Below are 72089 nucleotides of genomic sequence, written 5' to 3' on the forward strand. Positions count from 1 at the left end.
CATACATGGCTACACTCAAGGCAAATACCTCCAGAAAAGACTTATCAGCACGTACATGTTAACAAATTTCTATTCTCCGGAAACACTTTTCTTGCCATTACCAGTCTACCTTTTATATCCTTTCTACTTCGACCATTATTATAATTTTTTTTTCCCCTGCTCAAATAGTAAAATTCGTCTACTACTTTTAATGTATCGTTTCCTAATGTAATTCCTTCAGCATCACCTGATTTAATTCGACTTAATTCCATCATTCTCCTTTTGCTTTAATTGATGTTCATCCTGTATCCTTCTTTGAAGACGCTAGCCACTCCACTTAGCTGTTCTTCCAAGTCCTTTGCTGTCCCTAACACAACTTCAGTGTCATCGGCAAACCTTAAAGTTTTTATTTCTTCTCCCTGAACTTTAATTCCTAGTCCAGATTTTTCTTTGGTTTCCTTTACTGTTTTCTCAATGTACAGAACGGGGATAGGCACCAACCCTGTCTCACTCCCTTCTCAAACACTGCTTCTCTTTCATGCCCCTTGACTCTTATAACTGCCGTCTGATTCCTGTACAAGTTGTAAGCAGCCTTTCACTCCCTGTGTTTTACCCTCGCTACCTTCAGAATTTCAGAGACATTATACCAGTCAATACTGTCAATAGATTTCTCTAAGTCTACGAATGCTATAAACTCAGTAGTAGTTATCACCTCCAAACATCAAGCTGTGACTACGAAAATTGGTGAATATGTTACTCCTCCTCTACATATTCTCACTCAATGCGACACATCTTTCTCAACAGAGGATGACTTGGTTTTCAGGAAACGTTCCAGCTAGAAAAATCACCTAGTCGTCATTCTGGAAATGCTGGCCTCGCAATACTTTCTTAGTCTGAGCAAAGAGGAGAAATTTATTAGGTGTCATGTCATAAGAATACGCGGGTAAGGGAAAATTTGATAGCGCTAACAGGCAGCAGTGTGAGTGTCCTGTGCAGAATGAGCTGGGCACGTCGTCGTGGTTCAAAAATACCCCCCTTGGACTGCTTCCCGCGATGCTTCGTCTTTACAACCTCCAGTAAGTTCGTCATGACATATCTGTAGTATGCTCCTGTGACATTTTTCGGATTAGAAGCATATCCTCTTGCCACCACACTGTCGCAGTCCCAAAAAACCCAAAGGCCATTTATGGCGGTGGTAAATCCACATCTTTCCATTGATTGCTTTGAATTTTTTATAGTAACAAGGCTATATGGAGATGAGGAGACGGTGGAATCTTGGGGAAGACTGCTCTCCTTGAACGTGTTGCGGTGAAATTAATTCACGCGCACCGGCAGTAAATATTCATAAATATCCTTTGTCCCTTACATATGAAATTCAGAGTCCTTTGTCCACTGGCAGGAGAGATTTGTGTCCCGCACTTTTTGAGAGACTGAGTTTCCCATTTGTCGTGGCTTGCAAGGGGTAAGTTACCTTCTTCCTTGAAGGGTTATTAAAAACAAAAAATCGTATTTATAATAAAATTTTAAACAAAATTTCATTGATGCCTATCAGAAATATGTACATTATATTACAGATGGCACCTAGCTTTAGACAAAAGAAGACTTAAAATTCAATGGAACAACAGTCGCACACTGGAGTCCGCACAAAGTCAAACACAACTCTACAAAAACATGAAAGGAAAACATTGCTTTTCCACAGTTTGTCACCCCAATGAGTTGTTTATCAAGGGCCTAATCAGAGTTGAGAAGATGGAATCTGTAGAAAGGCAAGGTTATGACGAGAAGGGCCTACCTCATATGGAAAAACAACCCACATGTTGGAGCAGCTTTGTCGGTCTTGACGAGTTCAGAGCGACTGACGAGCTGGTGATTTAACAAGGAGTGCTGGAGGCTCTATAACTTCGCCATTCAAATTTGTCCGTTGTGCGGCTCTTCCACTACCTGGCTCATAATAACAACTCCAGAAAGGTGACCTGAAGAAACCGCCATCGACTGTTACGTTTCACATGTCGAAGGCAAACACTTCCCACATTTGGCAAGACGCTGACAAATACTTTATGGACCAAGAGGATCCAGGGGACGTTTCAGAAAGTTTCCTCTTTCTAAATTCATTAGGGATTAGACTTGGTGTTACCTTAAAGTCTGTTCAGTGATTACGAAATGGTTCCTTGTTGGTTGAAACTAACGGGTGAAAGCAGGTGGAGCTCCTTAGGAAGTCACAAAAGTTGGGTGACTATGACTTAGCTGTTGAGATACAAAACTCTCTCAACTCAAACAAGGGTGAAGTCACAAGCCATGACATTATGGGCATAGACATCGCAGAACTGAATCAAGACTGGGCATCACACAGGATAGTAGATGCGAACAAAGTATGCGAAGCAATCATGGAGAGATTGAGAAGACCGCCAGCTCCATTGCGACCTTTCGTCCTCCAGCACAACAATTTAATTTGATAGACATTAATTAAATAAAGGAAAGTTTCAGTAACGTAGTGAGAAATGATAGGGTTGCTCTATCGATTAATAGAATGAAAGTTCTGTCCAAAATAACAATATGATTGATTCTTGAGTTTCTCCCGGCGTATTTGATAATCAAAATATCCACGGGTGTACTGCCGGTCTACAGTGTCCAACGGGCACAATATTTCGGCGATCATACATGTCGCCATCATCAGGTGAACTGACGGACTGAGCTCCTGTGAACGTGCCGGCACGGAGATCCGTACACTATGGCTGCTCAGGTGGAACTGGGTTCGGTCGCGGTGGCGGCGGATTTAAATACCCGCCGCCCGCGGCGCGCTCACTCCGCCGTCCGCGCCCCGCGCCACGGTCGCGCGGTGGAACAGATTGCGACGGCGTCTGAGATGACGTCGGTGTGATGGCTCCGTCCGCCGTGGTCGTCACAACTATACATTTGCTCGATTTACTCTTGATTAACCCAATCGCAGGTTCCCAAGCCTTGCTAAGATTATAGGCACAGTCACGATTTATGAGGTCGTCATTGGTGCGAATTTCGATGGCCTCTCTAACAACGCTGTCCCAGTATCTCGACGTCTGTACCAGAATTCTCGTGCGTTCAAACTCCATAGCGTGATTTTCCGACAAACAATGTTCAGCGACCGCCGACTTGCTCGGATACATCAGTCGAGTGTGCCTCTGGTGTTCACGGCATCGATCCTCGACGGTACGCATCGTCTGACCAATATACGACTTGCCACATTGACACGGAATCTGGTACACGCCGGCCTTCCTCAAACCGAGGTCATCTTTGGCGCTCCCCACCAGTGCACGAGTTTTATTCGGAGGACAAAACACCGTTCCGACCCGGTGTTTCTTCAAAATGCGGGCGATCTTTCCCGAGAGTGCGCCTGTATATGGGATAAACGCAGTGCCTACCTCCTCCCTCGTGATTTCATCCATATCCACAGGTTGTGCTGTAGTGGTTGGGCGGAGAGCACGTTGAATCTGCCACTCTGAGTACCCATTTTTTCGAAATACAGTTCTCAGATGTTCCAATTCCTGGGGTAGACTCTCTGCGTCAGAGATAGTGCGCGCCCTATGTACTAGAGTTTTAAGTACCCCATTCCTCTGTGAAGGGTGATGGCAGCTGTCTGCGTGCAAATACAGATCAGTGTGCGTTGTCTTCCGATACACCCCATGACCTAGGGTGCCGTCAGGCCTTCTCTTGACCAAGACGTCAAGGAAAGGTAGTTTACCCTCCGTTTCAGTCTCCATAGTGAATTTGATGTTGGGGTGTATGGAGTTTAGATGTGTAAGGAAGTCAAGGAGTTTATCCATACCATGTGGCCAGATGACCGAACCCAGTTCCACCTGAGCAGCCATAGTGTACGGATCTCCGTGCCGGCACGTTCACAGGAGCTCAGTCCGTCAGTTCACCTGATGATGGCGACATGTATGATCGCCGAAATATTGTGCCCGTTGGACACTGTAGACCGGCAGTACACCCGTGGATATTTTGATTAACAATATGATTTATTATGACTAAACACAAAATAATAAACAAAAACACATGAAACATTTATAATACATCAAATTGGCTCAAATTGGATACTCAAACAAACGCTGTGAAGGTGAAGTTGTCCCTAAACGAGATTGTGAGGTTTATGACGAAGTGGTATGTGGAGCCAATTCCTTGCCACTCAAATCTTAAGAGAGACACACAGCTAACCCAACATTAATTGCTGCTACCCAAGACAGTGAGAGGTGGCATGAGCCCCCTCTCATATTTCTATCTTACGATTCTCCTCTCTAGTTGCATGCGGTGGAGGTTCCGTTGCTATTCCTTCACACGCGGACTTCCCATGCAGCGTCTCTCGCCACCCGGGTGGTCCAGTGACAGGCGGGCTCTTCTGACTTTGAAAGGGTAGGCCGACAGGTGTGGGGGGTCGAGTGAATACTTTCCGGACGCCGACGTTGTCAGGAGACGCGCCCGCGGGAGCCGGAAGTGGCGGCTGGGCTGGAGGTTCCGTTGCTTCGCAGAAGCTTAGCGAAAACACTTTCTGGCGGGCTACCAGCGAGGCGTGGGAATGACTTATGTACCCAGGCAGCTGTGGCGGGAAAATTCCCGCGCTTTCTGCAAAATAGGAACCGTGATTGGCTTGCTCAGGGCATAGCTCCGTGACGGAGCAAAATCAGCACAGAAATTGGCGCCAAGAATCTCCATTGGTGGAATGGTAGTGCTCCGGCAATGGAGTGGAATTTCCGCCGGTTTTCGAGTTGCTGATTGGAACGTAACCACGGCCACTGTCGTGGGGGCGGGAATGTTGTGTGTTCGGCCTGTACGGGTGCTCAGAGAGTCTGCAGTCGCCTTTCGGTCGAGGACGTCGAAGCAACCAGCCCTCGCCTGCGGTACGCCAGATCGTGTTCTGGGAGTTAAGAAGACCGTTTGGTAATGTACGCCCGCAGCACTGGCAGATAGGGATTTTCCTAGGTGACAATCAGAGCTCAGCAGAGCGCGCCTGTTCATCCTTTTCTAACTTTGTTCTGTTTCGAGTAGCAGCAATTACTGTTGGGTTAGCTGTGTGTCTCTCTTGAGATTTGAGTGGAAAGGAATTGGCTCCACATACCACTTCGTCTTAAACCTCACGATCTAAGTTAGGGACAACTTCACCTTTATAGTGTTTGTATGAATCTCCAATTTTAGCCAATTTGATGTTTTATAAATATATCCTGTATTTTTTTTACTATTCTGTGTTTAATCTTAATAAATCATATTGTTATTTTGGACAGAACTTTCATTCTGTTAATCGATAGAGCAACCCTATCATTCCTCACTATGCTAATGAAACCTTGGTTTATTTAACTTATTTATCAAATTAAATTATTGCAGGTGCCAAACTCTCTTCTACTCCACTAGCAGGGTTGATTAGAGTCAGTTCGCGTATTTCTTTTATCCTTGTGCAACAGCAAAAGTCGAAGTTAGAATAGGGGGGGCTTAGAGCATGATTTACATATGTGGATCTAGTAGAACTTAGTGATAAATACACTGCTAGCCCCGGCACCTCGCAACAGAACAAAGTTAGAAAAAGACGAACAGGCGGTCTGCTGAGCTCTGATTATCACCTAGGAAAATCCCTATCTGCCGGTGCTGCGGACATACATTACCAAACTGTCTTCTTAAATGCCAGAACGCGATCTGGCGTACTGGAGGCGATGGCTGGTTGCTTCGACGTCCTGTCGTGGTGATGATAATGTCGAGAGTATAGCCCGAAACGAATTATCCTGGTTTTGGTTGTTCCAGACTAAAGATTTCCTAGCAATACAAATGCGCCTCTGAGGGAGACGAAGAAGGCTCGCCACACAATCACTGACGGTACAGTGATTGATTCTAACAAGCGAAGTCACACTGTAACTCCGATATAGTCAACTTTAGCCAAAACTGCTCAAGACAGACAACATATGTCGCTTGTACGCAGAACGCTCAATTGCCAACTGTACTCGGAAAGTTACGTTGAAGTCGAAACTTCAGCAACTTCGTCAAACAGTTACAATTAAATAAAAGTATATTAAACAGCCAACGGAAAGCAGGCTGTCCAGAGCAGCGAGAGCTCAGTCTTGTAACCTACTCCGACCGAAAGGCGAGAGACGACTACCCCTGAGCACCCGTACAGGCCGAACACAGAACATTCCCGCCCCCACGACAGTGGCCGTGGTTAAACGTTCCAATCAGCAACTCGAAAACCGGCGGAAAATTCCACTCTATTGCGGAGCACTACAATTCCACCAATGGAGATTCTTGGCGCCAATTTCTGCGCTGATTTTGCTACGTCACGGAGCTATGCCCTGAGCAAGCCAATCACAGTTACTATTTTGCAGAAAGCGCGGGAATTTGCGCGCCACGGCTGCTTGGGAACACAAGTCATTCCCACGCATCGCTGGTAGCCCGCCAGAAAGTGTTTTCGCTAAGTTTCTGCGAAGTAACGGAACCTCTAGCCCAGCCACTACTTCAGGCCCCTGCAGGCGTGTCTCTTGACAATGTCGGCGTCTGGAAAGCATTCACTCGACTGCCTCACACCCGTCGGCTTAACCCTCTCGAGATCAGCGGAGCCCGCCTGTCACCGGACCACCTGGGTGATGAGAGACGCTGCGTGGGAAGTGCGCGTGTGAAGGAATAGCAACTTTTCACCGCATGCAATTAGAGAGGAAAATCGTAAGATAGAAATATGAGAGGGGGCTCATGCCACCTCTCACTATAAGCTAATGGGACGCGCCTTGTGTCATGAAGTGGCAGGACAAACAGCACCCACAGAATTCGCAGAAGGTCCACAGGGTCACTTCCACTCGTGTGAAGAATATTCCTGGGTGGTCAGACTGGACAGTGCTTTGAGGGAAGCCGACTTGGCACTGGGCACACTAAAAGTCACAATACAGAATGTATCTCCAGATTGTTCTGGGACAACGGAGACTGCTTCTAACTAGCTGTGCGTGGTCTCGGGATGCATGCTGTTTTGGCAGAGTCTTGGAAAAACTCATGTTGTGCATGGATCTGCAAGCAGTCAGAACGCATCGAAATATATGTGCCTTTAAGATAATATCTGAGAGAGTGGAACGAGCACAGAAAAGTTTAGGGTGCCTTTGAAGATTGTGATATAGTGCTGGCTTAATGTCCGCAAATAACCCCAAATGTTTAGCAAAATGTAAAGAAAACTACATGTGGTTAGCATAAATAACTTAGAAGTGGCAGTAAAGAGCACGACTGTGCTTACACAGGTCCGCCGTTATTGACCAGTACATGAACGTAGCCAGTGAGAGGGAGAGAGCAGGCAAATTCTCCTTCCAGCCTGTCTACTCCTATCTCCGCAGCAACCATTAAAGCAGTTCAGAACTGCCGCAACGGAGACACGAGAGTTCATGTGTATGTCCACCTCCGTAGCTGCGCGGTCTTCGCGACAGATTGCTAAACGAAGGGGACCGGGTTCGAGTCCCAGCCTTCTCGGAGATTTTCTCCGCCCGGGGACAGGGTGTTGTGTTGTCCGTACGTACGGATCGTCATAAATGACATTCCATTGTTAAGATGTCTGTATGGACGTGCCCCAAAAGCTGATAAAAAAATAGTGCCTGCTGCACCTGACAACAGGTTGCGATTTCAATTCAAAGTGACTAAATAATAGCCAGGTACATGTTTATGTAGGCAGCTTCACTGCAGCCCATATATCGTAGCGGTGGGAGCAGCAAAATGTACAAATCAAACTTAAAGGAGATTGAAGAGAAATTAAGAACTGGGAAATATATACGAGTCAGAGCCAAAGTCCATCAGGGAGACATTTTTCGTGTGTTTATGAGGAAGATTCAAAATCGGTAGGCGTCTTGCAGTGCAAACTGCGTAAAAAGTTACTAAACACTCATTCCGGAACCTCGAGTATTGTATTGTATTGTATGAAACTGGGGACCCAAAAACGACGGAACGGCTTTGTCCCCACCATAGCCCGCAGTGGTACAAAACCCCACAACAGGCTACAGCAGTCCACTCACCCCACACCGAACCCAGGGTTACCGTGCGGCTGGCCCGCAGTGGACCCTCCGGGAAGGTCTCACACCAGACGAGAACCACGAGTATGTTACGATATGTTTGTAAGTTTCACCAGCAATTTCATCATTCCATAAGTACAGAGCGTAACAAAAATATACGGCAAAAATCGCAGGACACATTTCTCGGACGTAGACGAAGAATTTATGTTATATAAACATGGGTCTGAAAACGCTTTGTTTCCATCTTACTTCTCAATGTCTCCAACTCATTAATCATGGGAAGCACACAAGAAGTCTGGGGAAGTCTGGGGAACATGAACCCTCCGTGACGTTGTGCACCGCCAGTGTTTTGTTTTACATGTCCCTGTTGCACGTGACGTACGTTATTGCTTGTTTACAGGTAGCATCAACTGTTCCAGCGATCAGTAAGACCTTTACAAGCACAAGGGTTACTAAGTACAGTTAATCACAGACCTGGCTCATGCAATAGCAGTGTACGCATATGCAGACATGGCAGATGCCCATTTGATGTATGGATTAGCTGATGGCAATGGCGCTTGCGCTCAACGTTTGCGCCGGAAGAGATTACCAGGACGAAGGTGCCCCGACAGTAAAACTTTTGAAGCTGTTGATCATCGACTTAGGGAACATGGAGTCCCAGAAGGACGAGGACACCGCAACGGAAAGCAGAAATTCTTCATGCAGTTGACGAGGACCTTTGTGTCAGTACAAGATATGTAACTGCAGCACTGAGTGTTGACCACATGACTGTCTGGGGAGTGTTAACACGAGGACCAGCTGTGCCCATACCATTGACAGTATGTGAGGGCACTATCAGCAGCTGATTTGGCTGCACGGGTACTCTTCTGAGAGTGGTTTATTCAACATAGTGTCAAACCTACTTTTTGTGCAGCGGTGCTGTTCACAGATGAGACGTCGTTTCAACGAGATCAGATTCTAAATTTTCACAATTTGCATGTATGGACAGATGTCAATCCTCACGCAACTATTGAAGTAAGTAATCAACTATGATTTTCTGTCAATGTTTGGGCCCGTATTGTTGGTGACTGTTTTAGGACCTCAGTTTCTTCCACCCAGGCTCAACGAAGAAAGTTATCATAATTTCGTACAGAATGATCTACCTGATCTGTTTGCAGCTGTACCTTTAGCTGTGCAACAAAACGTGTACTTCATGCACGATGGAGCACCTCCTCATTTCAGTGTTAATGTGTTACGGCGTAAAGTCGAGCGCCGGCACGCCAGTCAGGAACGAAAGAGATGAAACGGCTGTGAGAAGGAGTCAGCCAGGCGCACTCTGACCGGACCTCCCTCCAGGACGACAATGCGACTGCAGCGACCCCTATATGAAGAGGACATAAGCGCCGCGACCGACTGGAGACGCCCCAGTTCAATAGCAGCTACAAGATTAGCGACTTGGATAGCAGCGTCAACGATAGTCATTTCGCTTGTATTCTGTATGTAGCACAGACTTGGGATTGTCTATACTGATGAAGATTGACTATATCGTATGTCGCCCTTTGCTTGCGACACATCTGTGTAACTGTCAAAGTTAAGTATTGTATCTTTTCTTTTTGTAATAAAACTTATTAATATGACATGTTTGATTGTTTGTCTATTGAACCGAATATGCAGGTTTCCTAGACACTACCTCTAAATAACAGATTCGGTACAGATGGATGGGTAGAGATGGACCAATTGCTTGGCCCCCATGCTCTCCAGACCTAAACCCACTGGATTTTTATATGTGGGGTCATTTGAAAGCTCTTGCGTATGGAACCCCAGTACAAGATGTTTAGAGTCTCCCTGTCTGTATTATGGAAGGCTGCGGAACCATATACAATACTCCAGGGATACATCAGTGCACGGAGATTCACCACGACGGCGGGTGGATTCATACACTCCTGGAAATTGAAATAAGAACACCGTGGATTCATTGTCCCAGGAAGGGGAAACTTTATTGACACATTCCTGGGGTCAGATACATCACATGATCACACTGACAGAACCACAGGCACATAGACACAGGCAACAGAGCATGCACAATGTCGGCACTAGTACAGTGTATATCCACCTTTCGCAGCAATGCAGGCTGCTATTCTCCCATGGAGACGATCGTAGAGATGCTGGATGTAGTCCTGTGGAACGGCTTGCCATGCCATTTCCACCTGGCGCCTCGGACCAGCGTTCGTGCTGGACGTGCAGACCGCGTGAGACGACGCTTCATCCAGTCCCAAACATGCTCATTGGGGGACAGATCCGGAGATCTTGCTGGCCAGGGTAGTTGACTTACACCTTCTAGAGCACGTTGGGTGGCACGGGATACATGCGGACGTGCATTGTCCTGTTGGAACAGCAAGTTCCCTTGCCGGTCTAGGAATGGTAGAACGATGGGTTCGATGACGGTTTGGATGTACCGTGCACTATTCAGTGTCCCCTCGACGATCACCAGTGGTGTACGGCCAGTGTAGGAGATCGCTCCCCACACCATGATGCCGGGTGTTGGCCCTGTGTGCCTCGGTCGTATGCAGTCCTGATTGTGGCGCTCACCTGCACGGCGCCAAACACGCATACGACCATCATTGGCACCAAGGCAGAAGCGACTCTCATCGCTGAAGACGACACGTCTCCATTCGTCCCTCCATTCACGCCTGTCGCGACACCACTGGAGGCGGGCTGCACGATGTTGGGGCGTGAGCGGAAGACGGCCTAACGGTGTGCGGGACCGTAGCCCAGCTTCATGGAGACGGTTGCGAATGGTCCTCGCCGATACCCCAGGAGCAACAGTGTCCCTAATTTGCTGGGAAGTGGCGGTGCGGTCCCCTACGGCACTGCGTAGGATCCTACGGTCTTGGCGTGCATCCGTGCGTCGCTGCGGTCCGGTCCCAGGTCGACGGGCACGTGCACCTTCCGCTGACCACTGACGACAACATCGATGTACTGTGGAGACCTCACGCCCCACGTGTTGAGCAATTCGGCGGTACGTCCACCCGGCCTCCCGCATGCCCACTATACGCCCTCGCTCAAAGTCCGTCAACTGCACATACGGTTCACGTCCACGCTGTCGCGGCATGCCACCAGTGTTAAAGACTGCGATGGAGCTCCGTATGCCACGGCAAACTGGCTGACACTGACGGCGGCGGTGCACAAATGCTGCGCAGCTAGCGCCATTCGACGGCCAACACCGCGGTTCCTGGTGTGTCCGCTGTGCCGTGCGTGTGATCATTGCTTGTACAGCCCTCTCGCAGTGTCCGGAGCAAGTATGGTGGGTCTGACACACCGGTGTCAATGTGTTCTTTTTTCCATTTACAGGAGTGTATATCAATCCCCACGGAGTGCATATTGAACATCTCTTGTGAGAAAGAGTTGCATGTGGTATGCTGGTGTGCACTGTTCATATGTATTCCTCATGGTTAATGAGATGCAGAAAATGAGTTGTAACATGGAAACAAAGCGTTTCAAGAGCCATGTTCATATAACGTAATTCATTCACCTACATGTGAGGAAGGTGTCCTCTCATTTGTGGAGTACGTTTTTGTCACACCCTGTATTTTGAAATAGGAGAAAGACTTAGCGGCTGACAAAGCACTCCGCCTTCAGGCCACAAGTGGCCCGTCGGGACCATCCGACCGCCATGTCATCCTCAGTTGAGGATGCGGATAGGCGGGGCGTGTGGTCAGCACACCGCTCTCCCAGTCGTTATGATGGCTTTCTTTGATCGGAGCCGCTACTGTTCGGTCGAGCAGCTCCTCAATTGGCATCACGAGGCTGAGTGTCCCCTGAAAAATGGCAACAGCCCATGGTGGCCCGGATAGTCATCCACTCAAGTGCCGGCCCCGCCCGACAGCGCTAACTCAGTGGCACAGTGGACATCGAAAACCACATTCTGGTAGTATGCAACGTAATGCAAAGAACACTTAATATAAAAGAAAAGCTTCTCCTCTCTGAAATGTACTTTTTAGTTTAACGTTGTTTCCTAAAATGCACTTGGGGAATTAAGAATAAACTATTTTGGCGAACCCACAAGACACACCATGGAAAAGGAATTAAAACTGATAAAACTGAGGTCATATTTGGCTGAAACACACTAAGATTATAGAAACTAGACTTCCAAAATCTTACTTCATTAGGTGTTGCAGTATAATAGACATTTTAAAGTTCTGAAGTGCAAAGGATCTCGACTTTTAGAAATGGTTTTGCTTACTAAAGAAAACATGTATTAAGGGTGACCTAATGTCGGTTCGAATTGAGACTAGGCAGTACTCGTCGAAGAGGGTGACGCAAAGAAAACTGTTCGTATCGAAATAAATGAATAATCCCGAAATACACCGAAAAGGAAAAAACTGACATATTTTTATCCAACATTTTCTTACCTACAATGACCCAGAATGAATATGTATTATATTGAACCTCGCTTGTGATATTTGGGTAAAAAAAGACTTTCCATGCACATCCGAACCATATTCACAGCACTGAAATGAAAGCGTACAGAATGAACTGCCACGTAGTGTAGCACAACGGGAAGACGGGCAGGCAAGCAATATTCATAGAGCTTGCTTGGGTTGAGCGTAGCTTGGCTTGGATGGGAGTAAAGCAGCCTGCCCGTTCTGCTGATAACGTGCTGCAGCTTGCCTGCCTGGCTAACAGGTAAATATGGGAAGGTTAAAAGCGGAATGTGTACAGCCCTGGCTGTAGCTGTGTAATGAACTGAGTTAAATGAGATTCTTGCTTAATTTTGTAGTAGAAAGAACTTCTTTAGTACTGTTTCGGTTGGTAGTGATTAATTTATGACACGTATACAGGATCATTTAATTCATTCAATTAAAGATACACATTTTTAAAGCACTATCTCCAATAAATCTACAACAGACAACTTTCAGTATGCATTAACTGCTCTGAAATACACCCTGTCTGGTGCCGAGGCTGCCCAATTTTCTCTGAGGAAAGAAAAAATTTCAAAAATCAAAGTGATAATGGGGATCACGTATGTGGAAGCCGAAAAAGAATATAAGACGACAAAACCGTTTGCCACTTCCTCTGCTTGCTGAGTGAAAAAACCTGTCCCAAAGGTAGACGCATTGACACAGACGAAGTCTAGTGAACAATTATCCATAACCAGTACCTGTATTTATACTTGTACATGCTAAAGCAAACATAGCAGTGATATAGCAATCCATAAGATCAGAGGAACACTTTAACAATATGCATAGAAAAAGCCACCCCAAAAGCAGTTCTCTCAACTTTCCCTTTCCCCAGCATCCTCAAACGAAAAGGGAAAGGGCCACAATGTATGGCTCAAAAGCCGTCCTGGACGCATGCAGGTGTAATTATGGTACAGTTGACGGATCATCATGCCGGCCGGAGTGGCCGTGCGGTTAAAGGCGCTGCAGTCTGGAACCGCAAGACCGCTACGGTCGCAGGTTCGAATCCTGCCTCGGGCATGGATGTTTGTGATGTCCTTAGGTTAGTTAGGTTTAACTAGTTCTAAGTTCTAGGGGACTAATGACCTCAGCAGTTGAGTCCCATAGTGCTCAGAGCCATTTGAACCATTTGAACGGATCATCATGGTGTACAGACTGCGCTAAATTAAAACTGCGCCACTAAAATGGTCCCGATACTTCAGTGAACTATGAATGGATACATGACTCATCTGGAGGAACTGAGACTCCTCGGCAGGACAGACCATTTTAAAACCACTGACATATCTGTACTTGAAGTATCACGGCCACAGGAAAGATGACCATACTTGTATCAGGGCGAAAGGTGGGGTAGCGGCGTTGATCAAGGACATATTCCACTCCTCAATTTTTCCCTTAACCCCAACGCTACAAGCGATTGTTGTTATGGTACTGACTCATGCTCTGTGTACCCACCACCAGATGAGCCCATTGAGAGTGAACTCCTCAAACCACTTCTAGATGAATTGTCCTGTCCCTTTCTCCTTTTAGGAGACTTTCATACACACAGTACACCTGGTTTCGAATACTTGACGACCTTGCATAAAATATTATACTGATGAACATTTCAGCACCACTACAGCTTCGTCTACAGCCATAGACGTCTCCATCTGATCGCCTCCCCTTGCAGACTCTTCATGGCAGCAATCACTACCCTATCGTGGATCCATCAGCAAGGTGGAGCAGTTCACGAAAGGAAGCCGCCAAGACGGCTGTTTAGAAAGGCTAAGAGAATGCTTTACAGGGAGTTAGCTGTTTTCCAGCAGTGCGAAGTTGTCCAATAAGGGGGAGGGGTGGGGGAGAATCACATTACCGCACCGCTGATACATACATTCCGAAGTCAAATGTAAAATCTAGGAGGCACCCTGTCCCTTGGTAGAATGCGGTTGTTGGTGAAGGACAGGAGGACATTTATGAAAAGATTCAATTGGTGCTCTTCAGATACGAATCTTACAACCTTTCGGAGAATGAGGGAAGAGATGAGGAGGATAATTCGAGAGTCTAAAGCAAATGTCTTGGCAAGAGTCATTATACTCTATCAATAGGTCGACACGTGCTAGCAAAGTATGGGAAACTATTAGGAGGATTTCCAGGTTTAGCTCACACCCGAAACAGCGGCTTTACAACACCAGGGGTATCTCCTTACATCGCCGAGAAACATTGTACAGAGTGACTGAATCGTATAAGAAAATTACGGTTCATTCTAGACAGGTACCAGCTTTCCGGCGTTATCGGGGACACCGAAGATGGTTGGATTTCATTTCCATTCCATCAACATGGAAGAATTCAACCAGAAATGGTTCAAATGGCTCTGAGCACTATGGGACTTAACAGCTGTGGTCATCAGTACCCTATAACTTAGAACTACTTAAACCTAACCAACCGAAGGACATCACACACATCCATGCCCGAGGCAGGATTCGAACCTGCGACCGTAGCAGTCGCGCGGTTCCGGACTGCGCCCCTAGAACCGCGAGACCACCGCGGCCGGCAATACAACCAGACTTCCTCTCTTTGGAAGCTGGGTTCTCTATTGTCAGCAGGTCGTGATACTGCGCCTGATCACGATAACGTAACAGCAGTTGTAACGTACAACAGTTGAACCCACAGTGGAAGGAGGTCCACCTTCGGCTCTTTAATGAAATCTTAGTGACAGGAATATTTCTCACATCGCAGAAAGAATGTATTTTAATCACGACTTTAAAACTAGGGAAGGATCACACTACCCCCACTAGCTATCGAGGCGTTAGTCTCACAAGCTGCGTTGGAAGACACTTGAGCCTACTGCGAGTTCTCGAAACTAGGTCACTGATAAGTCGCTCCCAGTGCGATTTCAGAAGGTGTCACTCCACACTCGATAATCTATTCTTGCACGCAGCAGCGATTCAGCAAGTTTTCCTACGTAAGCAACACATTGTTGCTGCCTTCTTCGTCCGGAAAAGGTCTACTATACTACCTGGTGGTACAATATTTTGTCGCAGCTCTGCGAGTGAACATTCCGTGGACGTCTCCCCACTTTTATACGGTCCTCCTTCTCGGAAAGCTATTGTAGATGCAAGACTCAGACTTTCCTATCTGAAATTGGTTCAAATGGCTCTGAGAACTATGGGGCTTAACATCTGAGGTCATCAGTCCCCCAGAACTTTGAACTACTTAAACCTAACGAACCTAAGGACATCACACACGTTCATGCCTGAGGCAGGATTCGAACCTGCCACCATAGCGGTCGCGTGTCCTATCTGACCTTTTAAAGCGTGAGGACGGTGCCCCTCAATGGACTGTTTGAGTATAACGGCGTTTGCCATTGTTATAAACAGTATTACGTCGTGGTGCGATGTCTTGTACAGTATTTCGTGTTTATGGATTCCTTCGCCATCTTCTTTGCGTCCTCCAACCTTGCGACGGCTATTCGGCAATTTCATTCGGCGATCAGGCAGTTGGAGAAAGAGTCGAAGACGGCGTATTTTAAATTTTCTTTGGAAATAACTGTTTGTTTTGATTTTGATCGGCCGTGCTCTCATTTCAAATCATCTTCTTTAAAACTGGGCGATAATGTTCTCATTTTGAAGGAAAATGTGATAAATGTGATATAAGCGGGACTCGCTTTTGATGAGAGGCAACCCATCCACAGTCATCTGTCCCCTTCTAATGGCTTTTATGCTGGGTCTTTTACGAATCTCATTATATCACATTTTCTTTACTTGGGACAGAATACAAATTGGTTTTAAAATTTATTGTTATTTTTTAATGAATTTTCACCACATTCGTCTGCATTTATTTCAAGTAAGGGCGCTGATAATCTCGCCTTTTAGCGCCATAGACACTAATCGTCGTCATCACCATCATCATAATCACGATCATCATCGTCGTCGTCATCATCAGTTCCGTAGGTAATAAGGCCTGCACGTGTTGCAAGTGGCGTGGGACAGTGGCAGTTGTCATGGAGAATGTTCCACACGGTCGTTTTTCCTACCCACGGGCGGCGGTCCAACTGTCATACTGGGATCGCTGTCCAAGATCTTCGCCTTCACATGGGTGTACCTTCCTCAGAACGCACTTCCTGTCATATGTTAACATGACATTTTGTGCTCTTTATCCTTTCAGGGATCGTTTGTCCCCATGTAGGGAAGCAGCCTACTCACGCTGTAGTAAATTCACATCAGTCTTTCCATTGTGTGCCAGCCAGTCCGCTGTAACTAGCTCTGACGTGGTAAATGTTGCGCAATACTTTAAAAATCAAGCAAATAACCTGAAACGGTTCTAGCATGTCAGGAGTAATACTAAATTAATATGTGTTGAATATCAGTTCGATAACTTTAACCATTTTCGAAATTTGGACGTTTTTCTGTAAAAATCATTGGCGCAATAGAAAAGAACTAGAGACTTAAAAATTTATATTTAGGTTCCTTTTCCATAATAATTTAATAGAAACAGTACTTTGGATCTCACAAATTAAGATTTTAGTGGAAATTCATGAATTTCTGGTTTTTGTCTTAAAAATTAAGGAAGCAAGATAGATTAAGTAGGCTAATAAATAAGGCTAGGATGTTTATATTTAAGTAGAATGGAGATCCGCTATAACCATAAAGATGTGAGAAGTTTCATTTGAATAACTATAAAACTATAGCGATAGCGTATCTCCAAAGGGCAAGTTCAGAGCTCGTCTACTGCGTGCAGTGTAATTAAATTAATTCTCTCGCCCAAAATATTTAACTTAGCCACGTCAAACTTTTATTATGATTACTTACCTGTGTGTTGAATGCACATTTAAATTGAGAGTTTCATCGGCCATCAGCAAAAGAAGCTATGATTTATTCGGTAACTTAAAGTGGTGCATTACTAGCCCAGCGGCTAGTCGGGAGAGCCGATTTGATCAGGCGTTCCCTTAGCCATCCGCACCGCGGCTTTATATATAAGAACGCTGCGAGAGGAAGAAAGGCCCCAGTTCTCTCCAGACGCTGAATAGCACACCATCTGTGTCAGGAGTCGCGTCGCGTCGCGTCGGTATCATTGCTATAAACAGCCTCGGATGCCGTATTAGGTTACTCGGGATACGCATAACCATGAAATCATTTTAGAGTGAAGTGTTAATTCTGGGATGACTTTAATTATCAATTTTCAGTTTGCGTATGTCGTATTTTCACGTGCCGCCGCGGGACAGACATTCTACCATTATTTAGCGTGGCGTTTGATGAAACTAATCATCAAATTATGGCGAGCATTCATTTAAACATTTAATTTGGACAGTTATAGTTGCATCAGCGCATTAGACTCTGAACGGCTCTGTTAGATTGTGTGGATTTTTCTTTTTCTTTTCATCTGTGACTTTCATAATACAGAGAACGTTTTTACACGATCGTTTTTTGATTATGAATCCCAGACAATCTCCTAATTCCTCAGAGCCATAAGCTGTAGCTATAAGTGTATTTCTCAGATGAAGTGAGCACTAGGAATTCTAATTACAGGCTTCACGTTTTGCTAATCACTTTCTGGTTGCTAAAATTGTAGTTAGAGAGCCAGTGTTGAGAACGGCAAAACAACAGCATAAATAATAGGAACATTAAACAACAACAAATTCCAGCCGCCCCACATATGGTGCATCGGCCGGGAAAACAAACAAAACTTAAATAACAAAATAAATTCCACCCGCCGCCCCACAATTGGTGCATCGGCCGGGAAATACAGTGTTTCTACATTCAAACATTTTATATAACAACATTAATTTTCCACCCGCCGCCCCACACCCATGTAGCATAATCTACCTGTCGATAGATACTCGTATGTTACTGCAATAGGTAAATACTACCACTGTACTATAATAGTGATTAATAACGTCTGCCGGATCAGTGGCCGAGCGGTTCTAGGCGCTTCAGTCTGGAACCGCGTGATCACTACGGTCGCAGGTTCGAATCCTGCCTCGGGCATGGATTTGTGTGATGTCCTTCGGTTACTTAGGTTTAAGTAGTTCTAAGTTGTAGGGGACTGATGACCTCAGATGTTAAGTCCCATAGTGCTCAGAGCCATTAATAACGTCTACGTATTATGGCTGCAAAAACGACATAACTGAGGAATGGTGAAGTGGTAATCCTCAATTACATCACACTGCGGGTTAAGGGAACCGATCAGGATAGATCCCAGTGTCGAAGCCATAAGTTCTCACCAAGCTAGCGTCAATACCCATGAGATAACCTTCTTCAGGAGTCACCTAATGGGGAGCCGATACGAATGGACTGCTCTCCAACTTCGAATATAATTTTTAACAGGCTATAGGCGCCTGCAGGAGACAGGCAAAGGGACCACCTTCCGCCCTCCTTTGAAACAGGCGAAGCAAACAAATTTATTTACTCCAAATTAGTCATGCAATTGTTGAAGTTTCTTAAACAGTTACTGTAAAACTAAAGATTTACCATCACAGTTAAATCTGTAGCGTTACTAACCCCCACGTAACTAGGGTCTATTTGATTGCCACGCCGTTCAAAGGACAATAAGCCGTTGCCTGGGACCTACTTCTGAGATCTCATAAAGACAGTTCAGACCTTTTCAGAAAATTGCTGTAATGTGGTACCCGGTCCGTCCTCTGCCGCTTCTTCGTACGACAATTATTGGGCTTCTGACAAGGGCCAATAAAATACTGGAGTGCTGAGTATGGCGCCAATTCTGAACCACGCGACTCCTTCCCCACCTTCTCCCAATTCCCACTCGGACGCACAATATACTTTTGGCGGCTTGTTGAAAATATATTCAGTATTACATCCACATACACAGTGAAACGCGTGGAAGAAGGTTGTACCTATTACACCATATATTTAGGTTTCTTCCTTTTCCATTCGCGTATGGTGCTTGGCAGTAATGATTTATTAAAAGACTCTGGCGCGCTATAATTGGTGTAATCTTATAGCCACGGTCCCCAAGAAAGTAAGACGTAGGTCTCTGTGGTAGATTTCTCACTGTATACAGCTTCTCGAAATCTTATAAGCAGGCCTTCAATAGATAGGGATGTCTTTCCTCAAGCGTCTGCCCATGCAGGTATTTCAGGATATTCGTGTTTTTCTGACGTGAACCAAACACACTTGACACAAATCGAACTGTCCGTATATATATATCACATGAGCGAAAAATTTAAGCAGTCTCCTTTGCACCAGTATCGTACCAACAAACCCATGTGTACCTCCTGTGTTATATATGATTGACGCAACGTGATGATTCCATTATATAACTGCACAAATTTTTACATCCTGGTTTTTTTGCGAACTGAATGACTTCAATTGCAGCACATAGATATTTTAGTCATACAATGTTACGCTTTTGCGTTTTGTGCAGAGCATATTTTCATATTCGTGAACATTTAAAGCAAGTTGCACCAGTTAGAAGTCTTATGGAAATCTGTATGGATATTATATGTTTAGCTTTTTTCATATAGCCACAAGACTGGTGGATTTCTCGTGACGGTGTTTGCTTTGAAATGTGCTACATTATGTGTTCGGAAGGCGATGGAAATGGAAAAACGAAAAGAAGGAAGAATGGACTTTAACGTCCGGTCGTATGTTGCATATACACACATCAAAAGAAGATTTGCATCACCCCAGTTCCCAGAACTCCTGAAGATAGTGTTGACTGTGGATATTGCACCTCACACGCAGTCCCTTTGACTGTTCAGAGATGTCACTAAACCAGACCAAAGATGTAAACAATCATGCACGAGCAGCACCTATCAGACGGAGGGGGTCCGACAGCCCATCAGCTCCAGGAGGTACGCGGCTCGTGTTGTCTGTTGTTCAACCATGCCTAGACGCCCAATGCCACGCGGTTCGATATCGTCCGCATTGTTACTTTCTGCCAGGAAGGTCTCTCAACAAGGGAAATGTCCAGGTGTCTCGGAGTGAACCAAAGCGATGTTGATCGGACATGGAGGAGATACAGAGAGACAGGAACTGTTGATCACATGCCTCGCTCAGGCTGCCCAAGGGTACTGCAGTGGATGATCGCTACTGACGGATTATGACTCGGAGGAACCCTGACAGCAACGCCTCCATGTTGAATAATGCGGTTCGTGCACCCACAGAACGTCGTGTTACGACTCGAACTGTGCGCAATAGACTGCATGATGCGCAACGTCACTCCCGACATCCATGACGATGTCCATCTTTGCAACCACGACACCATGCAGCATGGTACAGATGGGCCCAACAACATGCCGAATGGATAGCTCAGAATTGGCATCACGTTCTCTTCACCAATGAGTGTTGTATATGCCTTCAACCAGACTATCGTCGGAGACGTGTTTGGAGGCAACCCGGTCAGGCTGAACGCCTTAAACACACTGTCCAGCGAGTGCAGCAGGGTGGACTTTCCCTGATGTTTTGCGTTGGCATTATGAGGGGCCGACGTACGCCGCTGGTGGTCATGGAAGGCGCCGTAACGGCTGTACGATACGTGAATGCCATCCTCCGACTGATAGTGGAACCATATCGGCACCGTATTGGCAAGGCTTTCGTCTTCATGGACGACAATTCGCGCTCCCATCGTGCACATCTTGGGAATGACTTCCTCCAGGATAACGACATCGCTCGAGTAGAGTGGCCAGCATGTTCTCCAGACATGAACCCTATCGAACATGCCTGGGACGGATTGAAAAGGGCTGTTTATGGGCAACGTTAGCCACCAACCACTCTGAGGGATCTACGCCTAATCGCCGTTGAGGAGTTGCACAATCCGGACAAACAGTGCCTTGATAAACTTGTGGATAGTATGCCACGATGAATACAGTCATGCATCAATGCCAGAAGACGTGCTACTGGATATTAGAGGTACCGGTGTGTACAGCAATCTGGACCAGCACCTCTGACGGTCTCGCTGTATAGCGGTACAACATGCGATGTGTGGTTTTCATGAGCAGTAAAAAGGGCGGAAATGATGTTCATGTTGATCTCTATTTCAATTTTCTATACAGGTGCTGGAACTCTCGGAACCGAGGTGACACAAACTTTTTTTATGTGTGTATTTTGCAGACAGTATTCGTATATGCAACTGATTGTAACTGCAAAACTATATCATTGTGCGAGACATAGTTCAGTAGATATGACGTCATGAACAATGGTCTGCGTGAGAAACTGTCACACAGTGCATGACGTTTAAATTTATTACTCTGTCCCTACTAACTCCATTCGCGACACATTTTGTAGAAAGTATCTAAATATGCATTTGAGTGTACCTACAAAATTATATCATTGTATGACGCATAGTTCACGATATATGACGTCATAAACAGTAAGCATAAGGCTAGAGACTGCGTGGTACGTGCATGGAAGCACAGTTATAATTCCTCGTACTACGTGAGCGGTCTAATTAATGCGGACGCGGCGTGGCGCAGGACCGCGCGAATAGACGAGGGTTGCGATGAGGTTTTTATATCCTACGTAAGCATCACAGCCACGCATTGGCTGAACCCAATACTTCAGAAAATTAGTTTTCAGATTTTCTTGCTGTAAAAAAATACTGTCTGTTAATAAAGGAAAGCTACACCAACTCCTGGAATTGCTTTTTCTGTAATATTCTCCTTTTCCTTTAAGGCATTAAAGACGACTTTCGGTTCTGTGAGTTTTCTTCACTTCTCTTTGTGCGTTTTCTTCACTTCTCATTCGGTTCTCCAATGAAATTAATTGGCAATAAAAACTGATTTTTGCGTATCATAGTTTCAAATCACAGCTTCATGATGAAGTGTCTATTTTATTTTTATATATAGATCATGCATATTGTGATATTTTCTAAGTAACATGTCGTATAAAATTTAAAGTGTTTACAGTGAAAAATGTGGTTATTGGCAACTTTACGTTTGGTTCGTTTTACTTCGTACTAAATGTGGCTAACATACATAAACTGTTTTTAGAGTTGAAACGGAGGCCATGTCTCGCTACAGTTTAGAAAAATATAGAAGTTGACGTATTTTATTTGAGCGCACTGGCGCGTGGAACGTTGTCTGAGCACGCCATGTTCAAACTCCTTGCAGCTCACTGTCAGCCGTGAAGACGTACATGTTTTGTTCCACCGTCAGCTCACCCACCCAATCAAAATGGCTCTGAGCACTATGGGACTCAACTGCTGTGGTCATAAGTCCCCTAGAACTTAGAACTACTTAAACCTAACTAACCTAAGGACATCACACACATCCATGCCCGAGGCAGGATTCGAACCTGCGACCGTAGCAGTCGCACGGTTCCGGACTGCGCGCCTAGAACCGCGAGACCACCGCGGCCGGCCACCCAATCAACACTTTACATTCACTATGGACAGACTGCATAAACTACAAAAAGCTGGGAATTTAAGGAGATGGGATCTGGATCAACTGAAAGAATCAGAGGTTGTTCTGAGTTTCAGAGAGAGCATAAGGGAACAATTGACAGGAATGGTGGAAAGAAATACAGTAGAAGAAGAATGGGTAGCTCTGAGGGATGAAGTAGTGAAGGCAGCAGACGATCAAGTAGGTAAAAGACGAGGGCTAATAGAAATCCTTGGGTAACAAAAGAAATATTGAATTTAATTGATGAAAGGAGAAAATATAAAAATGCAGTGAATGAAGCAGGCAAAAAGGAATACAAACGTCTCAAAAATGAGATCGACAGGAAGTGCAAAATGGCTAAGCAGGGACGGCTAGAGGACAAATGTAAGGATGTAGAGGCTTGTCTCACTAGGGGTAAGATAGATACTGCCTACAGGAAAATTAAAGAGACCTTTGGAGAGAAGAGAACCACTTGTATGAATATCAAGAGCTCAGATGGCAACCCAGTTCTAAGCAAAGAAGGGAAGGCAGAAAAGTGGAAGGAGTATATAGAGGGTTTATACAAGGGCGATGTACTTGAGGACAATATTATGGAAATGGAAGAGGATGTAGATGAAGATGAAATGGGAGATAAGTTACTGCGTGAAGAGTTTGACAGAGCACTGAAAGACCTAAGTCGAAACAAGGCCCCGGTAGTAGACAACATTTCATTAGAATTACTGACAGCCTTGGTAAAGCCAGTCCTGACAAAACTCTACCGCAAATTCTTTACAGACGAATGGAAAAACTGGTAGAAGCCGACCTCGGGGAAGATCAGTTTGGATTCCGTAGAAATTTTGGAACAAGTGACTGGAATACTCTCTTTCAAATTCTAAAGGTGGCAGGGGTAAAATACAGGGAGCGAAAGGCTATTTACAATTTGTACAGAAACCAGATGGCAGTTATAAGAGTCGAGGGACATGAAAGGGAAGCAGTGGTTGGGAAGGGAGTGAGACAGGGTTGTAGCCTCTCCCCGATGCTATTCAATCTGTATATTGAGCAAGCAGTAAAGGAAACAAAAGAAAAGTTCGGAGTAGGTATTAAAATCCATGGAGAAGAAATAAAAACTTTGAGGTTCGCCGATGACATTGTAATTCTGTCAGAGACAGCAAAGGACTTGGAAGAGCAGTTGAACGGAATGGACAGTGTCTTGAAAGGGGGGTATAAGATGAACATCAACAAAAGCAAAACGAGGATAATGGAATGTAGTCGAATTAAGTCGGGTGATGCTGAGGGAATTAGATTAGGAAATGAGACACTTAATGTAGTAAAGGAGTTTTGCTATTTGGGGAGCAAAATAACTGATGATGGTGGAAGTAAAGAGGATATAAAATGTAAATTGGCAATGGCAAGGAAAGCGTTTCTGAAGAAGAGATATTTGTTAACATCGAGTATAGATTTAAGTCTCAGGAAGTCGTTTCTGAAAGTATTTGTATGGAGTGTAACCCCATGTATGGAAGTGAAACATGGACGATAAGTACTTTAGACAAGAAGAGAATAGAAGCTTTCGAAATGTGGTGCTACAGAAGAATGCTGAAGATTAGATGGGTAGATCACATAACTAATGAGGAGGTATTGAATAGAATTGGGGAGAAGAGGAGTTTGTGGAACAACTTGACTAGAAGAAGTGATCGGTTGGTAGGACATGTTCTGAGGCATCAAGGGATCACCAATTTAGTACTGGAGGGCAGCGTGGAGGGTAAAAATCGTAGAGGGAGACCAAGAGATCAATACACTAAGCAGATTCAGAAGGATGTAGGCTGCGGTAGGTACTGGGAGATGAAGAAGCTTGCACAGGATATAGTAGCATGGAGAGCTGCATCAAACCAGTCTCAGGACTGAAGACCACAACAACAACAACATGGACAGACGAAAGACACTTTTTGTGGAAAACGCGTATTTTAAATATCAAACACTGAAGAAACATTGTCTATGACATAGGAGTGTTATACTGCAGTATGTACGTTTTTGGGAAGAATTATACACGATCTGTATACAGAACTGAAATGTCAACCTTCGCTATCCAAGAAGTGTGTTCAAATGTTATCTACTAAGTTGGGTGATGTCGTAGACGCTATAAAACTTTCTAACTAACACATAGGCTACGATACGATATTGCAGTGCCTGTGTTATTCTGAATTACGACGTTATGTTCCTTTGGACATGCATGTACCCGGCCCATGTGACCGCGCGGTTCTAGGCGCTTCAGTCCCGAACAACGCTGCTGCTACGGTCGCAGGTTCTAATCCTGCCTCGGGTATGGATGTGTGTGCTGTCCTTAGGTTAGTTAGGTTTCAGTAGTCCTAAGTCTAGGGGACTGATGACCTCAGATGATAAGTCCCATAATGCTCAGAGCCATTTGAACCATTTGACATGCATGTATGTCCAAGGAGCAGGCACTGTGGCGACGACATCCGTTATCAAATACACGAAACCTGTTTGCAGTTGCGACTATGGACAACCATCAGCTGTATAATGAAATGACAACACTAACAATTTGTAGCGGACCGGGATTCACACCCAGGTGTACCACTTTTTGCGAGCGGTCTCCTTACCATTACGCCATGCGAGCACAATCCAGAGGCAGACCCAACCTTCCATATGTCGACAACCATGTGTCTACAACCTGTACCCGTTCATCCATTATGTCTATTCCCGTAGAGGGTAGACATTTTACTTTGAAGTTGCTTGGCCGGCCGGTGTGGTCGTGCGGTTAAAGGCGCTTCAGTCTGGAACCGCGTGACTGAACCGGTCGCAGGTTCGAATCCTGCCTCGGGCATGGATGTGTGTGATGTCCTTAGGTTAGTTAGGTTTAAGTAGTTCTAAGTTCTAGGGGACTGATGACCACAGATGTTAAGTCCCATAGTACTCAGAGCCATTTGAACCATTTTTTTGAAGTTGCTTGTTCGGTGTATACCAAACAAACCAGACTTGCATCCTCGTAGTGGCGCTAGTAACGCCAGTCCGATGCAATTGGCGCAAAATGAGAATAGACATTATGTTTCAGATGTAGAAACACGCCTGCCAATTTTCGTTCATGTCGCACAGCTTCTTCTTGGTATTCCCATTCTTTTCCGTCGGTGTATTTCGTAGTTGCCAACGGCCTAATCGTAGTGGTAACACAGGTTCTCGTCAGATCACCGAAGTTAAGCGCTGTCGGGCTGGGATAGCACTTGGATCGGTGACCATCCGGTCTGCCCAGCGCTGTTGGCAAGCGAGGTGCATTCAGCCCGTGGGAGGCAAATTGAGGAGCTACTTGATTGAAAAATGGAGGCCCCGATCTCGTAAACTGACATACAGCAGGGAGAGCGGTGTGCTGACCACCTCCCCTCCATATCTGCATCCAGTGACGCCTGAGCTAAGGATGACACAGCGGCCGGTCGGTACCGCTGGGTCTTCATGATCCGTTCGTTAGGAGATTCGTTTAGTTTTTGTTTTTCGTAAACGACTGCTCACAATTATCTGTATCTATATTGGGTCGTCGGGAACAATCTGAAAAACGTGCAAGTGTGTTGCAGGGTAGAATGTGCTTCGAAATAATTCGAGCAAAAAAAATTCGATACGTTGCAAAATTTTCTAGTTCATTAGCACTGAAATCAGACTGTAAAAAAAATGGCTCTGAGCATTATGGGACTTAATTTCTGAGGTCATCAGCACCTAGAACTTAGAACTACTCAAACCTAACTAACCTAAGGACATCATAAACATCCATGCCCGAGGCAGGATTCGAACCTGCGACCGTAGCGGTCGCGCGGTTCCAGACTGAAGCGCCTAGAACCGCTCTGCCACTCCGGCCGGCATCAGACTGTAGCGAGCGCAAATTGAAGCTGCCCGTGAAATATAATTACTATCAGTTGTTACCATTGCGTAGATGATATCGCATGAGACTGCTTAGCCTTTGTCTCGGGTTCGATCCGTACTACCGTCCCATGTGCAATATTTGGGTCACTGTCTTCCTCGGCCGGCCTCGGTAGCCGAGCGGTTCTAGGCGCTACAGTCTGGAACCGCGTGCAGGCTCGAATCCTGCCTCGGGCATGGATGTGTGTGATGTCCTTAGGTTAGTTAGGTTTAAGTAGTTCTACGTTCTAGGGGACTGATGACCTCAGAAGTTAAGTCCCATACTGCTCAGAGCCATTTTTTACAGTCTGATTTCAGTGCTAATGAACTAGAAAATTTTGCAACGTATCGAATTTTTTTTGCTCGAATTATTTCGAAGCACATTCAACCCTGCAACACACTTGCACGTTTTTCAGATTGTTTCCGACGACCCAGAATAGATACAGATAATTGTGAGCAGTCGTTTACGAAAAACAAAAACTAAACGAATCTCCTAACGAACGGGTCATGAAGACCCAGCGGTACCGACCGGCCGCTGTGTCATCCTTAGCTCAGGCGTCACTGGATGCAGGTATGGAGGGGAGGTGGTCAGCACACCGCTCTCCCTGCTGTATGTCAGTTTACGAGATCGGAGACTCTATTTTTCAATCAAGTAGCCATTTGAACCATTTGTCTTGGTCGGTTTTAGGAAACCAAACGAAGAACGCGTCTGGCGATGCCGTCTCTGGCGGGCCGGTTGAATTTGCGCGCGCAACGATCGGATTGTCAAATTTTTCAGTGCTAATTATATCGGAAACGGCACAACGTATCGTTTTTTTTAATTTATCAGTTACTTCTCACCACAACCTACCCTGCAACACCCGTACAAGCTTTTCAGACTGTTTCTGACCACCTGGTATAACATTTTCCGAGCAGGTTCTCGTGAATCTTCTGACGCTCCACCAGCCAATGGAACGGGGTTTACTTTAATATACGGTACAATAAAAGTACTCTTTGTCACAATTTTCAGCTATCGACAGAGTGTACTCGTAGATTAATATGTCGACAAACATCGAGGGACTGGCTTCGGGGGCGAACGATTGTGACTGACGAGGTAAGCTCGACGGGACGGAGAATGAGGACTGCATGTGGTGTCGGCGGAATCACCCTCGGTGAGCCTAATATCGCAATTAGAGCGACCCCGAGCGGGCCAGGAAACGGAACTGGTGTCCGGCGGGCAGGCTGCACGGGAGCGGAAGGCCCGCCAAGGTGGAAGAGCTCGGCTCCGCGCAAAGCGACGGGCGAACGCAATTACGGAAGAGGAGGCGGCGGCGCAGTCGTGAATGGTGCGCCGGGCCGGCGGGAACGCGCCCACGCGCCGGCGCGGCTGCCGTTGGCCCCGGGGCGGTGGGGGTTGGCGAGGGCGGCGGGGGCGGCGTCGGTGGCGGCGATGGGGTGGGGAGGGGCGGGGATCGATGGTCGGCGCAGCCGGCCTGGCCTCACTCGCTGGTGCGAACGCGGAAGGGTAAGTGCTACGAGCCCCGCGTGCCGACTCCGCCGCGCCAAGCCGCGCCAAGCCGCGCCAAGCCGCGCGTAGCGAGTAGCGCCGCTGCCTTCTTCGCTTTCTAGTAAGCACCTCTCAGCGCAATGCGATAATGTGTGTAGTCTGTTTCATGTACGTAATGGGTTTTTGCTTACTCACTAATGTTCTCCTGTTTATTGCATATTTTTTACCTGCTTCAAACGGTGTGTTATTATCTGATGTTCGAACCATAATTCTCAATTTTCACGCTGCGTTCCGCAGCAATAAATATTTGACAATTATTATTACACTATACGTTTAGCGAAGGAAAACAAGAAATTACGACGCAGCGTAAATACAGAGTAACCATCGTTTTATATTTTTTGCGATTAAATATCGCTTTCGTAAATTCCCTCCAGAGTGTTATGTTTAAATATATAGCTCTCAATAGTGAATGATTTCTATGGAAACCGCGATCAGTCATTTTTAATGCTTTTTTTTTAAAAAAAAAAACTTCCGTTCGTCCATTAACCAGCATTTGAGACATTGCTGGCTGCTCATTACTTTCGGGATTATGTGACGTCACCCGGCTCCCGGGGAGCAGATGTAAGACTTCTGTAAATATCAACATGTGACGGGCGGCCGAAAGTCGGTCGAAAGCTACCTAATGGGTAAATAAAAATTTAGTAAACAGACTGGTCGTAGTTTCGATACAAATCGTCCCCTATCTTAACCACAATCGTCGTGTATTTTTCGTACATGGTTACACAGATGCTGGTAAGATCTTAGCTGTGTGTGAATGTCACTAAGAAGGTAAGTTAATTAAACAGTGTCCTGTAATGTCGTCTCGGAACCTTGTGGCGGAGCGGCAAGTTGCTTCGCGCTTACAATTTGAAATGGCATCCGTTTTCGCGCCACACATAATTACGGCTGTTTCGATGAATTGTAATAGTACCTATTCGCGGAATATGTATGTATATCTAACACTACAGCTCTGTTATAACCTCTGGGGGAACTACATACGCAGTCTTTGTCTGTGTATATAAAATGCTAAAATTTTTATAAAAATTTACCAGTTCTTTTATTGCAGTAATTACGATCTTCCCCCAACTTTATGTGCAATAAATGAGAAAAATTCCGTTATAGAATATCAAACACTTCTTTCCTAAACGCTACTCCTTCTGTGTTTTATAAATTGGTGATTATTTATTGTTTACAAAATAGCTAAAGTTTATGACATTCTTAACAGTGGGCCATGATCAGAAAAGAAGCTGTTCCATCAAAGTAATGAATTTACGCTTCAAAACAGAGCTGCAGTATTTTCATTACAGCATATGCAAGTAAAATGTAAATATTACAGGTGGCATTTTACGCCAACAAGAGCTATGATTATTACTAAGATTTACGCACAACATACAAAAAATGTGTATTTCATATGTCACCTCCCTGTAACGTACTCTAAGTGATTTTTTATCTATATATATATATATATATATATATATATATATATATATATATATATATGTATATGTCATATGTCGTGTGTGTTTGTGTGTACATAAAGTTTTGAGTATGAGAATGTGCAGCTAATCCCTACCTAATTATGATAACATATATTTCAATAATCAGGACAGAGTTTCCTGCACGTTCTCGTATTCAAAGGTTTACATGACTGCTGCAGATTTACATCAAAATAAACTGACAAGGTGCGAATACCTATTCACATACAAGATAACATAATGACAAGTAATGCGCCGTTTGTTAAATAAAAATTCAACGATTCAGTTGTAAAAAATTGATGTCTAATAACATCAGATGACATTTCTGACCATAATTTCTCTTTATCTTCCACATTCTGAGGTAATACAATAAACTGCACATCAAAGTGGCAAACAATCTGGAGCGAGCATTTTGATGTTTTTACAATTTCAACATACTTTAGCTTTAGAAAACCCGGATAATTTATCGTATTTATAAACAATGAAGACAACTGCTAAAATAATTTTAACACTTCAAACTTGATGTGAAATATGGTCATTGAGACTTACGCTTCATCTTTTGTAACATATTGCACTAGTTTCTGGGTAAACCTCTCGGTTGTAATGGTTAGAGCTGACCCATGTCCACTTGAGTAAGTTATAGAGGAAAGCACCGAAAATTAAGTCACCATTTACCGATGATATAATATGAGATTACATCGGAAGAGTGAAACCGTTACACAATCTGATTGAGGTAAGTGGTTTCTTTTCCCCAAAATTATTAAAAATATTGTTTCTTTCCACCAGTGTCATTGAAATTAATTATCCTTTAACAACGAAATTCGATAAATTTCGACCCTAAGTTATGTTACACGTTCCACAACTACACGCATATATCCCTAAATATTTTTGTCCTTTGTCTTTCTCCTTTTCGTAAGTTACGCTAATCATTTTTATGTAGAAAGAATAAAAATTCATGTTATAAAATGTAAGTACAGAGTTGTAGGGAAAGCAACATCATTTCAAAATTTATTTCGAAATGTCGTAGATAATGCATTATTACCTTTACTCATATCCACGAAGATGGTAGGAAACAGACAAACTCTTATAGTTTCGTCTCAGAAGACATAGGATCTTCAAGAACAAATCTAATACGGCTGAATGATATTCTCTTTTAATGAACCACAAAATTTTTTACGTTACGTAACGCACTAAAGCGTCAAAGACTTTCTTTCACAGGACAGGTTTTCCTTAAATTATATTTCTTTTTAAAAAACAGTAATAAAATACTGTTCTGTCTCACGCCACATAGCGGCTTGTATCCCGGAACACCATTTTTGCAATTCTTCTAACGTTCTTGCCATGTTGGTGCTCCGTTTTTCTTGGAAGTCTTAGACAGTCTAGGGGGATAAAGTAAGGTAGCAGCCTTCGAGGAAAATATTCCAGAGATTGATGTATTTCTATGATTAAATGCAAATAAAATTGTTTCCATACAGATTTAATCTTTTCAAGAATACACAAAAAATTGATAATGGTGTTGTGATCTGATACAGAGTAGTCTCTTCTCGAAAAAAAAACACCATTTTTGTGAGCTTACACTTTTTTTCGCGGGATGCTTCACATTATTTCAGCTGGAACGACGACCATCGAGCTTCATGGGATGTAGTATATCCGACTGAATTATGCACTTCTATGGGAAAATTCTTTTCGAAAACTTCCCACTTTTCAGTTTCTGAAAACAGGAAATGGCTCAGCCAACCAATTTGATGAGTACAGATAATCCCGGGTATCATTTAAAATTTCCTGTCGAAAATATATTCTGTATTTTTCTTCTCCCGTCCTAGACTACTGTCGGTTACTGATGCCTTCCTTCCCTTACAACGGCAGTAATCAAGGGTGACGAATATTTTGAAGAAGAAGTTACGCATTTTGACGTTTTTGTAATGAGAAAATTGCATTGTTAGTTTTATTGCTTACATAATGCATTTTACGAATCTTAAAACAATTATCGCTTTATTGCAAATGCTTGGTTCAGGCAACACTATTTTATAATTACTACTTTAAGTGAGACTGTATTCCGCATAGTTTTCACGGTGTTTTCTATTTCTGATCAAATGCGAACTATGGACACCTGTGAGTTCTGCATTTATATTTAAGGTGACATATTACATTTTAGTGTTAACATCATCATCAATATATTATTACGATCGTATAATTGTTATCATTTCTTAGCAGCGTATCGACTTCCTGCATCGTTAGAGCACTTACAGTAATTACTTCAGTAATTTTGTTCACAGAATTTATCTCGTTTCTTTTAAATTATTTAACTTTATTTACTCTGCTTTCGCTAGCAACGACAGTTCAAATACGCGTCCGACCGTCCAGATTTACGTTTTCCGTGACTTTCCTAGATAGCTCAAGGCAACAGCCGGGATGATCCTTTGAAAGGACTCTCTTCCCCATCCTTGAATCATTCCAAGCTTGTGACTTCGGTGTCGACGGGACGTTAAACCCCAGTCTTCCTTCCTTTTTTAAAACATAGCACTTGGTTATTTTTAACAAAAGCCTCCGCGTGTTCACCGTTAATAAAATCCTCTGCGTGTTCGCCGTTAGCCAGTTATTTCACCAAAGTCTGTCTGAAATAAAACCTCGTTGACGGCTTTTCTAAGAAGATGAAAGTAAACCAGGACGTTATTTTAATTTTAAAACTGACACGGTTTAACTTTATTTTCTGTCTGGCAGCGACGGTCTTTTGTTTCCGCTTGTCAGAATCTTCGATGTTCTTTTATCCGACAGTCATTTATTCTGAAATAATTTATTTCGCTGCGTTAATAACCCTCTACGTTTTAATTATTCTAAGACTAGTATCATCTGTAATATGAATTTTTCTCGTGTTTATTGAAATTCTCCTTGTCCGAAAAATAATTTTCAGCAGTTTTATTTGCTTAATCTTCTAAACTGTTTTGTTAGGGTTACTACCCAAATCACCTACCATAGCAGACAGGTAGCTCACTATCAGCCATGTTATAGTTTCGAACCGCAAGTAGCATTTCTCTCTAGTTTGTAAATGTACGAAGACCGAAATGAAATGTCCCAAATTCACGTTTCCGGAAACTTGTCTTAAAATTGTCGTTATGGGATAATTAAATATAAGGTGCCAGGGTGAGTTATCCAGCAGCCCAAAGTTCGATAAGTTTAATACTTTGTTTTAAAATAATAGGGAATTTGCAAAGCAAAAGTACCGAAAAAAAGTTTCCCTTCCTCCTATTTTTCTTTGGAAGGTAGCTTTTCCTTGTGATAGGAGGTTAAATTCATACCAACCATATTACCTACAAGTTATACAAGGATGGGATGAGATTAGACCTTCGTCGATACATCTCCTCTTCAAGTGCATTCCATAATTTTAAATTCAAGTCAAAAAAGACGTGGAAGTGATATCGACTGAGAGCATACCTCAGGGACTAAGAGTGATTAGTATTCAGTCCATTAACTGAATTACATAGCCACTGTATTCTGCAGAGTTTCAGTGCCAGAGTAGCTTGACTAGCCATTATCAGTTCAATCACCTGGAGAGTAATTTATATTCGTCGTCCTCTTTTGAACTCTACCATGACAATCCAGAGTCGTGTCTCATCTGTCATCGGACCGAAGACCACAACAAAATGGCTCTGAAATGGAAATGCCGTGTGGCTAGGGCCTCCCGTCGGGTAGACCGTTCGCCCGGTGCAAGTCTTTCGAGTTGACGCCACTTCGGCGACTTGCGTGTCGATGGGGATGAAATGATGATGAAAGACACACAACACCCAGTCATCACGAGGCAGAGAAAATCCCTGGCCCCGCCGGGAATAGAACCCGGGACCCCGTGGGCGGTAAGCGAGAACGCTACCGCAAGACCACGAGCTGCGGACTAATGGCTCTGAGCACTATGGGACTTAACGTCTGAGGTCATCAGTCCCCTAGAACTTTGAAATACTTAAACCTAACTAACCTAAGGACATCACACACATCCATGCCCGAGGCAGGATTCGAGCCTGCGACCGTAGCGGTCGCGCGGTTCCAGACTGTAGCGCCTAGAACCGCTCAGCCACTTCGGCCGGCAGACCACAAGTACAGCATTCGCAGTCCCACAAATGAGAGAAGTCATATGGCACAGCCGGCCGAAGTGGCAGTGCGGTTCTAGGCGCTACAGTCTGGAGCCGGGCGACCGCTACGGTCGCAGGTTCGAATCCTACCTCGGACATGGATGTGTGTGTTGTCCTTAGGTTAGTTTGGTTTAATTAGTTCTAAGTTCTAGGCGACTGATGACCTCAGACGTTAAGTCACATAGTGCTCAGAGCCATTTGAACCATTTCATTTGGCACACAAAACAAGTTCACTTGAACCAGAGTAGAACAGTTTTCATTCATAACCTTTTCTCGTCTGGCTGGAATATTTATTAAGTAGAATAACGCCAGAAAATGAGAAATTTTAAGAATGACGGAAGATCAGGGTTAAATGTTCAACTTATTTATAACTTAACCGAAGTTGTATATGGCGTTCCCCAGTGTGCCAGTGTGACAGAACGTTTTCTACTTCAATGTCCACTTAATAAAGTATATAAACAATTTAGTTGACAATCTGAGCAGATCTTAGATTGTTTGCAGATAATGACGTCGTTTACCTAATAGTGAAGTCAACAGAAGATCAAAACAAATTTTTAAAATTATTTAGGCCAGATATTTGAATAGTGTGCGAAGTGGCAACTGACCCTTAACAATAAACGGTTTCAGTTATCCATATTACCACTAAGATAATGGCCTTTAATGTCTGTTACACGATCTAGTATAGAAATTTAGAGTTTGTAGATTCAGATAAATATTTAGGGATGATAATAAAGAATAACTACACTGAAGAGCCAAAGAAACTGGTACACCTGGCTAACATCGCGTAGTCCCGCCACCCGAGCATGCGGAAGTGCCGCAACACGACGTGGTATGAACTCGATTGTCTGTAGAAGTGCAGGAGGGAAATGACACCATGAATCCTGCAGAGCTGTCCATAAATCCGTAAGAGTATGAGGGGGTTGAGTTATCTTCGGAACAGCACGTTGCAATTCATCCCAGATTTGCTCAATAATGTTCATGTCTGGGGAGTTTGATGACCAGCAGAAGAGTGTTCCTAGAGCCATTCTGTAGCTATTCTGGAGGTGTGGGGTGTCGCATTGTCCTGCTAGAATTTCCCAAGTCCATCGGAATGCACAGTGGACATCAATGGATGCAGGTGATCAGACAGAATGCATAGGTACGTGTCACCTGTCAGAGTTGTATCTAGACCTATCAGGGGTCCAATATCACTCCAACTGCAAACGCCCCATACGAATACAGAGCCTCCACCAGCTTGAACAGACCCCTGCTGACATGCAGGATCCATCGATTCATGAGGTTGTCTCCATACCCGCTCGAGAATATTTGAAACGAGACTCGTCTGACCAGGTAACATGTTCCAGTCATCAACAGCCCAATGTCGGTGTTGACGGACCCAGACGAGGCGTAAAGCTTGGTGTCGTGCAGCCATCAAGAGTACACGAGCGGGCCTTCGGCTCCGAAAGCCCATATCGATGATGTTTCGTTGAATGGTTCGCACGCTGACACTTACTGATCGTCAGCATTGTAATCTGCAGCAGTTTGCGGAAGGGTTGCACTCCTGTCACGTTGAACGATTCTCTTCAGTCGTCGTTGGTCCCGTTCTTGGAGGATCTCTCTTCGGCGGCTGGGATGTCGGAAATTTGATGTTTTACCGGATTCCTGGTATTCACGGTACACTCGTGAAATGGTCGTACGGGAAGATCCCCGCTTCATCGCTACCTCGGAGATGCTGTGTCCCATCGGTCGTGCGCCGACTATAACACCACGTTCCACTTCACTTAAATCTTGATAACCTGCCATTGTAGCAGCAGTAACAGGTCAAACAACTGTGCCAGACATTCGTTGTCAGGGCGTTGCCGACCGCAGCGCCGTATTCTGACTTTCTACCTATGTCTGTATTTGAATACGCGTCCGTATACGAGTTTCTTTGGCGCTTCAGTGTAAAATTTGTATAACAGAAAAAAAGTTATAGGGGAGGCGAACCAAGAACTGCGTTTCTTTGGTAGACCCTTAGAAGGAGCAAAACTTCCAATAAAGGAACTGTTTACACTTTTCTGTTCTCTTTTGATGTGTTTCAGAGGGCTGTGGAATCAACACCAGGTACCACTGACAGAAGAAGGGCAGTCGCATTTTGTGTTAACACGATATAGGGGAATGAGTGAATTTGGTTGGAGATTATTAAAAACACAAATATTTTTTATAGAGACCGAATCATTTCACGAAATTTCAGCCAACAAGTTTCTCCTCCAACTGCCAAAATGCTTCTTCGCCTCCTACTTATATACAGAGGAATGGTCATCAACTTAAAATAAAAGAAAACAGAGCTTGCATCTAAAGACTTACTTGTTTTCTACACGCGCTATTACAGAGTGGGACAGTAGAGATTTATTTCGGATGCGGTGTCTTCGATGCTCTGCCAAACACTTATGAACGAATTGCAGGGTAATCGTATAGCTGTAGTGATAACACACAACCCAGTACTGGTTTAAGATGAGACAACAAATTTCCCGTTAGAGTTTCAGAAGAATAATAACGGTATTCACGTTATGTGATTTTTTTTAGAAATTACATAAAATTTAAATTTGGAGCAACCAGCATCAAAGCTCAGCTCATTCTAAATGCGAATCTAGTGCTATCAGAACCACGTAATTCGGAAAGGTTCATCTCTAACATATTTATTTGAAGAGCGCAGGAGCTTTTTAAGCTTCTCAACGAACTCTCATGTGAAACCTTATAAACTAAAGGAAGATCAAAATCCCGTCGACAGCGCGGTCATTAGTGACGAAGAACAAACCACGATTTCGAAACGTTGAGGAAGGAAATAGGCGGTGCACTTTTCTAAGGAACCCTCCCGGCATTTGCATGGAACGATTTAGGGAAATCACGGGAAACCTAAACTTGCATGGACAGAAGGATTTGAACTGCCGTCCTCCCGGATGCAAATCCAGTAGGCTAACCACTGAGCCACCTTGCTCGTTTGGGAAACCTTATAACACAGGCGGCATTCATCTTGAATATGGATGTTTATAAAATTACAAGAACTGCTGCTTTCTTGACAGGATGCTCCGTCATGCTGATAAAACAATCATCGTCCCCGAACTACTTTTGCGCTGTACGCAGTCTACAAAGCTGTAAAACGTCTTCATACCCTTATGCATTTAATGCTCGCTTAAGCACAATAAGGGGACCACACATTAACAACTAAAAATAAACCCATATCGTAACATCGCCTACTCTCCACTGAGGTGACGAAACCCAGTGCAGCAATTCGACGTGACATGGACTCAACAAGTCGCTGGAAACCCTCGGCATAAATACGGAGACATGCTGCCTCTATAGTCGTCCATAACTTCGAAAGTGTTGCCGGTGCAGCATTTTGTTCACGAACTGACGTCTCGGTTACGTCCCATAAATATTCAGTGGATGGCCATATCATTCGCGCGAACTGTCTAGAATGTTCTTCAAACTAATCACGAACAATTGTGGGTCGGTGACATGGCGCATTGTCATCCATAAAAGTTCCATCGTTGTTTTGGGAATTGAAGTCCATGAATGACTGCAAATGGTCTCCAAGTAGTCGAAAATAACCATTTCCAGTGTCTTTTTCGATAACGGGTAGAAGAGTCACCGGTTTACTCAAGGCGCACAGACCATCTTTAAAAATGCATCATCGAGGAACACTCTCAGACGTACAGGTAAGTCACTCGACGGCAGCTGCAACATCTAACCGTGGATGGAGTGATGTGACGCTCCTATACTTGCGTAGCTACGTGTATATCACTGGTTGATGTTGTGTTTCAGAGTAACTCGGCAAGATATTGTACAGTAAGCTACACATTCCCGCTGAGCGTGATATCGAGCTGGTGAACACAGTTGATGCGCTTTCGCGAGGAGCAACGTCCAAAAACTGTTCGTTCGTACCATTTTAGAATTATCAAGACTCCCCCCCCCCCCCAGCTTCCTAGGAACGACAAGACAATTCCTAAGATAATAAAGAATCTAATTTCTCCAATCGAGATTTGTTCCGTAATATCGTGGAAGTGCTAAAATTGGCACATCCTTCTTTCTCGGGACGTCTGCATGGCCAGCCGTTCACAGATTAACGAAAGTCGATCGGAAAAAGTTCTCTCGTATTCTGCGGACTCTGAAGAAACTTTCCAACGCCAAGATGGTTAGTAAAGCATTTATTAGATTCAGACAACCTGATTCCGCAAACATATGTTGCCATCTTCGGATCTGCAATAGGACAGAACCGATTATCCATGCCTCTAGTGTCTGCTGTTGTATCTCACATAATTACTACAGTATAGCTATTTCGATCGTTTTTACTTGGAAATATGCTACGCATATATTTTACCGTTTGAGTACTCTAAGTGGGGTCACGTAACACTCAGTCCAGAATATAATTATGAAATATTTTTCAGTATGATGATTCGTGACACTTTAGGATACGGAAAAATCTCCTTGATAAAAACGGCCACACATTTTCTGAAAATAAGTATTTCGTGAAACTCAAATCGCTCTGTTCGTCGATGCGATACAAAGCGCTGCAGACATCGGCGTTCAGGATGATGCCGTATTCGTACCTTGCAGAAGGTATTCAGAATAGTTGTACACTGTCGTTCAGTGAATAAAAGACAAGATTAGCTGAGAACGGAAAAGATTCGTACCCGATAGGGACTTCCTAGCAGATAGAACTCAACTCGTCGTTCTTAACTGGATGAAACGCAAAAATGTAAAATTAACTTTTTGTTTAAAGGAGCTCTGTATTGTCGTTACTGACCAATTGTAAAATGACAGAATCTCTCTGAGACTGATCATTTATGATGCTGTTGTCTACAAGAAGGTTGCAAAACCAGAATACTGCAACGAACACTGGAAGACCAGCAGCTGATCTGCGGTTAGTGTACAGACTGTCAGTATGTAACATATTCTGCGCAAATACCTGGAGAGAGCTGTTACTGTTCTGTTATACAACATCTACATCATACTCCGCACGCCACCTAATGGAGTGTGACGGAGGTACTTCTGGTACAGCTAACTGATCCTCCCTACCCTGTTACATTTGCGAATGGCACGTAAGAAGAATGATTGTCGGTAATCGTCTGTACTGACTCTAATTTCTCAAAATTTCTCTTCGTGCTCATTACCGAGATGTATGTGCAAGGCATTAATATGTTGTCCATCTCTTCCCGGGAAGTGCCCTCTCGAAATTTCAATGGAAAACATCTCCGTGATACACAACGCCTCTCTCGTAATGTCTGCCAATGGAGTTTGTCGAGCATGTCGATGGCGCTCTCGCGCCGACTAAACGATGCCGTGACGAAACGTATCGCTCTTCGTTGGATTTTCTCTATCTCTTCTAACAGTCCTACCTGGTAAGGATCCCATATTGATGAAGAACACTCAAGAATCGATTGAACAAGCGCCTTATAAGCCACTTTCCTCGTCGACGAGTTATACTTCATTAAGATTCTTCCTGTAAATCTGAGTCTACCGTCTGCTTTTCCTACTATTTGTTTTATGTGGTCATTCCACTGAAGGTCGCTCTGGGTAGTTACTCCTAGATATTTTACTGAAGATACTGTTTCCAACAATTTCTCATCAATAGTGTAGTTGTGACTTTCTTTTTCCTACATATGCGCAATATGATATATTTATTTACGGTCAGGGTCAACTGCCCCAACCTGCACCATCTGTCAATCCCCTGCTGGTCATTGTACAAATCGATAATGTCTTGAGACGTTGCTATTTTGTTATAGACAACCGCATCATTTGCGAACAGTCTTAAAGAGCATCCGATGCTTTCTACTACATCATTTATCGACACTGTAAACAACAATAGTTCTATCACTCTTTCTTTAGGTCCCCTTGAAATTTCCTTTACATCTGTCGATATTGTACAGTTAAGAGCGACATTTTGAGCTCTATCTGCAATAAAGTCTTGAATCCAGTAGCAAATCTGGTCCGATACCCGATAACCTTGTATTTTTTTTTCACTAAACGACAGTGCGGGACAGTATCATATGCCTTCCTGAAGTCGAGGGATATGGTATCAACCTGAGCACCGTTGTCCGCCGTGCTGTAGATCTCATGGAAGAACGGAGGGAGCCGTACGCTATTGACGAGCGACAATCCAAAAATACCTAGCAGTAATCGCCCGCAAAGATCTAAACTGGAATGATCACTTAAAATGGCTCTGAGCACTACGGGACTTAACTTCTGAGGTCATCACTCCCCTAGAACTTAGAACTAATTAAACCTATTTAACCTAAGGACATCACACACACCCATGCCCGAGGCAGGATTCGAACCTGCGACCGTAGCGGTTGCGCGATTCAGATCATCAGAAAGCCCTTTAGGAAATGTACTTCATACACGAAAGAAGAGGTTTACATATCACTCATTCAACTGGAACTTGAGTGTTGCTGGTCAGTCTGGAAGCATAACAGGTAAGTTTAACAGAAGGGCGGCGTGTTTCGACGCTGGCTCGTTATGTAAGCTAGAGAGGGTTAAGGGCATGCACATCAATCTTCAATGGTAAGCGCTACAGGGGAGATGTTGTGCATCATGAAGAGGTCCACTTACAACTCACGAAATGACCATCTTCAGAGTAATAATAAATCATTCTGGGGCTGCACATGTACCATTCGTGAGTGGAACACAATAGGGGAAGATAATAGTGATATAAGACGCCCCTTCAGGTGCATAAAGCTATACTCTGTCCGAAAAGGCCTTGAAGGCCCAACGGTATAGACCGCTAGTCGTGTCATCCTCAGCCCACAGGCGTCACTGTATGCCGATATGAAGGAGCATGTGGTCAGCACACTGCCCTCCCTGCCGTTGTCAATTTTTCTTGACCGGAGCCGCTATTTTCCAATCAAGTAGCTCCTCAATTGGCCTTACAAGGTCAGAGTGCACCCCGCTTGCCAACAGCGCTCAGCAGACCGGACTTTCATCCATCCAAGTGCTAGCCAAGCCCGACGGCGCTTAACTTCGGAGATCTGACGGAACCGGTGTTGCCACTGCGGCGCGTACTGGAAGGTAATTTGTCAAGTAAAAACGTAGATACAAAGCATTTATAAAACGAATGTGTTGCGTCAAGATTTCCACATTTCGTCGTTTCATTCTACGGCATTTATTAATTTCATTTTTTTCAGATGGTGAAAAACTCTTCGTGTCATTTCTTTAATTTACGAAAGAGCCGAAACTATTAACCACGTGTCAGTGAAGGCAGCAAGAGTCCTGTTTTGGCAAACATCCATCGAGTTCTGATTACCTCGAAACTATACGGAGTGGAGTGGAGCAGTGACAAGCCAGGTAAGTGGTGCCACCCTTTCTGACGTGGCGTGAGCTACTGTTTCAGGTTTAACAATGTTGGTAGCAGTTTTCGATACATCAGCTACTGAAATGATTCGAGCTAGCAGTAATTTTGTCGTTCCGGTTATTGCATTAGAGATGAGCCATGACGTGAAGCAATACTCAGATTTTTTATGCGAAACAGGATTTCACACAGAACTTATATGGGGATAACAAAAACACTTGTAAAATAAACAACGGTGGAATACGGAGATGCATTCGCGAATTATTTTTTAATTACTAAAAAAAGTTCTTAAAATTGCTGAAACAGTTAACGAGCTCCAAACTGAACATTCACGTGCGAGGTATTTTACCCTCAGGAGTGAAACTGCAGTTGACACTTAGATATTTTGAATGTAATCATTCGCTATCGTCTGTTCAGAATACATACCATGTCATTACAAATATTAGTCGATATCGCATCTTGCAGCTGTGAACAAGACACAAATGGACACAGGTGCAATAAATGCGAGAATACAGTTGCTTTAAGTCAATTTTCTGTGTTATTATTACTTAAGAAAAGATATTATTCAATAGCCCAGAGCGACCTAAAATTGAATGATCACTTAAATCCAGCAGCAGTAAAAGTTGGTGGCAGGCTCAGATATGTTAGAAGGCTCTATAGAAAGTGCAATCCATACACGAAACGAGACGGTTATAAAACACTCCTCCAATCGGATCTTGAGTATTGCTGGTCAGTCTGAGAGCGTAACAGATAGATTTTTTTTTCAGAATTTGGCCATTATAGACTGCTTAGAGCCTTTTCCTTATTTTCCCACAACTTCTCCATGTGTTTGGTGATGGCCTGCCTATATTCATTTGACATCAGTCTCCCAGGTTGTTTTTGTTATTGTTTTACAGGATATTTTGCAGTACTGATTACTAACCTGAAATTTCCGTGTCGTGTATGGTGTCTTCTGTGACGTTAAGTTTTCTCAAACACCTTGTCTCTTCCAGCTATCGAGTGGTTTCTTCTTTTTTAATTTGGAAACTAAATTAAAAACTTTCTTCGTTAGCCTCTTATCATTCATTCTGTAAATAAGATCGAAAACTTTAGTCACCTCTTTCTTATTGTGTCTGTGATGGTTTCTGTGTTTGTTATAGATCTTCATTTTTCCTCTTCGTCCAGTTGTTATCTTTGTTATTTTATGGTCCCAAAATTTTTGTGAGTATTTTCCTTTCTTTACTTTCGAATTTTATTTGTTCACCTCCTTTATTCAATGTTAGGCTTTGAGAACCGTAAAATGTTTCCAGTTTAATTACTGTTGCGTAATGCTTAAGTTTTTGCCTGTAATGACGCTCATCTTTTATTATATCGGTTTTAGGTGGGCTTGTATGCTTATTCCAATTTTTTTTTATTTTTCTTTACTTGTGGTGTTATATAATCCATTTGATTGAATCCATTTTCAAAAATACTTACAGTTATCAGTTCTTTTGATGTTTCCTTGTTGTGTTGGTGTATATTTCTCTGTTGTGTTTATGATCGTTTTCTCAAACGATATCTTCAGCTCTCTATGAACCACGACCTTGCCGTTGGTGGGGAGGCTCGTGTGCCTCAGCGATACAGACGGCCGTACTGTCGGTGCAATCAATTCGGAAGGGTATCTGTTGAGGGGCCAGGCAAACATGATTCCTGCAGAGGGCGGCAGCCTTTACAGGAGCTGCAGGGGGAACAGTCAGAATCATAAGTGATCGGAAGTAAAGATATGCTTCGGTAACTGTAGGTGTCTGTCCTGTCACTCTTCTTGTGTAGCGGATGGATTATGGCTTGTTTCCAGTCGTCCGGTACTCTTTCTTTCTCCCAGCAATGTTTACTAACCTCATAAATGGTATCAACTGCCCGCTTCCGTCCCACTTTCGACATCTCAGCTGGTATCCACCTGGTTCTCTGTCGTTTTTCAGTTGACCAATGTATTGTTCAATTTGATGCAGTGGTGGTGGTTTTGAACGGAGATTTTACTTTGAGGCACTCTGAAAATTATTCGTTGCGTTGGTTCATCGCAGCTTACAAGATTTTTGACGTATTTTCTCGCAACTCTGTGTCTTTATTGTTGGTAACCAGATTAGCTGTTGAATGTTTCAAGTACAGGCTCATCGGCTTGTACTCTGTTATTTCTTCTGCCTGAAATTTCTATTTCCTTTTATAGTTTTTTGTCATATTTCCGTTTCTCTGTTTGAATACTTCGTGATGTCTGTTTGCTGATCTCAGTGAATATATTCCAGACTCTTTAATTTTGCAGGAGTTCCATTTTTTTCAAGCTGTTAGTCTACGGTGTATCGCTTTGTCATATGTCTTATTCCACCACCTATGTTTCCTTCTTCTTCGTGGTTATTCTAGTTCTTTCACCGTTTCTGTCAGTGCTTCTCTGATGTCATCCCAGTTTCTCACATTCTTTGTGTGAAGCTTTTCGTCGAATTCGTTCCTGTAGCCTGACAGAAGTTTTGTGTCGATTTCACGGACTTTTCTAATTTTGGGGCTTGGTTCTTGCCTTGTAATTTGGCTTTTATTTATTTTTTTTTTTAAGCGGCCTGCACCTACGCCTAGATCTCTTCTGACCCGTACGTTCATGATGTCTCTGTGGTGCTGTTAGCTTATTCCCACATGGTCCAGTTGATATAAGCCTAAATGTGTATTAGAAGAAGACCAACTTCTTTCTCCAGAGTAATTTTACGGATAAGGTTGACATTAGTTTTAAGTCGACTTGTCTGCAGAAGTTAATGAGCGTTTCTCAATTTCTACTGGTGTGTTTGTGTGCAGGAAAATTTCCTACTTTTAACTTCTATTTTTGATCTCTGCCGACGTAAGCACTGAATTCTCCTAGCAGTAGTTTTACATGGTGCAATGCTATTTTTGATGTCTAATTTCTAGTGTTTCCCACAACTTTCCAACTTTTTCTGGATTCTCTCTGTTGTCATTGTTGGTAGATGGATGGCATTTATGAAAGTAGCCCTTCTCTGCTAATATAAAGCTTAGTCCTTGGGGGGAGGGGGGGAGGAACAGGTAGGTTTAATAGAGGGATACACTTTAATGCAAGCACTCTTAATTTTGAATTTTAAAGTCGTCGTAAGACCTCCGGAAATAGAAGAATTTAGAATCCAGGTGAGATTCTTTGTGAATAACACCCCTTACTTCATAAAGATCGAGATGTATGATCACAAGAACGATATTCTCTGAAATTGCGTTTTTCTTTAGGTATTTCGTATAGATTGGATACAATATATGTTCCAAAATCCTACTGAAAATCGCTATTAGGGAGACTGTGTTCCTCACAAGCGTCTTTTATTCAACTTGAATATCTATGGAAAATAGTCTCAGCCACGTTACTGGGTTTTTGATATCGTAAAGAAAGGTCACTGTATGTAGTAATTTATTTGTTTGCAGTACGACACTACCCATATGGTTTACACTGGTTACATTATCAATGATATAATGTATTATAAAATATATCAATGAAGGGCACAGAATAAAATGAGATGAAATATAGAATACAGTAAGACAATAAACAAAACATAACATCGCAGCATATAAATTGCGGTACTTGTATCTTCATATTCGACATCCAGATTGGCGACATAATCGATGCAGGACGGTGTGGTGTTCAAGTCATCCAGGCTACTCTGACAGTCGCTTAGTTCTCAGTCCTGGATGATGTGTTGGGCAGTTTAATTTGGAGCCTCACAGTCACAGCTGGGGCTGCTTTCCCCATTTGTCGAGACTGTGTGCACATATTCCATGTCTCGTTCAGAGTCTGTTTAGGCTTTTCTATATGTGTCGTGGAAATTCAAAGCACTTAGTCCTTTCTATTGGACTGATATGGTAATGCTTCTCGGGGAGGGCAGTGTTACTCCAGCTCTCGCACCGGTTGGTATCCCTGCTGAAGTTAGTAGCTGTCAGTTGTTGAGCCACTCTCAGAGTGACGTTTCTAGAGCGAAGTCCAGTTGTTTCCAAAATTGGGGCATCTTCGTGAATGGAAAATAGAGGATTGTTCACTACTTTCGTAGTTTATCTCCACAAATGTTGGCCACCAATAGAGTGGGATAGTCTTTACACAATCAGTTGTAACCCTCACAGCAGCGTTGAGCTTCTTTACACATTGGTGCGCAGTACTCTGCTGCAGAGCGCACTAATGCGAGTACAGAGGTTCGTAGTGTATCCGCTGACGCTACTCAGTTAGTGCTGCAGAGCCTCAGAATGATATTATTGAGTGACCTTATTTTATGGGATACATTTTCAAGATGTCTTTCTACGGATTAGGTCTATCTAAGGTAACTCCCAATTACTTTAGATGTTTCTGATAGGGGAGTTCAGAGATATTCGTATAAACCTTTAGCACGTATCTCGTAATTTTGTTGTTCAAATGAAAACGGCTGACTGCAGTCTTCGTGGACTTTGGCATTATCCTCCACTTAGTGAAATACACATGCATTTTCTATAGGTCAACAATGAGAATGGTTTCACCACACCACAAGTCTCGTTGCTTGTTGTGGATAGCTAGAGCCATAGCATCAACATAGCTGAACTCCTTTGACATGGTTTCAGGCTGGTCAGAGATATAGAGGTTAAAAAACAGCGACTCTAACATTGATCATTGAGGTATTCAGTTTCCACCGTTTGTTTACGTTATTACCCTGTATCACCTGCAGTTATCTATCCGAAAGCATATAGTTTGATAAGTCTCGTTGCAGTTTAGCATGGGATCACTTTCATCAGTTTGTGTAAAAGCCCTTCTTTCCATACAGTGTTATAGGCAGCAGTTTGGTGTATGAAACCCACCGCTGACTTTCTTTTTTTATGACACCCTTCCTCAGGGTGTATGGTTAGGCTCAAAATCTGCTTTATACAACTCCTGTTCGGTCTGAAGCCTGCCTGCTCTTGTGAGCTGGCTTCTAGGATTCGTGGACCCATCCTAACTGAAAACAGCCTTTCAAGGTGTTTGCAGCAGCAGCTGAAAAGGGCTACCGTGCGGTAGCTTTCCGCTTTATACGATGGTTTGTTTGGTTTCAGAATTGCAATTACTTTAGTAATTTCAAAAGCTTTTGGCAGACAACCCAATGTTAGTATGCAAGAGTAATATTTGGTCAGTCATTTCTACATCTACATCTACATCCATACTCCGCAAGCCACCTGACGGTGTGTGGCGGAGAGTAGCTTGAGTACCTCTATCGGTTCTCCCTTCTATTCCAGTCCTGTATTGTTCGTGGAAAGAAAGATTGTCGGCATGCCTCTGTGTGGGCTGTAATCTCTATGATTTTATCCTCATGGTCTTTTCGCGACATATACGTAGGAGAGAACAATATACTACTTGACTCCTCGGTGAAGGTACGTTCTCGAAACTCCAAAAAAAGCCCGTACCAAGCTACTGAGCGTCTCTCTTGCAGACTCTTCCACTCGAGTTTATCTAACATCTCCGTAACGCTTTCGCGATTACTAAATGATCCTGTAACGAAGCGCGCTGCTCTCCGTTGGATCTTCTCTATCTTTTCTATCAACGCTATCTGGTACGGATCCCACTCTGGCGACCAGTATTCAAGCAGTGGGCCAACAAGTGTACTGTAACCTACTTCCTTTGTTTTCGGACTTCATTTCCTTAGGATTCTTCCAATGAATCTCAGTCTGGCATCTGCTTTACCGACGATTAATTTTATATGGTCATACCATTTTAAATCACTCCTAATGCCGACTCCGATAATTTCTGGAATTAACTGCTTCCAGTTGCTGACCTGCTATATTGTAGCTAAATGATAAAGGATATTTCTTTCTATGTATTTGCAGCACATTACACTTGTCTACATTGAGATTCAATTGCCATTCCCTGCACCATGTGTCAATTCGTTGCAGATCCTCCTGCATTTCAGTACAATTTTCCATTGTTACAACCTCTCGACGTACTAATTCTTCGTTTCCTTCCCACACCAAATCAGTAATTCAGGTAGTATCCCATCAAAATAGGAGCCTTACTCGTTTTAACATCACTGAGACCAATTTCTAGTTCTTCAGTTGCGAAGCTCCGAGAGTATTCAGTTCCCTGTGGTGTTGTCCGCTACTTTCTCTTTGTGACATTTATCTCGTAGTACTCTAGATAGTGATACTATTCTACTTGCTACCTGCTCTGGTGATATTGGACGTACTGGACGAGTCACTTTAATTGATGGTTTGTTCCCTCTTCCCCACCCCCCTCCGCCCCCCTTCCAAACATCTTCAGCAAGCTTTACGCTTGCCTGCTAGATTTCTTAAGATCCGTTTCATTAGTGGTCTTAATCCATCTGTTTCTGCGTCCAATCTCTGTAGCAGTTCATGGGCTAAGTCCGCATCATCATTTTTTATGTAGGTTTCAAAACGTTCGTCACAGTCTTTGTTCCATCCCAGGATGTGTTATTTGTTGGGTTCCCGTGCGGTATATACTTTTCTTCTGTTGCAGTCACTCCATATGTGAATCTATTGTAATTTTCAGATGCTGCTGCAATCCATCTTATAATCTTGTTAAGTTTTCGGGAAAACTGTTCCCAACATTCCCTTCGGAAATTTGGGTTTGTACACCCATTTCATATACGAGTTGGCTCTGTTGACTGCTTGGGAAATCTGACAGGGCCATTCTAGATACGTATACTGGTTGTCTATTTTGATTCTCGATTGAGAAGCAGAGATCTGAGTTAGAGTTTCTGTCGCATGCTGCTGATCTGAAAGTTCTCTTATCTTTGCACCAAATACGAGACTTAGGCTGTTTTCCTCGATTCAGTCTGTGAGTGCAAGGCTATTCTGGTCGTTGGTGTTCATAATGCAACGAGTCTATGGAGAAACACTTGGTTGGGACTGAACATAACAAGTAATTAATATTTGTTCAGCGGTCTAGATATAGTTTCCATTGGGCAAGTACGACCAGGATGCATTTACAATATAGGACGGTAGTTTAACGAGTCTTGGGAGAATCCTGATGCTGCAGTGGAACATAACAAATAGTTAAGTGAGTTTTGAGTCCGAGTAAATATCAACAGAAAGCTAAAAGGTTGGAAATGATTTTCGCCGACCAGGTACTGAGAGGGAATACGGACAATGAGAGGATCAGCGCGAGCGAGCGACTGGGTTTTGCCGGCATGGCGTTTACAGGTGGCCGCAGGTCAGCAGCGCTGGACCACAGGTGGTTGGACACTAAGTAGCGTATACGGCTGGCTAACGACCAACATAGCACACGCTTTGATAACCTGAGATGAAGCCAGAAACATTGGCACAGTGAATGCTTGCACTAAGTCAATCAAAGGAATGCAATACATAGTATCAAAATAGCCAACTGCAATCATAATCATATTTACAATTAAACCATTCATTTCACAGCAAATGTTTGCACGTACTGAGTGATAAATAATTTTACGATACACAATAAACAATATGTCCGGTAACGGCATTGCACAGTAGACAAACAACGAATATTACATTGTTGTTAAGTAATCTAGAGTATTAAGTTTATATATCTAAGTGTGTCGAACCAGACCGTTCTCCATGCTTACATTGAAAAAAAAGCATTAATCTGTGATCAATGCTGAGTGTAATTTAATTGAGAGTGCGCTATAAGCGCAAATATGTCGACGTTAGTGAGATATGTAATTAAAAGTAGTAAGAACTGGTGTCAGCAGACATCTAATGATATAACCTGTCGATCAGAATATCTGTTTCACTGATAGAATCATTATTATAGCAATAGTGGTCCATTTGCATATATGTCAATGTTTCGTACGAAATGTTTAACTTGGTGGGAAGCTGTTCGAGATAGGATTGACTGAAGTGTTGTGACGCTGGTGGATTTTGGTGAGAGAAGAGGTGCTCTTGGGAGCAGGAGTGACGGTAGAGGGGAGGAATAGTTTAGGACATCGACTTAGCAGGAGAGACTCTAGTTTTCTGCGTTCGGAGAGTGTGGCAGAGTGGTGTGATTTTATTTAGGTAGAGAAACTTGGAATCACTTATCAGGCCTTGGTTACGGACATCTGAGAATGAGGATGAGGGAACTTAGTATTGTGTAAATATCCCAGCTTGAGTTTAGTGGGCATTCTGTCACCTTTCGTGTCACATTAGATAATTCAAGAGCTGTTCATGTATTTCAGTAATTAACTTATGTACAACAATGTTTCTCGGGCCACCATTCAGTAGGACTTTGCATCTCATTGAATAAACCATCTGTTCTTAAAAGTTAAATCTGCAGTGTTTCCTATGTTTGTTATAAATGATTCCCTGTTCGTCCATGTTCATTAATTTATACTCATGTTTGTTGTAAGTCAACCATGTAGCTATGTAATCCTCTGGTTTTCATCGGAACCAGGATTCTGATGATGGCTAACGTCTAAACGCGTAAAAATGGATTCATAAATGGGGGAATAATGGTTTCTAGTCTTCTCTGCATTACAATTCCTTCATCTGCTACCAATACAGCAAACTGGACGTTACGCAAATTTATAATTCGCGTGACTTACATACCTTCAATTATTCGGCCGCAGGATCACCTTTTGGTAAATCATTTTGCTAAAACAGCAACATCTCCTAAAGAAGTGGTGTACTGATATTCCTTAGGACTTTTAAGCTTTATTCAGAGCCGTAAATTTGCCCCTCTGTCACATTCAACGCATAGCAGTAACGTCGAATGTTGTATTTCCGCATTTTAAGATGACTGTTGAAGTCTACCACATAGAGGGCTGGGTGGGGAAGCGAAGTTAAGTACTTCAGGAGGCCACAGGACGAGTAAAGGCCTCTAAGCATTCTGGAACCTCTTCGACTTATATAGCGACACAATTCCATTGTCAACGCCAGAGGATTGTAGTTGACCACTGTCTATGTTGCTGACACAGCCGTTTGCTTGATGGTATGTGGCACCCAGTATCTCGTAACATAGTATCAAGTTATTCGGCCTCTTGTCTTTAGAACAGCCACAATGTCTACGTGAGTCTCATGTAGAGCAAGCTCATCGATGCTCCTCTCACAGACAATTCGAGACAGAGTTTTTGATCTGTTTTTTGATAAACTGGAAGTAATCAATTCGTATGTTTACGACCGGTTTATAGAGGTGAGAGACCAGAGAGATGGCAGAACTTCATCCAACGTGGTCATTGAAAACGTTACAAAAACATTCAACGATATTATTGAAAAGCAAAACTCAGTTGTCAAAGTGGAGATTCCAAATCGCAGTAGGAGGGACGCGAAATGGTAAACTGGAAGTAATCAAAAAAACGGTTCAAATGGCTCTGAGCACTATGGGACTTAACATCTCAGGTCATCAGTCCCCTAGAACTTAGGACTACTTAAACCTAACTAAGCTAAGGACATCACACACATCCATGCCCGAGGAAGGATTCGAACCTGCGACCGTAGCGGTCTGGAAGTAATCGATTCGTATGTTTGCGATCGGTTTATCGAGGCGAGAGACGAGAGAGCAGGCCTCGTAACAACACGGATGCTCCAACAGTGGCCAATGGCTGCTGCTTTTCAATTTCTGGATGGAATTTTTACTTTCAAAGCGTCGGAATCTTGGGTTCGTTGCTTCACATCGATGCATCGGATATCTCAACTGCATGTAACAAAATATGTCAGTGAGAAAGACAAGAGAACTTTGGACGAGCTTCTGGAAATCGCTACGAAATATCAGCAGCAAACAAGCAATATAATCACGAGAGTCAACCCTGATTATTTCATAAATACAAATCAAACAGGGTGTAAATATAAAATAAGCAGCAGGCACACTTTGTCCCACAAAGGTGAAAAAGTCACCGAAATTGCTGTGGGACAAATAACGAAATCGACGCACTCATATACTGCGTAATATGCAATCACATTTCCAGAAAATTGGTGCCTAAGGTATTTGTTTGCCTGCAAGAAGTGACTGGAACGTTCGGCACTCGAGTCCGAAAAGACGTCTACGGATATATGGAGTAATACCAGAATGCTCACATCACATCGACAAAGTCCGGAAAACAGCATAAACAAACGTACGAAGAGTTTTTGGATGAAGTAATTCAAACATACGTGGAAAATAATCAATTCCTCTACATCTTTGCATCGTTGACTCGTGGGGTGGGTAAACTTCCAAGGACTTGCATCAAATGAAATTCAACGATGAAGATGGCCTACCAAGTTGTAGTCTATCAGTGATACCACCGCGATGTACACCGTTTTGTCAGCCATGCGATGTATATTTTTATCGCCAAGTAAAGAAATACATTCGCCACCTCCAAAGCGCTCCGTACCGTAGAAATCACATCCAGGGAGAACACGGTAAAAATAAATTCGCTGGTACATAACATATAAAAATATGATAAGGTACGTGAATAAAGCATTATTTTCAATTTTCGGATAGCTTGATTGGATTTTCAGATATACTACAAGGTCATCGTTAATATTGTTACAGATATGCCTGGCGTGCCGTGAAGCTAGATCCATCGCAAAGAGAAGTATTCCATAACTTCAGCGCAGTGGCGTTTCCTGCGGACTTGAGAAAATACATATGCGATTGCGACGAAAATGAATGTGCATTCGTACAATGTTAGTGGTGTCGAAAGTACAAATGTTCTGATTGTTATTATAACAAGTATCATCCGTCGAAATGTACTCGTAAAAATATAGGTAATATCAATTAACTTTCCATTAAATGAAACATATTTTTAATCCTTCATTCGTTGTAATTTTTTTAATATTCGTTACCTCGATGGAACAAAATTAAGAATACAACGAAAAAAAAACTGAACAATAATAAAATATTTCGAGAAACTACATTACGGTTAATTTCCTCTCAAAATAAAAAAACGCAAAAGATTGAAACAAAATTTGACATTTAATGTGTAATTTTGATTTATAGAGGTTTCTAATTCTTTTTAATCAATTCTTTGCCGAATTTTAATTATTAATTATAAATTAAAACTGGCATTTGAAAAAAAAGAAACAAAAGTAGCATAGACGGGTCTCGAACCAGGGTTGCCTGGACGGGAGTCTCACTCGCTTGCCCCCTTTTTTTGTTTTAATCTCATTTTGTTCGTTTGTGTGTGGACGTATCATAATTTTTTATGCACATATAACTGATAGAAATGTTATGCCGCTGCTTGAACGTGAAGGTACCGCGGCTTATGTTCCGACAATCGTTTGTGGGAAGTAATAAGACTACTATTGAGGTAAAAACAAAGATTTCGTATGTCTACTCGTAATGGAAGGATAGACTGGACGTGGTGCATTGTGATTTCAACGTGCTGGGAAGTAAGAGGTGATAGATCCATTTCGTAAACAGCTGCACAATATAGCAATGCAAGTGTTCAACTGGGTCTGCTATAGTGTAGAAACAGGACGGGAAATACGGCTGTAACAATACGCCACCTCATCGGCAGCCCTAAGCGTACCCTGGCATTTTCCTTACTGTTCTATGAATAGTGATGTTGATTACAGTACAACGACCCGGGTCGGTGATGCCTTTCCAAGCATTATATCGGCGGGTGCGGTATTCATTATCTGAACACCGTTCCAGACGTCTGTCCTTCATAACACTTGTTTGAGAGAACCTTGGCAACACCTTCAAGAAGCGTTGATTCAACGACTTTGTCAGATAATTTCCTAGCACTGAGGAGAATCGAGACATATAGCATGTGTGAGTGTACAGATATAAAAGATAACTGCACTGTTTGTGTAAAATGTGGCTTATGTTGTGGCATGATCAGTGAAAATGAGTGTGTGTCTCATCGTGAGGGACGTAACGATTAAGGACATCAATAAACGCGAGAGATTTTTTACGTGGAAAGTTATGTGCGCTGAGATTCGTTCCAGAGTAAACATTATCTGTACATCGACAGGTGTAATATTTAATTGTAGTTAGACTGGTAAATATTCTTGTGAGTCTTATATATATTTGAAGATCTGTAGACAACTTTTGCAGGGTTTAACTGTCAGTGCAATGTAGCGATCTGTGCGATATAATTTTGCGGCTGAAAGTCTTTTCTGCAGAAAACAATGGCGTATGGTGCTCCCAGACCGGCAGTTTGACGGGTAAATTCACTGACGGACAGGTTGTCCTGTTAGGAATGTGCCCTGCGAAGCAATGCAACATCTCTAGGCGGTGAACCAAATCGGAGCTGTGTGTCATCGCACGAGCAACGGTACTTAGGTGAAAACGTATTTCGATAGGAATTTCTCAAGTGTAAAGTATGAAAGAGATGTCAGCGCCTCATCCTTGCCTCATCGTAGCTTCGCTGGGAGCACAGTGCACCCGGAGTCCGGTGTCGGCGCCAGGTGTCGGGCGGCGGGATGTGTTATTTATTAATAGCGATCTTTTTTTTAAACTATATTCCATCTATATATATACTCTGCTAGCCACCATGCGGGGTGTGGTGGAGGGCAGTATTCCCACCAAAGTTATATTTCTCTCCTTCTGTTCCACTCGGCCGGCCGGAGTGGCCGAGCGGTTCTAGGCGCATCAGTCTGGAACCGCGCTGCTGCTACGGTCGCAGGTTCGAATCCTGCCTCGGGCATGGATGTGTGTGATGTCCTTAGGTTAGTTAGGTTTAAGTAGTTCTAAGTTCTAGCGGACTGATGACCTCAGATGTTAAGTCCCATAGTGCTCAGAGCCATTTGAACCATTTGTTTCACTCGCGGTTCGCGCAAGGGAAAAACGACTGTCTGAACGCTTCAGTACGAGTTCTAATTTCCCTTATCTTTGAATGGTGATCATTGCGCGATATGGTGGTAATGTTATATGCTCTACATCCAAGGTGAAGATAAGATTTGGAATTTAGTGAGCAGCCCCTTCCGTTTAGCGCGTCGTCTGTCTGCAAGTGTGTCCCACTTCAAACTTTCAATGAGATTTGTAACGCTCTGCCGATGGTTAAATGTACCAATCACGAATCTTGCCGTTTTTCTCTGAATCTTCTCAATCTCTTGAATCAGACCCAACTGGTAAGGGCCCCATACAGACGAACAATACTCTTAGACCAATACGATGCCGCGAATTAAAAACAACTACGCCAAACATGTGAAGAATATCGATTTAATTAATTTGAATAAATTTTTTATATCAACGTGGTACTCGCGGTACAATAGTTAAGGGGATGCTGTGTGTGAGTGGGTAGCATGGAGCAGAACAGCAGGTTAAGTGCAGAATACTAAGTTAATTTGAATAATTTTTATGTGAAATGCAGTTAATGGTTTAAGGGGGTGGGATGACATGTAAAACCACTTAACAGAACAATATTTTTAGTGCCAACAAAGGGCCAAACATTAGGTTAAGACACCCAAAGTACAGTGCCAAACATCATGTTATGCAACATGTTTGCCCCATGTAATTGCTTCTTGCAAGACCTAGATGTTTCCAAACAGCAGAGAATGCTGAGCAAGAGAAATCCAACCCTCACAAACTGAATTTTTTACAAATAAACAATATACCCTTTTCATATTTTCCACACACTGTCTAAATTGTTTAAGCAATATTCCATACTGAGCAATCCTATACCCTCCAAATGATCGATCAACTGAGTCTTTTTCCTGCCAATTCCTTGGAAGAGGTGGTGGTCGGGTGACTTAGGTTTGTGGAGGTTCTCTTTTTTCCCGCCATTTTCTTAGGTTAGCAGAGGTTGCATTGTCCTAATGGAATTTGAACTTTGTGCCACGGGGGCATGGCAGGGGGGTGTGGCACTTTCCCATCAGAGAGGTTAATTAATTGATCAATTTAATTACGTAGTCAATGTGACCTATCTTCCTGCCATTTTCTTCGGGTAGTAGAGGCTGCATTGTCCTGTTGGAATCTGAACTTCCTGCCATTTTTCCAGGGGAGGGAGGCGTTGCACTTTCACCCCAAATGCCGCCATCTTGGATAACGGTACTTGTGTCATCAGCTAACGTCATGGCCGTCATCTTGGATGACGTCATGCGCTGTGCACGTTAGTATACGTTAGTGCATGTTAGTGCACATTAGTGCATGTTAATACACATTGGCCTGCCAACATCTACATCTACATTTATACTCCGCAAGCCACCCAACGGTGTGTGGCGGAGGGCACTTTACGTGCCACTGTCATTACCTCCTTTTTCTGTTCCAGTCGCGTATGGTTCGCGGGAAGAACGACTGTCTGAAAGCCTCCGTGCGCGCTCGAATCTCTCTAATTTTACATTCGTGATCTCCTCGGGAGGTATAAGTAGGGGGAAGCAATATATTCGATACCTCATCCAGAAACGCACCCTCTCGAAACCTGGCGAGCAAGCTACACCGCGATGCAGAGCGCCTCTCTTGCAGAGTCTGCCACTTGAGTTTATTAAACATCTCCGTAACGCTATCACGGTTACCAAATAACCCTGTGACGAAACGCGCCGCTCTTCTTTGGATCTTCTCTATCTCTTCCGTCAACCCGATCTGGTACGGATCCCACACTGATGAGCAATACTCAAGTATAGGTCGAACGAGTGTTTTGTAAGCCACCTCCTTTGTTGGTGGACTACATTTTCTAAGGACTCTCCCAATGAATCTCAACCTGGTATTCGCATTACCAATAATTAATTTTATATGATCATTCCACTTCAAATCGTTCCGCACGCATACTCCCAGATATTTTACGGAAGTAACTGCTACCAGTGTTTGTTCCGCTATCATGTAATCATACAATGTAGGATCCTTCTTTCTATGTATTCGCAATACATTACATTTGTCTATGTTAAGGGTCAGTTGCCACTCCCTGCACCAAGTGCCTATCCGCTGCAGATCTTCCTGCATTTCGCTACAATTTTCTAATGCTGCAACTTCTCTGTATACTACAGCATCATCCGCGAAAAGCCGCATGGAACTTCCGACACTATCTACTAGGTCATTTATATATATTGTGAAAAGTAATGGTCCCATAACACTCCCCTGTGGCACGTTAGAGGTTACTTTAACGTCTGTAGATGTCTCTCCATTGATAACAACATGCTGTATTCTGTTTGCTAAAAATTCTTCAATCCAGCTACACAGCTGGTCTGATATTCCGTAGGCTCTTACTTTGTTTATCAGGCGACAGTGCGGAACTGTATCGAACGCCTTCCGGAAGTCAAGGAAAATAGCATCTACCTGGGAGCCTGTATCTAATACTTTCTGGGTCTCATGAACAAATAAAGTGAGTTGGGTCTCACACGATCGCTGCTTCCGGAATCCATGTTGATTGCTACAGAGTAGATTCTGGGTTTCCAAAAACGACATGATACTCTAGCAAAAAACATGTTCTAAAATTCTACAACAGATCGATGTCAGAGATATAGGTCTATAGTTTTGCGCATCTGCTCGACGACCCTCTTGAAGACTGGGACTACCTGTGCTCTTTTCCAATCATTTGGAACCTTCCGCTCCTCTAGAGACTTGCGGTACGCGGCTGTTAGAAGGGGGGCAAGTTCTTTCGCGTACTCTGTGTAGAATCGAATTGGTATCCCGTCAGGTCCAGTGGACTTTCCTCTGTTGAGTGATTCCAGTTGCTTTTCTATTCCTTGGACACTTATTTCGATGTCAGCCATTTTTTAGTTTGTGTGAGGATTTAGAGAAGGAACTGCAGTGCGGTCTTCCTCTGTAAAACAGCTTTGGAAAAAGGTGTTTAGTATTTCAGCTTTACGTGTGTCATCCTCTGTTTCAATGCCATCATCATCCCGGACTGTCTGGATATGCTGTTTCGAGCCACTTACTGATTTAACGTAAGACCAGAACTTCCTAGGATTTTCTGTCAAGTCGGTACATAGAATTTTACTTTCGAATTCACTGAACGCTTCACGCATAGCCCTCCTTACGCTAACTTTGACATTGTTTAGCTTCTGTTTGTCTGAGAGGTTTTGGCTGCGTTTAAACTTGCAGTGAAGCTCTCTTTGCTTTCGCAGCAGTTTCCTAACTTTGTTGTTGAACCACGGTGGGTTTTTCCCGTCCCTCACAGTTTTACTCGTCACGTACCTGTCTAAAACGCATTTTACGATTGCCTTGAACTTTTTCTATAAACACTCAACATTGTCAGTGTCGGAACAGAAATTTTCGTTTTGATCTGTTAGGTAGTCTGAAATCTGCCTTCTATTGCTCTTGCTAAACAGATAAACCTTCCTCCCTTTTTTTATATTCCTATTAACTTCCATATTCAGAGATGCTGCAACGGCCTTATGATCACTGATTCCCTGTTCTACACTTACAGAGTCGAAAAGTTCGGGTCTGTTTGTTATCAGTAGGTCCAAGATGTTATCTCCACGAGTCGGTTCTCTGTTTAATTGCTCGAGGTAATTTTCGGATAGTGCACTCAGTATAATGTCACTCGATGCTCTGTCTCTACCACCCGTCCTACACATCTGAGTGTCTCAGTCTATATCTGGTAAATTGAAATCTCCACCTAAGACTATGACATGCTGAGAAAATTTATGTGAAATGTATTCCAAATTTTCTCTCAGTTGTTCTGCCACTAATGCTGCTGAGTCGGGAGGTCGGTAAAAGGAGCCAATTATTAACCTAGTTCGGTTTTTGAGTGTAACCTCCACCCATAATAATTCACAGGAACTATCCACTTCTACTTCACTACAGGATAAACTACTACTAACAGCGACAAACACGCCACCACCAGTCGCATGCAATCTATCCTTTCTAAACACCGCCTGTGCCTTTGTAAAAATTACGGCAGAACTTATCTCTGGCTTCAGCCAGCTTTCTGTTCCTATAACGATTTCAGCTTCGGTGCTTTCTATCAGCGCTTGAAGTTCCGGTACTTTACCAATGCAGCTTCCACAGTTTACAATTACAACACCGATTGCTGCTTGGTCCCCGCATGTCCTGACTTTGCCCCGCACCCTTTGGGGCTGTTGCCCTTTCTGTACTTGCCCGAGGCCATCTAACCTAAAAAACCGCCCAGTCCACGCCACACAACCCCTGCTATCCGTGCTTGCTGCGTGTAGTGGACTCCTGACCTATCCAGCGGAACCCGAAACCCCACCACCCTATGACGCAAGTCGAGGAATCTGCAGCCCACACGGTCGCAGAACCATCTCAGTCTCAGATTCAGACCCTCCACTCGGCTCTTTACCAAAGGTCCGCAGTCAGTCCTGTCGACGATGCTGCAGATGGTGAGCTCTGCTTTCATCCCGCTAGTGAGACTGGCAGTCTTCACCAAATCAGATAGCCGCCAGAAGCCAGAGAGGATTTCCTCCGATCCGTAGCGACACACATCATTGGTGCCGACATGAGCGACCACCTGTAGATGGGTGCACCCTGTACCCTTCATGGCATCCGGAAGGACCCTTTCCACATCTGGAATGACTCCCCCCCGGTATGTACACGGAGTGCACATTGGTTTTCTTCCCCTCTCTTGCTGCCTTATCCCTAAGGGGCCCCATTATGCGCCTGACGTTGGAGATCCCACCTACCAGTAAGCCCACCCTCTGCGACCGCCCGGACTGAGGGGCAACCTCTGGAACAGGACAAGCAGCCATGTCCGGCCGAAGATCAGTATCAGCCTGAGACAGCACCCGAAACCGGTTCGTCAGACAAACTGGAGAGGCCTTCCGTTCAGCCCTCCAGAATGTCTTTCGCCCCCTGCCACACCTCGAGACGACCTCCCACTCTACCACAGGTGAGGAATCAGCCTCAATGTGGACAGTATCCTGGGCAGCCACAGTCGTAGCCCGATCGGGGGATGCGTGGGACGAGCTGGCCGTCCCCGACAAACCCCCATCCGAACCCCCACAGTGATGCCCATTGGCAACAGCCTCAAGCTGTGTGACGGAAGCCAACACTGCCTGAAGCTGGGAGCAAAGGGATGCCAACTCAGTACCTGAATAGTGTAAATTCGCGTAGTCGTCTGTCTTCTGTTTTTGTTTTGAATGGCCAGTGTCGGTTGGTCACAGCCAGTGTGCTCTCTGCCGCCGTTGGATAAGCAGCTGCCAGCAGAAAGTCGTATACTCCTAGCTCACTTGTTTGTTACATAGTTTAATTAATTTCTTTGCGTGTTTTTGGTACTTGCATTGTTTAATTCATAAATTTCGGGCGTATTATAATAATGGGTTGGTAGTGGGACGTGGCGGTCGGTTGAGGATCGTGGTGGAGACTAACTATTTACTTCCAAGTCCAGGTGGACGTGGCACTCGCGAAAATTGATTCCAAGTCCAGGTGGATGTGGCACTTGTGAAAATCTGACAAAATTTGAATTTCTCACCTGGGAAGTGTGGCAGGAGGGCATGGCATTTTCCCACCACAGAGGTTAACTAATTGATCAATTTAATTAAGCAGTCAATCAAATTGATAAGAGTGAGAGGGGGGCCTATTCCAATAACAGACCTGAAAGTGAAGCTGTAGCAGTGAGGGGGGGAGGGGGTTTTGGTGGGAGGGGCTGGGGGTGGGGGAACAATTTGTTAAGTGCCTGTCAATCAAAGGAGAACAGCCCCTAGTGCATACCTGTTCCTGATGTAGGCAGCCCACACTAACACAATAGCCCAGCACCCTCTTCCTGATGGGGGAGGGGAGTGGGAGCGGGTGGGGGGGGGGGGGAACAATAGGTTAAGTGCAGCGACATGGAAAGCCACTTGACAGAACAATAGGCTAAGGACCTGTCAATCAAAGGAGAACCATAGGTTTGCCCCTGAGTGCATACCTGCCCCTGATGTAGGCAATCTGCACTAACAAAATGCACCAAATCTGTCTTTCCCCTCTATTTACAACAGCCAAACAAATCCACCATAGCAGAACATTGCCTTGGCACTGGTTATCATGGAATATAAAATCACGGAGTTTTTGCCACGCACTTCCAGCTAGTGGTATAGTGTCATTAAGGAAGCTATTGAAATTAAATTAGCAAGTAACCTTATGAATAGAGATGGTGGTTTTTGTTTAACTCTGCTCTGTCACTTAAGAACAGAGGGACAGAGTTTATACTACCTCACCCGTTGACTAATGATTTCACTACCGATAACTTCTGTCGTCAGTCATTCTTGGTCTGTGATGACGCTATTATTTACAGTGTGTGTGTGTGTGTGTGTGTGTGTGTGTGTGTGTGTGTGTTTATTTTATCATTACAGAGTTTCTCTGAAAGTCGAGGCTTTAAATTAGCTTAGCTTGCTTCGTACAGTTGTACGTTAAAAATGGTAAGGTGTGCTCCTGTCGAAATATCGACGGTTATCGATGACGTCACCTGGCTGCATTCCGGTAAGTTATTTGAAAGGGTTCTACATTTATTTCATACCTCTCTCATTGCCTATGCATATCTTTCCTCTTGTCTTCCATCTTGTCTATCCTACGCACTTGTAGTATGCGTTTGCTTTATTTTAGTTTGCTCTGAAGGATACTGTCTAAAATCTCAATCTGTCTTGTTTGTGTGTTTTTCGCCTCAACTATACGATGAGTGATTATATTTACTCCTTCCATTACAAGTAGCCGATGAAACGAACAAGTCATATTGTACTGGGAAATTTGCTACATGATATTCTAAAGGAACGTCTACCGACCGAACAGGGTGCTTTAAACCTATATAAATTACTCACACAATCTCACAGTTAAGTGTCAAAAACCGCTAGAACTAAAACTGCTGCTTGAAACAACGGGCCTCGTTCGTCCAATGGTACCTCCTAGATGAGGGCCACATGTTTGTCCTGTCTATAGAATCCATAATGCTACAACAGTGCCAAGTCTATCCTCACAAATATATTTTATACTCAGTGCTTAAGACTTCACTGACCTTCACTTTCGGTTTCAGCCACTTTATGTTGATGGTAGTTCAAATGGTTCAAATGGCTCTGAGCACTATGGGACTCAACTGCTGCGGTCATTAGTCCCCTAGAACTTAGAACTAGTTAAACCTAACTAACCTAAGGACATCACAAACATCCATGCCCGAGGCAGGATTCGAACCTGCGACCGTAGTGGTCTTGCGGTTCCAGACTGCAGCGCCTTTAACCGCACGGCCACTTCGGCCGGCTTGTTGATGGTAGTATGTGGTCATTATTATTCTTAATAAGTGAGACTAATTCTGATACCTTTCCATGAACGCTAATTAGGAGGCCCGAGTTCAAATCTCGGTCAGTACAAGTTTTCAACTTTTCTCATTGATTTAAGTCGATACCCACACGCAGCAAATGTCAGTAATTCCCTTGTGGCTCAACTCCAATATTTCAAGAAACTCTATTAATTTGCCGTTTTCCCATGGTGCTATTGCGTATTAAACATCTACTGATTATTTTTGAAGTTTCATTTGTTGTTAGTATACAGGTTTAATACGTCAAATGACGCTAGTAGCATGTCATCAGTGATTAGCAGATCCTTAGATTCATTCACAAAAACTACATTACTAGTTGCGCTACAGTTAATCGGAAATCTGAATGAGCTACAGAACATCATTCAAATGGTTCAAATGGCTCTGAGCACTATGGGACTTAACATCTGAGGTCGTCAGTCCCCTAAACTTAGAACTACTTAAACCTGACAAACCTAAGGACATCACGCACATACATGCCCGAGGCAGGATTCGAACCTACGACCGTAACAGCAGCGTGGTTCCAGACTGAAGCGCCTAGAACCACTCGGCCACAGCGGCCGGCTACAGAAGATGATTGCAATACAAAAGTACTACAGTTTTTTTTGTAGAAAATGATATTGCAGAAGTTGACAGAGACCAAACAAATAATTTCAAGCCGTCCATAAAAAAAAGATTGATAGCACTCGATTTTTATTACTTGCACATGAGAGATGAAGATTAATTAGCGTGCCGCGCGGGGTAGCCGCGCGGCTTATGGGGCCTTGTCACGGTCCGCGTGGCTCACCCCGTCGGAGGTTCGAGTCCTCCCGTGGGCATGGAGGTATGTATTGCCCTTAGTGTAAAATACTTTGAGTTAGAGCATGTAGTGAGTAAGCTTAGGGACCGATGACCTCAGCAGTTTGGTCCCATAAGACCTTATCACCACCAATTACCATGAGTCCCAATCTCTCACCACTCAATACCTCAATAAATCTCCGGAAAGTGAGTAAAAATATGAGTATTATTATTGATTGAAGAGATGCTTCAATGGCAGAATTAAATAGCTTTTTGTATAAAATACTAGCGAGTTCATTCTCATTTACTATTAATTGAAACATACCTGTTAGTGTAGCTTTTCTAAATGAAGCTCAGGATCTGCTGATACTGGTAACATGCAGAGAAGAACTGTAGCAGAGACTGGTTTGAAACGTTCCATCACGCACAAAATACTGAGATGTAGCCTGCACATGTTTCCATTCAAAACCCAAAGCCAACACCCAACATCTGAACGATCTGTGCAACAAACAGCTGACTTCGCGAACCAAATTGTCACAATGATTGATAATGAAGGATTCGATATCGGCTGCATCCGGTTCACAGAGGAAGCACAATTCATCCTGAATGGAGTCGTAAATTAACGAAACTGACGATTCTGGGGTTCCGAAAATCCCCATTTGTGTGATGTAAAACCACTGTGTTCTCCCGAAATTACTGTTCGGGCTGTGGTATACAGCAGAGGCATTATTGACCATTTTACATGCCGAAAACAGTCACTAGTGAACGGTAAGTTACAATTTTGAAACAATTTGTGGCCACACAGCTAGCGTTGTAGGATTGACCAGGGCACGAGAGGTTCGTGTAGAATGGCGCCAGACGACGTCGCATCGAACAGGAGTTTCGCTTCCTTCATGAATACTTCGGGAACAGAGTCATTGCAAATTTATTGACGCAGAGGTGGACTGGCTTCCATATTCGCCCAGTCTGGCTCCTTGTGACTACTTTTTGTGCGGAGCATTGAAAGATACTGCCTACCGGAATCATCCCACCACGCTGGACGGGCTTGACTAGACAATGTGTGTGGCATTTGAATCTATTTCCGTTGGGATACTACGGGTTGTGATAGCAAATTGTATTGTTAGTTTGTACCACCTCCGCACTGCGAGTGGAAAATATCGTGAAATTGTTTCGGGGACCCTTGTAGAGTTCGAATTTAATTTTGCACGCCGATACTGTGCGAGTTGCATAGCGTACAGCGTCATATGTTAGCAGATTTTCGAATTCTTTCAAAAGTCCTGTACCCTCGAACTTAGTTTTCGAGATATTTAATTCTGAAATCAGGGATTCCTTTGATGGACAACCTGTATCAGTAATTAGTAAAATAGCGTGATAGTATCTATGTATTTAGTTGTAACATTTTTATCTCTAAGAGACAGAGTATATGAATACCTAAAGACACATAACAAATTTTGAATGTATCAAGACAATCAAATAACATTTTTTATGTTGGTCTGATGTAAAAACAAATGTATTATGTACAGCGAAATATTATAAATGCAGGTGTGTCATAAAAGATAAATAGCTCTGTCGTAAACTGTGCACACAAAATGTTTGAAAGTGTTCTCTTTCATGTTTTGTTAACAACAGTGTACCTTTTAATGTAGATAATGATTTTTGAATGAACGAAACTAGTCATTAGCAAAAATATTATTCGCAACTCTGATGGAAAACTTAATAAATAAATTATAACTATATTGAGTCCCTAATCCCGATACCAACAAAATGTTGGAATTACGTAAGTCATATTTTCTCTGATAAAGCGGCAACAAGTGACCGAGCGTGAATTTACAGAAGGATGAGAAGAACTGACTGATAAGGTAAGAAATGAAGACTTTCTCTACGTAATTGGCAATTAAAGGAATCATTAATTAGATGAAGTGACAGGGTGATAGGACACTTGTCAAGGCAGTAGTAAAATATTTCGATGGTACTGGAGAGATCCATAGAGGGTATAAACGATAGATGAAGCCAGAGATAGGAATATATGCGTTAGATAATTTAGAATGATGAGAAGGTGTTACTGTGAGAGGAAGAGGTTGGCAAATTGGGGGGGGGGGGGGGCGAATCACATCATCCAGAAGACTGGTGGTAGTAAACAGTCACTATGGAAATATGAGTATGTTTTTGTTATTGTGGTCTTCATTCCCGACTGGTTTGTTGCAGCTCTTCAAGCTAATTTATCCTGTTCATCTCAACATAAGCACAGCAACCTATATTCATTAGGGCTACTGTTTCCAAGCCATGGCCTTACTCAAATATTTTTTACCGCTCCCGCCAACCCCCCTCCCCCTCACCATGGAACATGTTACACTTGCAAATGAACTGAGTTTCTTTAATGTCGTAACAATTTTATTTGTCCTGAAAATGGAAATCCGTGTTAATTTGCAATAGCTTAGATTTCAAAAGATATTTAACTTGTGACTGTTTTTTGATAATACTTCTGCATTATTTGATTTCACTAACTGGTTATTGGTGTGTGGTAGAGTAAGAATGTAATAGATAGAGTATTACGCAAACACGATACTGACAAGGTTGTCTAGACTACAACTCTTTTTAAATTCTTAGGCACGTGACCAAGGTCTCCCTTGGAACACGTTTTCGCATTTGGAAAAGCTTAACTTTTCGGAGTAATTTCTGTAGCTTCCAAAAACGTCTACAGCACATAAAAAGTGAATGACATCTTTTAAAAATGGAATGAGTAAATGTATTAAACATCTATTACAGGATTATATTGAGATAAAAGCCTCAAGAATGTACCAGGGTACAGTACTCTCACCTGTCCCTGCCACATATCAAAAGCGTCTATTCTCTTCTTATGTGAGCTGTATATCGCCCACTTCCATTTGCATTCCAGGCTACACTCCAGACAAATAACTTCCGAAAAGATTTTCTAGCACTTAAATTTATATTAAATGTCAGTAAGTTTCTCTTTTTCACAAACTCCTTTTTTTGCTATTGGCACTGTATATACTAGATCCTTTCTGTTTGGCCCATCTTCACTCATATTGCTGCCTAAATGACAAAACTCACCTACATCTTTTAGCGTCCCATTTCCTAATCAATTTCCCTGTGCATCGCCTGATTTACTTTGACTACACTGCATTACCCTTCTTTCACTTTCGTCAATGTTCATTTAATAAATATTTTTAAAGGCAATATCCATTACATTCAACTTCTCTTCCAAATTTTTGGCCGTTTTTGACAGAATTAGGATGTTATCTTCAAACTGCAAAGTTTTTATTTCCTTTCCCTGAAGTTCAATTCCATTTCCTAACTGCTCTTTGATTTCTATTATTGCTTGCTCAATGCGTAGAAGAACAATGACAATAAGCTACAAACCCTCTCTCACTCCATACTACTATTACTAATAACTCCTTTTATTTGTTTTCGACTGCAGTCCGGTTTCTATGCGAGCTGTTAACCGAATAACTTTTCGATCCCTGTATTTTATCCTTGCTATCATCAGAATTTCATGTAGTCCAATCAACACTATAAATAATTTTTAGTCCACAAAATGTCATAAACGTAATTTTGCCTTTCTTTAACCTTTAACCTGTCTCCTGAGTCGGAGGGTCAGTATTGCTTCATGTGTTCCTTCATTTCCACAAACCACAACCCTATATTTCCTGGGCTCGGCTTCTACAAAGTTCTCCATTCCTCCGTAAATAATTCGCGTCAACATTTTGCTACCATGACTTATTAAATTGATAGTTTGTTAATATGCACACCTGTCAGCAACCGCCTCCTGTGAAACTGAATTACAGTATTACGTTCTTCTTGAAATATGAGCGCGTCTTGCACATATCATATATCTTGTATACCAGGAGGAATAGTTTTGCCGTGGTATTTTCTCCGAAGGACCTCAAAAATTTTGAGAGAATGTCTACATGTTGTAACCTAGGTATTCAAGTGCTCTGTTAAATTCCTGTCGCCATATCGTATCTCCCATTTCTCTTTCATCGATTTTGTTTTCTCTTGCTGTAATATTGAAAGTTCATTTCCATTACATAGCCTTTATACATGTATTCTATCCATGTTTCAAATTTCCCTTGTTTCCTTCGTACTTTCGCGCTATCTGGGAACTTGACGTTCTCCTCACTGGTCTCATTAAATTTCTTACAGGTTGCATCTATCTTTCCCGTGATCATGTATGCCTCTAAATTACTTTATTTCTCGTTTATAACTTTCTGATTAGCTATTTTAAGGGAAGGGGAGGGGTGTACAGCTCATCATGGCCGTGGCATTCGGTAAGCGACACATGCCTCTAGGGTCGTGTTAAATGGCGAGCATCTTAGGGAGTTCAGCATTTGTTTGCTTGGTATAGGCTTGGCGAACCCATGTTTCCTGAGCTATGGGGCTGGTGGGCGTCGTCAGTCCTCTGTAACCGTAAGCTCTGGACATACTTTAGCGACGACCTTGTGGCGAGGTGGTGGGATGTAGCATATCAGAAAGAAAGGGGATCTTGGCTTCACGGACTGGGTCGCGAGTATGGTAGAAGCCTCTATAAAAAAATCCCTAAATCTCATTGTGTGCTACACACTGATGAGATGAATGGCTGTTGGTGAGGTGAAACAGTCGTTAGCGAGTCACCTCTCGGAAATCTGCGGCTCTTCACTTGTGTAAGACTTACCCAGGCAAGCGGGGCTGTGCCTGGGTGAACCTACATGTTCGTAGCTGCTCGTGGGGAAACACCATGCCAAATCCAACCGTCTGAAAGTACTGACGCCCACACCCACTCATCCAAACGAATGAGAGAGGCTAGTCCTCCCGATAACCATACTATCTTCAGTAAAGGTGCTCCAGAAGTCATAAATCAGAATTTGTTTCTAGTAATCAAGGGGGAGTACGACAAATCTGAAAAATAGTCCCCTTCCTACATTCATGAAGGTTTAAAAGGGGTTGCCTGGCCACGATCTGATAACATTCAACATTCTGTGACAGCTGATCCCGCACGAGCATACCAAGGAGACTATGAGCCAACCCTGGCCTTGAGTATCAGATCATACGGGTAAGGACATTCGGTGTCAGGTTACACACCTGGGCTTCTTGGTTACCCCAATCCGTGTCTCCCAAGAAACCAACGAGAATTGATCAAGGTCACCCAGGTGAATCACCAGTCCCTCCCCTCCTCCCCACCCCCATCACATCCTTCTGGACCACTGAGGATTCAGTGACCCCTCCATATTTTCATCTTTTATAACTTGATCTGCTAAGTACTGGCCACTTGGTCTAAATCGTGAGTCATCAACACTTTGAAACAATTCACTATCAATCAAGGGCCACTTGTCCCTTTAGTACAAGAAACAAGTGCCAATTAGTAACTTGTTCCTCCTGTTCACTGAAATTCCTCTAACTTAATTCTTTGAGGCAGAGACAGACAGTCTATGTTCAATTTTATTCCAATGAATACTGAAAATACTACTTAGCTTGCAGTTACAGCGTTCCACCTTGGTGTGTCACCGTAGATGAAGTGCTCATTGCTCCATCAGGTGCTGCTGAGAACCATCACTGCACTATTGCTGCTCAGATTACTCGCTGAATCTCTATGGTGGACACGGCTCTCTACAATATCTGTCGGGAATATTCCCCTGGAAGCTTTTCTGGGCATTTGATCGTCTTAATGTTTGACTATGATTCTAACTTAACTATAAATTCCTCCATTATGTGCAACGGAAGGTTACCGATGATCCCTGTTACCTAGACCCTCGTCATCTCGGCAAACCATCAAGAATAATCCTCACTGGCGTGTTTGGTCAGCCACTGAAAATCAAACAGCTCTGGGTTGCCTTTGGACTCGTCATCTCATCCAGTCTGTCACTAGTCTGTTCCATGCCCCTGTGTTTGCTTCTAGCTATGATGTAATAATGTATAATTAAAATTATTAACATTTTATGTGGTCATGACACTTCCTCGCAAAATTACATTAATAAGCAGTATCCAAAGTGCCTTTAATACATTTAAAAATTTTACATCAATTTTCCTTCACATTATACCCGAAAGAAAACATTTTAGTGTAATTACAAAGTTTTTACATCTATTTGACGTTATTCTATACCTCAAAGAAAGCATTTTAATATCTATTTGTAATTACCTCTCAGTCATCTGTGTTTCCCGAATTTATTGCATGTATAACCATTTTCTCGCCTGTCTCTACTGATTGCAAGTGTATTCTATTTATTCCAGGTGTTTGAACTACTATCATCATGACACAAGCAGATCAGCAGTAATTCCCATCTCTAGGGTCATTAAAAATGTCTTGCATAAATACTTGTAACAATTACATTTCGCACATTCTAAAAATACAATAATGCAAATAATTCAACTTACGCTCATATATGTAGCAACGGAAGAATTTTCTATCTTCTTTTCTTATCTAAGAATTTATCTCTGCCTTCTAATAGTTGAGTCATATAAGTTGGATGTGACATGCTTTCAAAGTAAAAAAAAAAAAAATGGTTCAAATGGCTCTGAGCACTATGGGACTTAACTTCTGAGGTCATCAGTCCCCTAAAACTTAGAACTACTTAAACCTAAGGACATCACACACATCTATGCCCGAGGCAGGATTCAAACCTGAACCTGCGACCGTAGCGGTCGCGCGGTTCCAGACTGTACCGCCTAGAACCGCTCGGCCACTCCGGCCGGCTTTCAAAGTAAATTAAATTGTATTTCATACCTACTGATTTTTGTTTCCATTTAGTTACAAAAGTCTACGTTCATATTCACATTTGGTATTACGTCTCTCCTGGTATAGTTCGTCTTTATCACTTTCATTGTACATACACATGTGATCTGTATCCTTTACAGTTTTCCTGAAACTTGAGTATTCCTATTCCTTTTAATTTAATATCTTTTGCTGGATACATGTTACACAAATTAGTCATGTCTTCCTCTTTAGGTATTGCATATTACCATTCATCAGTGCCTAAATTGGTCCATAAGCGTCTTTCTAAAGAAATCATTTTCTTGGCTCAGATATGTGCTTGTCTTGTAACGTTTTCACTTCACAATTCTCCGCGTTCTACATCTACACTTACATCTACACCTACATAGATACTCTGCAAGCCACCGTACGGTACGTGGCGAAGGCTACCCAGTAGTTGTAATCATTTGAAATCAACCCAAATGTTGTTTATATATCCTTCTTTCGTTATCCAGTTCCATCTAATTTAACTGATGAAGTGATAACTTAGCGTACAGTTCCTTAGAACTATCAGCCAGCAAACATTTCTTTCCTGGTTGCATGCATGCATCTTGATCTACACCAGATGTTAACTTAATTGGAACTAGAAACATTGTATACAAATTAAAGTCCCTGTTTTCAATTAGTGGAATACTAATCATATAGCCTACTAACTCCTTATTTTTAGATACATCGGTATCCATAATTTTTAGTAATATGTATCCATATTCTTCTACTAGATGTATTGGAACTTCCACTCCTCTTAACTCATTTTGAATTGGCATTAGATATTTGATAATTTGTACTCGATTTACAATGTGAGAGGCAAAAATGCTCTTTTAAGCGCCCTTTATCGTACTTACTAATTGATCATGTTCCATACTTACTTTAGCAAATGAAATCTGTAATTGCAGCACTTGTTCATTGACCGTCATGAATACGGCAGTCCTCTTGAGACCAGAATCTGTAGTCCTCAGAGAATCTGTAATAAATTGTTCTAATTTATTTATTCCGTTTCTGAGCTACTTCTCACTAGCAGTGATGAATGGTTCAAATGGCTCTGAGCACTATGTGACTTAACATCTGAGGTCATCAGTCCCCTAGACTTAGAACTACTTAAACCTAACCAACCTAAGGACATCACACACATCCATGCCCGAGGCAGGATTCTAACCTGCGACCACAGCAATCGCGCGGTTTCGGACTGAAGCGCCTGGAACCGCTCGGCCACCGCGGCCGGCGCAGTGATGAATCTATGGTTTTATTGAAACCTGGCAGTGTGACTCTGACTACTGCGACTGTTGTTTGGACAGTTTCAGCAGTAGTTCTGATCTCGACTCCATACCATCGATGTGTAATAAGCAGCATCTGCCTCGTCCAAGATTTCGAATAATATTTTACTGATTTCCCCTACAAAGTTAAGAATTCCTCTCCTTTGTCTCCTTACTGGTCGTATTAATTGATTTATGAGGGATTAAATCTATTGCAATCGTTCCACATCGTGTGTAAACCCATTAACTAGCATGTTAGATTCTGTTTGCCTAATGTTTACATTGTTGGATACATATATATATATATATATATATATATATATATATATATATATATATATATATAGGATTATAATCCTACCCTTCTTACAGCGTGAAGTTTTTCGTCTAGTGTCCTTAAATTTACGTAGGTTACCAATTTCCATGTCGAACTGGTTATCTCGATGTCGCATTTGTGGTGGTAGCATATCCCTCATGATGTCTTTATCATGTGAATCTCCACGATACCATCCATCTCTACGTACCCGTGAAAACTGTAGATCCACCATCAGCCGGCGATAATCAGAATCCACGTCATTCTTATCGATAGCATCATGATGGGCCTGTAAGCGAAATCCTGCTTTTACATTTCCAACTTCATCTCAGTAATAGGGTTTCTGTCTGTTGTCGTGTACTTTCCATTCTTCTCTCCTGTTCGTCTTGATTACTATATTAGCCGATTTGACTTTACTATTTCGTTCGGACCTCTGAACTGGGAATGGAACTTTATTGATCTCCATATCTTACTGTCCCAACATGCAGTAACACTCTATCTCCTACCCGAAATGTTCATTGGTGCTCTGTCTTGTCATTATCAATCTTGCTTGCTTGTTTGGCCTCTTTCATTTTATCTCTCACTACTCGATGCGCTTCTCGCATCCTAGCTTTGAACTGATACACATGATCCTCATGATCATATCATATTACGGCTGTATCTTTTTGTAATATTCCGTGTAAATTCGCTGTCCTTTCGAACTTTAATTCAAAAGGGGTACACCCTGTGCTGCTATCTGGCATATCCTAGGAAATAAAAGCGCTTTGTGAAAACCACGTCTTCCCATTGCTATGATCTTCATTAATAAAATACCTCAAATACTCCACTAGCGTGCGATGTATCCTTTCCTACACACCATTCGTCTGCGGGTGGAAGACAGTTGTCTACATCTTCTTTATTCTTAATAATCTGCTCGCTCTCTTGAACACTTGACTTAGGAAATTTGAACCTTAATTTGTCGACACATATTTTAGTGTAACTTCTTCAATGAACGTTTCTGCTGCAGTGCCCGTGTCTTGTCTGTCTCTACAGGAACTGTAACGGTGAAGTTGTTCACGTCATAATAAATTTGTTGCCTTCTGCTGTTACACGTAATGGAGCGACCACATCCATCCAACATTTGTCAAACACGGTTTCTGACGTGTCCGTAATAACTAATGGCATCTTGGGCTTACACTGAGTAATTTTATTTCGTTGACATTTATCACACGTTCTAATGTATTTCTCGGCATCTACTTTCATTCACTCCGACGTACCGTATTTCTTTAGATGATCCAAGGTTCTGTGAATTCCTTGATGTTCACCCGAAGGGTTGTCATGTACTTTTGTCATTATTTCGGCCTTATGTTCCTCTGGCGTGTCTTCATCTAACCCAGTAGTCTCGGTTATCCTTCTAATTGGCCCTTTGTTTTCCACTAAATGTGCCTCTTCATCACTTTATCGCATCCTGCTTAATGCATCTGCATTGGCATTCAGTCGTCTTCCCTTATAAATAATATCGTATGACTATTCTTCTAGTTTCACCCTCTATTTTAATAAACGTTGCTGAATAGTTTCACTCTGCTTTATTTAATAACCCGTAAGCGTACACTCGTAGCATGACACTTCCAGCTTTACCTTCCGATAATACTGCGACAACTGCTGCACCACTTGGGTCCGTCGTAACAATGAAGGGTTTCTCAAAGTCGGAGTACTGTAGCATGGGAGGATTGATTAACTTTCCTTTTAAGGGGACCACACCCTGCCTATCTAACCCATGCTAATTTAGGCAAGTATTTGACCCATTTCTGTAAAAACTATTTGATGCAGGACCTTAATATTTTTACTGTATTTTACATGATGCTAATCGAGTCATCTGTACTAAAATGTACTTTATGCACTTTATAGTTCTTAAGAAATACTTTTTTTAAATTTATTAACAAAACATTAAGTTTTTTCTGCAGAAAATATTTGTTTTTGAACATCCTAATGGGGGAATATTAATGCATGTAG

This window comes from Schistocerca nitens, chromosome 3 (assembly GCF_023898315.1).
Source record: "Schistocerca nitens isolate TAMUIC-IGC-003100 chromosome 3, iqSchNite1.1, whole genome shotgun sequence".
Taxonomy (NCBI): domain Eukaryota; kingdom Metazoa; phylum Arthropoda; class Insecta; order Orthoptera; family Acrididae; genus Schistocerca; species Schistocerca nitens.